General features: G+C 44.0%; 1 protein-coding gene across 1 annotated transcript; it reads right to left on the bottom strand.

The window, feature by feature from the left end:
• Nucleotides 1-5,625: 5,625 nt before the first annotated feature.
• Nucleotides 5,626-37,313, bottom strand: LOC311248850 (polyserase-2-like). The gene is made up of 10 exons (XM_084338080.1): nt 37,240-37,313; nt 31,691-31,711; nt 29,017-29,179; nt 28,326-28,591; nt 21,925-22,067; nt 21,315-21,621; nt 17,881-18,052; nt 16,792-17,048; nt 10,139-10,236; nt 5,626-6,775 (listed from the first exon to the last, which is right to left on the bottom strand). Exons 1-10 carry the CDS (start codon nt 37,295-37,297, stop codon nt 6,512-6,514), a joined length of 1,749 nt encoding a protein of 582 aa, XP_084194206.1. The 5' UTR covers nt 37,298-37,313; the 3' UTR covers nt 5,626-6,511.
• Nucleotides 37,314-72,089: the final 34,776 nt, after the last annotated feature.

Genomic DNA, 72,089 nt, shown 5'->3' on the forward strand with positions numbered 1-72,089 from the left:
CACACACACACATACACACACACACACACACACACACACACACACACACATATTGTGCGTCCGTTTTTTATTGAAGATGGATATTTTATTTTGGGTTTTTCATTCAATTCAATACTGTGAAGAGAAGTGTGAGGATTGGTTCGTTCCCCACCACACGCTCTCCTGAGGTACGGTGCTGATTGGTGCATTCCCCGCCACATGCTCTCCTGAGGTACGGTGCTGATTGGTGCATTCCCCGCCACACGCTTTTTGAGCGATTGCCACTTTCATCACGCAGCTGTCATAGTTTGTGATTAGCGCCCCAGAGGGCTTATATACCTGGACCTTCCTTCTATCGTTGTCGGGTCGTTCTGGAATACAACTGCATTTGCCTGCTTTTTCCCCGTTGCTGTTCCTGGTCTACTTTCTCTCCAGGACCTTTCTGTGGAGAACCGCTGTTGAGAACCTTGTTCCCCGTTTGGAGCTGCGCCTCGTTTTCCCGCTTTACGCGTTGCGCTTGGGTGAGTGGAACCAAACCCCTCTGGATTATTCTGATTGTGTGTTTTAGAAGAGACACTGAAGATTTCGTTACCCCTCTGGATTATTCTGATTGTGTGTTTTAGAAGAGACACTGAAGATTTCGTTACCCCCCTGGATTATTCTGATTGTGTGTTTTAGAAGAGACACTGAAGATTTCGTTTTGTTTGCACTGACTCAGCTAATTGTGTGTTGTGGGGAACACTGAAGACTGTCACTGTCAATTGGTTCTGGACACAGCTAAGGGAGGAGGGAACCACACTGCCTCTGTGTTTCGTTGGACTGTTTCTGATACCTCTCTCTCTCTCTCCGTTTTCCACCTTGAGTGGAGGCTGGGAGTATCTGCAGAGCCGCTACAACGTCACATGCCATTTCCCCACCGCTATCACCAGGAGGATTCTGCAGAGCCGCAGATGACTCTGCCGAAGGCAGTCTCCCTGTTTGTTTGATAATTGTACTTTACCCTTTTTTTTTACTCTGTAAATAAATACGCCCTAGTATTTGGCTAACTCTGAACTACCTGTCTGTGCCGTTGCGTTTGAGGTCGGTTACAAACCATAACATGAAGTCATGGTGAAAGTGAATATTGTTTTGTATTAAAATAATTGTTTTTATTGTTTTATTGTGGATCCCCATTAGTCTACACTAAAGTGAGACTACTCTTCATGGGGTCCAAACATTAAAAATACAAACACAAAAAAAAAAGTAAAAATAAAAATATAAAACCACAAACATTGAAGTACACACAAGAAAACATCACAACGAACAAAACAGTGAATACAAGCTCACTCGATATTCATAAGTTAGATATCACAATTCTCCAACCATAAAATACTAATTACATAGTCAGTCCATGAGAACAAAACAATTCAAAATAATTTATATGATTTTAACTCATAATATAGCTTAACTTTTCTCAAGTCACCGATCACCTTTATATTTCCATAATAAGTCAATGACCAAAATGTAACTCATTATTCATGAGCGCAATTTTAAACTTTTTTTTAAACATAAATGTGTTCCTTACCATAGTTATATTTCTGGGTATTTTATTCCAATAAGCAACTGCTCTATTACATTACCGTCTTTTTCAGAACATTTGTTTTTGGTAGAGGTAAAGTAAAGCATGAATCTAATGCTTGCCTTGTGTTATATCCATGTCTCATATTAGTTGGGTACAGTTGTGAATGCAAACCCTCCGGTTTCCCAGTATTCCAGATATTAAACAGAAAAGTTACCAGGCTACATGCCATCCTCTGTTCCACTGTCCTCCAGGTCAGTGCGGCATGCATCACTCCAACACTACTCCTCACAGAGCAGCGCAGAGCGAGGCGTGCCGCCCTGTTCTGAGCGAGCTGGAGTTGGTTTAGGTCAAGCCTAGAGGCGTTAGACCATATAGTAGGACAGTAGTCCAGGCGGGATAAGACCAAAGATTGTAGTACAAGCTTCGCTGTACCATTGGTCAACCGATTTCTACACCTTCTGATCATTGAAGTACCACAGCTCATCTTAGCCACCATATTGCTAATGTGTTTCGACCAAGAAAGTGTTTCATCTATTACAACACCCAGCAGTTTTGCCTCACTGACCTGTTCGATATCAGCACAGTTCAGAACTAGATTTAATTTAGGATTTGATCTAGATGTATATTTTGAGGCTATCATTATACTCTTGGTTTTTGCAACATTTAACTTTAACTTATTTTCACTTACCCGGTTGGAAATTAGCCCTATCTCATCTATACTTACACACGTAGGTACTGAGGCTAATTGTATTGGGGACGGGGACTCAGATCCTTTTGTAACCTTGGTCGTCCAAGGTAAGGGAACACCATATTCACCCCTACAAGGCGGGCATAATCACCCCCGCTACATTAGCACAAATAGTAAATGGATATGGAACTCTAGCCTACCTTAAAACTCTGGAAGAGGTGTTCATCGCCAACAGCTAGCCTAGCTTAAAACTCTGGAAGAGGTGTTCATGGCCAACAGCTAGCCTATAGCTTAAAACTCTGGAAGAGGTGTTCATAGCCAACAGCTAGCCTAGCTTAAAACTCTGGAAGAGGTGTTCATAGCCAACAGCTAGCCTACCTTAAAACTCTGGAAGAGGTGTTCATAGCCAACAGCTAGCCTAGCTTAAAACTCTGGAAGAGGTGTTCATGGCCAACAGCTAGCATATAGCTTAAAACTCTGGACGAGGTGTTCATGGCCAACAGCTAGCCTAGCTTAAAACTCTGGAAGAGGTGTTCATGGCCAACAGCTAGCCTAGCTTAAAACTCTGGAAGAGGTGTTCATAGCCAACAGCTAGCCTATAGCTTAAAACTCTGGAAGAGGTGTTCATGGCCAACAGCTAGCCTAGCTTAAAACTCTGGAAGAGGTGTTCATAGCCAACAGCTAGCCTAGCTTAAAACTCTGGAACAGGTGTTCATCACCAACAGCCAGCCTATAGCTTAAAACTCTGGAAGAGGTGTTCATAGCCAACAGCTAGCCTATAGCTTAAAACTCTGGAAGAGGTGTTCATGGCCAACAGCTATGAATGAATGAATGAATGAAAACTTTATTTAACAGATTGCAGAATGGGTACAATACAGTACGGCTCAATACATACAATTGTTAAGGGGATGCAGACCTGAGAAAGACGTTTGTCTTGTTTCCATCAGGGTCCCCCATTTTCAATTCATATAGACATTTATGACATACACAACATACATGACATTTATGGCATAGGGACATATAGGTATTTAGTACTGATACATTTGTGACATAGGCGGCATTCAAATATACAGTACTGTTACCCCTAGATCCTGACAGAGTATATACATATGATGGGGAGGGGACTGTACATTAGGAGGGGGTGGGTGGGTGGGAGGGAAATATACATACGGCGGGGAGGGAATATATACATGCGGTGGGGAGGAGACTGTCTATTAGGAGGTGGTGGGGGTTTTGGGCATTTACGGTGGCCAGTTTCGAATTGCAGCCTCCCGTAGGTGCTCTTTAAGGGCGGTTTTGAATGTGGGCAGGGATTCACATTCCTTTACAGCTTTAGGTAGGGCGTTCCACATTGTTGTGGCATAATTGCGAAACGTGTTTAGTCCCTTGTTTGAGCCGAATCTGGGTTTAACATGATTTGTTGAGCTTCCTCTGGTGTAGTGGTTGTGGTATTCACTGACCTTTGGGAAGTATTTTGACATGTACATGGGCACCCCGGTCGTATAGTGTATCTTGTAGACCAGGCCCATTGCAAGTTGCTGTACTCTGTCGTCTACTCTAAGCCATCCTAGGTTGGCAAAGTGGGCAGGGGTGAGGTGGGTTCTGGGGTTCAGGTCAAGTAGTAGTCTGACCAGTTTGTTTTGTGATGTTTGTAATTTTGTTTTAAGCGCCTTTGAGGTGCTTTGGTACCATGAGGTGCACGCATAGTCATAGTACCCTTGAATGAGTGCTCCTGCCAGAGTCTTCAGGGTATTCTTGTTTACCAGAGAGGAGATCCGGTACAAGAATCTAGTTCGTTGGTTGACTTTTTTTATTACATTGGATGCCATTTTGTCACAGGAAAGATTTGCCTCTAGGATGGAACCCAGGTAGGTAATTTCGTCTTTCCTTGTGACAATATTGTCACCCACTGTAACTGAGAATCCGTCGGTCTTGCTGAGTTTGTTATTTGAACCGAAGAGAATGGACTCTGTTTTGCCCATGTGTAATGATAGTTTGTTATCAGCGAGCCATATGCAGATTTTGCCTAGTTCCGTGCTGAGGGTTTTTTCAACCTGCAATTTGTTCTTGTCAGAGACCAGCAGGGCTGAGTCGTCCGCAAACAGGAACAAGTTGCAGTCACAGGCTGACGACATGTCATTTGCATAAATTAGGAAGAGTAGCGGTCCTAGTATGCTTCCTTGTGGAACACCACAGCTCACTGTGAGGGGGGGGGATAGAGTACCGTTTACCTCTACCATCTGTTCTCTCCCCTCCAGGTAGGATTGCATCCAGCTCACTGATAGGCTATCAAAACCAATTGCTTTTAGCTTGTCCATTAGAATGGAGTATTTGCCAGCGTCCACCTCTTGTTTGATGTGGTCGTTCAAATAGAGGAGGCATGTGTCAGTGGAGTGGGACGTTCTGAAGCCAGATTGGAATTCGTAGATTAGGTTTTTTTCCGCCAGGTACTTTTCGACCTGTTCGTAGACTATTTTCTCCATGACTTTCGAGATGGAGGTAAGAATAGAAACAGGGCGGTAGTTGCCTGGGTCTAATTTGCTGCCCTTTTTGTGTAGAGGGGTCACTCTCGCAATTTTGAAGTCCTTGGGGACGTGCCCCTGTCTTATAGAGAGGTTTATTATGTGTGTGATGACTGGGGTGATGGCGGCTGCTGCGTCTCTGAGGAATTTGGAGGGGATGTTGTCATGGCCAGTGGCCTTGTTAGGTTGGAGGGCGCTCAATTTTTTGAGTACCTCATCGGTTGTTACCATTTCAAGTTTGAAGTCGTCTTTGTGGACCCCTAGGTTTTTGTAGTATGCTACTATGTGTTCTACCCCATAATGCCTAGCTTAAAACTCTGGAAGAGGTGTTCATCACCAACAGCTAGCCTATAGCTTAAAACTCTGGAAGAGGTGTTCATCACCAACAGCTAGCCTATAGCTTAAAACTCTGGAAGAGGTGTTCATCACCAACAGCTAGCCTATAGCTTAAAACTCTGGAAGAGGTGTTCATAGCCAACAGCTAGCCTATAGCTTAAAACTCTGGAAGAGGTGTTCATAGCCAACAGCTAGCCTATAGCTTAAAACTCTGGAAGAGGTGTTCATAGCCAACAGCTAGCCTATAGCTTAAAACTCTGGAAGAGGTGTTCATAGCCAACAGCTAGCCTATAGCTTAAAACTCTGGAAGAGGTGTTCATCACCAACAGCTAGCCTAGCTTAAAACTCTGGAAGAGGTGTTCATCACCAACAGCTAGCCTAGCTTAAAACTCTGGAAGAGGTGTTCATCACCAACAGCTAGCCTATAGCTTAAAACTCTGGAAGAGGTGTTCATCACCAACAGCTAGCCTAGCTTAAAACTCTGGAAGAGGTGTTCATAGCCAACAGCTAGCCTATAGCTTAAAACTCTGGAAGAGGTGTTCATCACCAACAGCTAGCCTATAGCTTAAAACTCTGGAAGAGGTGTTCATAGCCAACAGCTAGCCTATAGCTTAAAACTCTGGAAGAGGTGTTCATCACCAACAGCTAGCCTAGCTTAAAACTCTGGAAGAGGGGTTCATCACCAACAGCTAGCCTATAGCTTAAAACTCTGGAAGAGGTGTTCATCACCAACAGCTAGCCTATAGCTTAAAACTCTGGAAGAGGTGTTCATAGCCAACAGCTAGCCTATAGCTTAAAACTCTGGAAGAGGTGTTCATAGCCAACAGCTAGCCTAGCTTAAAACTCTGGAAGAGGGGTTCATAGCCAACAGCTAGCCTATAGCTTAAAACTCTGGAAGAGGTGTTCATAGCCAACAGCTAGCCTAACTTAAAACTCTGGAAGAGGTGTTCATCACCAACAGCTAGCCTAGCTTAAAACTCTGGAAGAGGTGTTCATAGCCAACAGCTAGCCTATAGCTTAAAACTCTGGAAGAGGTGTTCATAGCCAACAGCTAGCCTATAGCTTAAAACTCTGGAAGAGGTGTTCATAGCCAACAGCTAGCCTACCTTAAAACTCTGGAAGAGGTGTTCATCACCAACAGCTAGCCTAGCTTAAAACTCTGGAAGAGGTGTTCATAGCCAACAGCTAGCCTATAGCTTAAAACTCTGGAAGAGGTGTTCATAGCCAACAGCTAGCCTATAGCTTAAAACTCTGGAAGAGGTGTTCATGGCCATCCATTAATTTGTGCTAAGCTAAGTTAGCTTGCAGTCCGATAGCTTTCCACTGAACACGCAGAGAAAAGATCTTCTTGTCTGACTCTGGAGAAGACGGTACGCGCATTTCCCATAATGTTGGCGTTAAATCTCTTCAAAGGACCCCTATCCTTCACCAGCCGTGACACAGAGCACTATAAGGAAAAAGTGAGAAAAGGAGAGTGAAGCGGGATAACTGGATCATATTTGCTGCACTGGGAAAAGTCCCCACTGTGGACTTAAGAAATGCAGCATGACTGGAGATCTTCCGGAAGACACTGGTGACGGCTCGACCTGCCTGAACTGACTGAGCTCTGCTCCCTCCGTCAGCAGTCAGCACGGCAGCCTCCATCCAGGAGCCAGCTTGTTTGCACATCAATGGACCACCAGCAACACTCTGGGTGAAGAAAGTATGGGAAATGTTATAGTTGGTAATAGATATTTCCCCCTAACCTTTTCACTGCCCCACGACAGCCGGTTAACCCTTTCACTGTGACAATACAGATAGTTAGCCCTTTACTATCACACAACCGACGGCGATGCTCCATCATTAGCTCCGTGGATGCGGAGCTAATGATGCTAATGATGGAGCATCGCCGTCGGTTGTGTGATAGTAAAGGGTTAACCTTCTGTCGTGTGGCATTGAAAGGGCTAATGATTGAAGGACGTATGGGATGTACATATACATTTCATATCATCTGTTGTGGCCTTTTCAGGATGTCGGTGAGTCACAAGTGCTTTCATGCAGTTTGTGGTTTTCATTGAGTTCGATGTTTCCAATAGAAAACGCTAGAGTTTACGTTAGGTAGTCGACAATTAAAAACCGAAACTCTGCGTCTGCAAACCATATTATGATTTCTCAAAACCCAACTGAGTGACTGAAACAATAGCTGGTTATGATCTACAATTAACGCTGATTTCAATGGTGAAATCCTTTAGATACAATATATCACGCTGCTTTACGATTTGTAACAAACAGCTCATCCCTCACACATCACTGTATTGTATGAATTGTCAGGTCAGTCATCCCTGGTCATAAGAAGAAGGTTACATTGGTATTTGTTTGTATACAAAGCCATCCTGGGATAGCTACCAACTTACATACAGTAAGCACTTTACTCATTCATCCAAAAGGTGGACATCTGAGATCACAGTATCTCACGTCATGTTCCCACTGTCAGAACCTCATTTGGGAAACATGCGTTCAGCTATGCTGCTCCATTCTCCTCGAATATATTACAAACGGATGTGAAGCTAGTCCTTCATTGGAATTGGATCATTAGTAGTAAGAATTTTACACGTTCTTGCCATGGAGTGCTCATATTGTCTTTTTTATTGAAATGTGAAGACATTTTCTAAATTCTTTAGTATGTGTGTGCTCTTACTATCTTGTTTTTATGTTTGTTTTAATGTTTTTTCTATAATGTGAACATGTTCTGTATGCTGCCTTATTGGCCAGGTCCCATGTGAAAGTCTCAGCCCCAGCTGCAAATCATGTTATGATTTCTCAAAATGCAATCAGAGTGACTGAAACACTAGCTGGTTATGATGTACAATTTGCACAGATTTCAATGTTGAAATCGGTTTACGGCTCAGTTGCTGAGAAAAAAAACTAAAAACAATACAATATACAGCATCTACAGCCCCTTGATGTAGTCTTGGTGGCAGCATTTGAAGCCGTTGTTGTCGCCCTCTGGTGGTAAAAAGGTGAACCATAAACTCTCCACGGAAGGACTACATGAATGTCAATGTAAAATGCTAGAGATTAATTCCCCAAAAATACTTTCCATTGCCTGATGTGATATCCCACTTTCTCATCCTTGTGCCTCTGTATCTGTGCCGAAGCACAGGCCGATCTGCCCTACACTCTCACACACACACACACACACACACACACACACACACACACACACACACACACACACACACACACACACACACACACACACACACACACACACACACACACACACACACACACACTACCGAATGCATACTGTCCTCTGAGGCTCTGCCTTCCATGGACATTATTACCTGCACTACAACTAATGTGAGTTCCAAGGCAGCAACAAAACATCCTGTAACGTTATGTGCCGCCTTCAAGGCAGCCAACACAAACACCACCAACCTGGGATAAACTAGCGGGTGTGTCATATACGTTTTCCAACAGACGTCACCTGATGTTGTAATTATTATACAGTACATATTACATAGTACAGATATTGGTCATGTTGGATGTAACATATGCGGTACGGATGTGCAAGTGTTAAAGGAACATGCCAACATTTTGGGAAATTAGCTTACCAGAGAGAGAGCTCCAGAGAGAGACAAGAAGATAGATACCAGTTTCCTCTCTGTGCGTTCAGTAGAAAGCTATCTGGCTGCATGTTAGCCTAGCTTAGCACAATTAATGGAAGCAGACATGGCCGGTTAGCCTTCGGGAGAAGTGTTAGTTGGACAATGCCTATAGGCTAACCAGCCATGTCCGCTTCCATTCATTGTGCTAAGCTAGGCTAACGTGCAGCCAGATAGCTTTCTACTGAACCCACAGATAGGAAACTGGGATCTATCTTATTGTCTCTCTCTGGAGAAGACGATAAGCTAATTTCCAAAAATGTTGGCGTGTTCTTTCAAAACGTTAAATCAAAAGTTAGGGGGCAAGGGTTATTAGCCCCCTAACTTTTGATTGCAAAGTCTGACATTGACCCCCTTTTCAGGAGTTGACCTAGAGCCCACCAAGGTCATGCATATCAAGTTTGGTCAATGTCAGACCTTGCAATACACTGTAAGGCACTGTAAGGCTACGGATCTGCCTCACTTCCAGTGATGAAGCTAAGCTATGCTAACGGAGCGTCTATTCCCAAAGCTAAATGCACGCACAGAGACAAAAAAGGTATGTATCTTCTTGTCTAACTCCAGGGAAGATGTTAAATAAGCTAATTTCCCAAAATGTTGGAGTTCCCCTTTAAGTTTAGGCCCTCTTTCGAAGTTGGTTATGGTTAGAGTTTGGAATCAGGGCTGGTGGTCTATCGCCCTGCTCTAAAGACAAACTCTAACCTTAACCAACTTCGAAAGAGTGCCTAAACTTAACCAGTTGGAAACAAGGCGGACAGTAATAAAATTAGCAATCAATCAATCAATTCAATAGTCCACGCTCACTTAAAACAGCGCACCTCCAGCTGCTTCAATAGAAAGTAGGTAAAACAATTTTTTTTAAACAATTGCAGTTAATCAATCAATCAATCAATTCGCGCGATTTTTATTTTGTTCCACAATGACTCATGACCCATCAATTACATCATCCAACATTGTTTAAGCAACTAACACATTCGCTGTGACAGAATTGTTTTTCATTTAGTCTTTATGACCCTATTGATCCATATCCTTTCTTAATGTTTACTGTCCGGTTTGTCCGCAATCTTGCTTCACTTCTAAAAACTCGCATGGCGGAGTGATAGTAATGCGGTTGTGGGCGGGTCCTGGGACCAAGAGCGTGAGGTTAGTACAAATACCCATGTGTAAGTTGACTGTTTCAGCCAATCAGAATCGAGAAATGCGCATGCCGTTGTATAATAGTACCTTTTTAACATTTACATTTTAGCACATTAACAATACTGTAAAAATTCTAATGATATGAAATTCCCATCCGATCCCTAATGGATAAATGAATGACGTCCCGGTTCAGTACCTGCTGGAGATCCACAGCGACTGTCATCAGTTGAAGATGGTTAGGGTTAGGGTTAGGGTTAGGGGTCAGTACCTGCTGGAGATCCACAGCGACCGTGCAGATGTCATCAGTGGAAGAGGGGTCGCCACAGGCCACCACAGAGGTCTGCAACTCTTGCAGGACTTGCTCAACTGGAAAACACACCAAAACAATTCTCAAATTAGGAACATTCTGCCCTTCCTGGCTGGCCTTGGACTGCCTCTGTTTTACTGTCCAGTCCTCGTGGGGCCATTGTGTTAGTGAGTGTTCTATGTTAGTGGAGTGTTGTAACAGTCACAAATGTGCCCACTATATTTTTGTGTAATTATTTAGTTGCAGTGGCATGTTCTTGTCACTAGGTGGCTGCCCTTGTTTGTACTTGAGGTAGCAACAGGTTTAATTAGATTTAAGTTGAGCCAGTGACTCACTTCACTTCCTGTCTACCCGCCATCCGGCACAACATTAACTTGTCTTCTCTAGTAACGATGTGGCTTGTGTCTGTAAATCTATGTCGATCTACATGTATGTTGAGAGAATATAGAGCCGTATGAGCAGGCATTGTATGGTCATAACCTAACAGTATTTGGATAATAAATACATGCTATCATGCTACAGAGTGTTGAGTTATATGTAGGTGTATAAATAGGTATATAGAAGGATTATATGCAGGTATATTCAGACACATATGTATATGTTTATATACATATACACATACATATTATATACATATACATACATACATACATACATACATACATACATACATACATACATACATACATACATACATACATACATACATACATACATACATACATACATACATACATACATACATACATACATACATATACATATATGCTGTGAATATAAACATACTACAGCACTGTTGTACATAGAGTAGAGTATATGGGTAGACTATAGTATGATGTGGGTAGTTGTGATTATTATGATTACTATGATTACAGTGTAGGGCAGTTGTAGACAGTGAAAGCAGTAGGCAGGTATACATTAAGTAAAGGCAACAGAGTTCAGAGTTAAGCTATCTTGGTATAATTATCTAATGCTAACAAGTAATTTTTTTAAACTTTGGCCATTCCGCTGGCTCTTTTTTGCGTTTATCGCATTTTCTCTGGTCAAGAATGACCGACAGAAACAGGCTGAATGGGGTACAGATGGGGGGAAGACACTCTGAGAAAGGCACGGCTGCAGTCCGGGAATCGAACTCGCTAAACCCCAGATCCGTGACGAGCACGGTTGTCCCCGGCGCCGAAATAGCGCTCGAGGTACGCGGTGAGCTACTGGAGCTCCCCTAATGCTAACAAGTTCACGTCATCGCACAGCCAGACACGTTACAGTCTACTCTGTTATTACAGTATGTATTGCTTTTCAGTTTGTCACTCAAGTTTTTACTTGGTTAGTTAGCCAGGCTGTCAATCCTTTTTTCTTAGTTATTGTGGTTTTGTATCCTGTTCCTTCTTTTTCATTCCCTTGTGCACCCCTAGTCGCTTTTTCTACTTTTTTGAAATATTTTGAGTGTGTGTGTGAGCACAGCGGTGTCTGTGTTTATTATTATTTCATGAAATTGGGTAAATATCTTAATTTTACAAATATGTTCATTGTGTGAAAAGCTTATAACATGAAACACTCTAGAAATAGTAGTTACAGATTTAGTGACTCGTTCACCCCTAGTTACTTTTTCTACTCCCATCCACTTCAACGTTAAAACGGCATTTTTAAGCACTTTTAAATCTGCTCTTATTCGTTCAATTCTCTCTATATCTTGCCATCATTTGAATATTCCACGAGATAAGGACCTTGTAATTGCTGGGATGTGCTGTTACCGATGTAAAACTCATGGTGGCGTCATTGCTCCACAGATAACTTTGCCACAAGTCAGGGGGAGGTGAATTATGCTGAAGCGGGCTGCTGGTGATTGAAACTCGGCACACAGGTTTTGTGGTGGTGGGGGGGGGGGGGGCGAGTGGATTTTCAAGACAGAACCAGAGGCGAACCGGACCGCGCAGTCCGCAGCGCGCCACACGCCGAAAAACAAGACCCCCATAGCCGGCACGCGCCAACGAGGAAGTGTACTGCGCGGATCACCTCTGGTTCTTGTTTCACCAGCGAGCCGAGCCGAATATTTCTGCCGGGGCAGCACATCGAAGCGCCCGGAGCATAATGCAGGTCAGTTGACCACTTGGTAAAGTTTCGCCTCAACTCCGTTTCTGGTCGAACTAGTCAGCGAATCTTTAATATTTTTTTTGATTCGTATTCAGAGGTAATTCGTCGAGATATTTCTAATTGGTATTTATCAAAAATAAATATTAGAAATATGGTCAAACAACATTTCGAACCGCTGAGCGCTTCGTAACGTTCGCCTCAACGCCGTTTCTGGTCGAACTAGTGAGCGAATCTTTAATATTTTTTTTTATTCGTATTCAGAGGTAATTCGTCGAGATATTTCTAATTGGTATTTATCAAAAATAAATATTAGAAATATGGTCAAAAACAACATGTATCCGTTTCTTTTGAATCGCCCTCGCAGTTGACCACTTGGTAAAGTTTCGCCTCAACTCCGTTTCTGGTCGAACTAGTCAGCGAATCTTTAATATTTTTTTTTATTCGTATTCAGAGGTAATTCGTCGAGATATTTCTAATTGGTATTTATCAAAAATAAATATTAGAAATATGGTCAAAACAAACATGTATCCGTCTTTTTCGATGAAAAAACTTTTTTTTTCAATAAAAACTGACGTGGTATCAAACAAACACTAATTTAAGTGGTTAAAATTCGAAAATATGTGTAATTTTTTACAGATATCTTGAGAATAGGCTATGAATGTTAAACATGGGTAAAAAAAATTTTAAAAATAGTAAACAGTTAAAATTATATGGCTTTAAACATGATGTATCTTTTCCTCTCCCTTAAGCCCAGTGAGCTCCCTCATCGTTAGGACAGCACAAGGGTTAAACACCCCAAACACTTAACCCTAACCCCAAACACTCCATTTGTTCTGCATCTGGGTCCTACCACACCCCCACCTTTGTGTAAAGGAAATATAAACCGATTGGAGATGTACCCTGGTGCTTTAAGTGAATGTGATATTTTGAACAAATGCAGTGATTTCTATGTGTTTTCAAGGTGTTGTCAATAATGGGAAAATCCATGATCTGAGGTAGTAAAGTGAAATTAAACCCAAAAACTGAAGTTATATTACAGTATACTGTATATTGTGCTAATCCTACTTTCCCAGGACATTTCTAGGACTTTTTCTTGACAATCCAGGACAGCACTTGCTCACAAACGTCATATAATTTACTGGTAGGCCTAGTATCATAGTAACACTAGTTCTATTCCTCCTTTTTTTAATGATGCAGGGTTCATGATGAAGTGCCTCATGTTCATGACAGGTGACTGCTACAACCATCACTGCTAACTGTACAACAAGGTAATCTGGCCTCCTCTTGTTGGTAACAAACTCCTGTGTGCCAACAATTCCTCGCAAATAATGTACGTAATTTAATAGGGAAGTAGCATTTTGCTGTACATTGCCGTAAAACACGTACGTAATTTTTAGTCATTACAGTTAGGATTTCTATAGCACTTTAGAGGATAATAAGCATGAGCTTGTCAGGTGCCATGGACCCCAAAACAAAGGGAGCAGCGCTGCTATAATCCAACAGCAGTCAGGTTTCAAACAAAATACACACCTAGGTTTACATGGTGGTCTGAGTGAGGAGTTAAAATACACACCTAGGTTTACATGGTGATCTGAGTGAGGAGTTAAAATACACACCTAGGTTTACATGGTGATCTGAGTGAGGAGTTAAAATACACACCTAGGTTTACATGGTGATCTGAGTGAGGAGTTAAAATACACACCTAGGTTTACATGGTGATCTGAGTGAGGAGTTAAAATACACACCTAGGTTTACATGGTGATCTGAGTGAGGAGTTAAAATACACAGCTAGGTTTACATGGTGATCTGAGTGAGGAGTTAAAATACACACCTAGGTTTACATGATCTGAGTGAGGAGTTAAAATACACACCTAGGTTTACATGGTGATCTGAGTGAGGAGTTAAAATACACACCTAGGTTTACATGATCTGAGTGAGGAGTTAAAATACACACCTATGTTTATATGGTCTGAGTGAGGAGTTAAAATACACACCTAGGTTTACATGGTCTGAGTGAGGAGTTAAAATACACAGCTAGGTTTACATGGTGATCTGAGTGAGGAGTTAAAATACACAGCTAGGTTTACATGGTGATCTGAGTGAGGAGTTAAAATACACACCTAGGTTTACATGGTGATCTGAGTGAGGAGTTAAAATACACACCTAGGTTTACATGGTGATCTGAGTGAGGAGTTAAAATACACACCTAGGTTTACATGGTGATCTGAGTGAGGAGTTAAAATACACACCTAGGTTTACATGGTCTGAGTGAGGAGTTAAAATACACACCTAGGTTTACATGGTGATCTGAGTGAGGAGTTAAAATACACACCTAGGTTTACATGGTGATCTGAGTGAGGAGTTAAAATACACACCTAGGTTTACATGATCTGAGTGATGAGTTAAAATACACACCTATGTTTATATGGTCTGAGTGAGGAGTTAAAATACACACCTAGGTTTACATTATCTGAGTGAGGAGTTAAAATACACACATAGGTTTACATGGTGATCTGAGTGAGGAGTTAAAATACAAACCTAGGTTTACATGGTGATCTGAGTGAGGAGTTAAAATACACAGCTAGGTTTACATGGTGATCTGAGTGAGCAGTTAAAATACACACCTAGGTTTACATGATCTGAGTGAGGAGTTAAAATACACACCTATGTTTATATGGTCTGAGTGAGGAGTTAAAATACACACCTAGGTTTACATTATCTGAGTGAGGAGTTAAAATACACAGCTAGGTTTACATGGTGATCTGAGTGAGGAGTTAAAATACACACCTAGGTTTACATGGTGATCTGAGTGAAGAGTTAAAATACACACCTAGGTTTACATGGTGATCTGAGTGAGGAGTTAAAATACACACCTAAGTTTACATGGTGATCTGAGTGAGGAGTTAAAATACACACCTAGGTTTACATGGTGATCTGAGTGAGGAGTTAAAATACAGACCTAGGTTTACATGGTGATCTGAGTGAGGAGTTAAAATACACACCTAGGTTTACATGGTCTGAGTGAGGAGTTAAAATACACACCTAGGTTTACATGATCTGAGTGAGGAGTTAAAATACACACCTAGGTTTACATGGTGATCTGAGTGAGGAGTTAAAATACACACCTAGGTTTACATGGTGATCTGAGTGAGGAGTTAAAATACACACCTAGGTTTACATTATCTGAGTGAGGAGTTAAAATACACACCTAGGTTTACATGGTGGTCTGAGTGAGGAGTTAAAATACACACCTAGGTTTACATGGTGATCTGGGTGAGGAGTTAAAATACACACCTAGGTTTACATGGCAATCTGAGTCAGGAGTTAAAATACACACCTAGGTTTACATGGTGATCTGAGTGAAGAGTTAAAATACAGACCTAGGTTTACATGGTGATCTGAGTGAGGAGTTAAAATACACACCTAGGTTTACATGGTGATCTGAGTGAGGAGTTAAAATACACACCTAGGTTTACATGGTGATCTGAGTGAGGAGTTAAAATACACACCTAGGTTTACATGGTGATCTGAGTGAGGAGTTAAAATACACACCTAGGATTACATGGCAATCTGAGTGAGGAGTTAAAATACACACCTAGGTTTACATGGTAATCTGAGTGAGGAGTTAAAATACACAGCTAGGTTTACATGGTAATCGGAGTGAGGAGTTAAATACACAACTAGGTTTAGATGATCTGAGTGAGGAGTTAAAATACACACCTAGGTTTACATTATCTGAGTGAGGAGTTAAAATACACACCTAGGTTTATATGGTCTGAGTGAGGAGTTAAAATACACACCTAGGTTTACATGGTGATCTGAGTGAGGAGTTAAAATACACAGCTAGGTTTACATGGTGATCTGAGTGAGAAGTTAAAATACACACCTAGGTTTACATTATCTGAGTGAGGAGTTAAAATACACACCTAGGTGTACATGGTCTGAGTGAGGAGTTAAAATACACACCTAGGTTTACATGGTGATCTGAGTGAGGAGTTAAAATACACACCTAGGTTTACATTATCTGAGTGAGGAGTTAAAATACACACCTAGGTTTACATGGTGATCTGAGTGAGGAGTTAAAATACACAGCTAGGTTTACATGGTGATCTGAGTGAGGAGTTAAAATACACACCTAGGTTTACATGGTCTGAGTGAGGAGTTAAAATACACACCTAGGTTTACATGGTGATCTGAGTGAGGAGTTAAAATACACACCTAGGTTTACATGGTGATCTGAGTGAGGAGTTAAAATACACACCTAGGTTTACATGGTGATCTGAGTGAGGAGTTAAAATACACACCTAGCTTTACATGGTGATCTGAGTGAGGAGTTAAAATAGGCTAAAAAAAATCAGGACAACATTTCCCCCAGTATATTAGGTAATTTTAGTACATTTTCCAGGTTCTCCATGACTGGAAATCTAGTCTCTGAATGTCCAGGTTTTCCAGGATGAGTGGTTAACCCTGAGTATGTTACATGGTGCTACTGTCCTTTAAATCTCATTCCCCTGCTTATTCACCTCCACCAAGGCCAGCACTCCAGCCAGCCACCCAGCACTTAGTCCCTGCGTCAAAGGTGGCGTCCCCCAGGTCCACGCAGATGGCCTGGATGTAATCAGTTAAAGTGGGTTTGTTGACCAGCTGAAGAACAGCCACATTGCTGCCCGTCGTTTCACTGAGTGTGATGTTCCTCACGTTCACTTTCACTTCAAACGGGTTGAATCCATTTAGCGTCAAGCGACCCAGGACTACGGTCCATTCGGATGGATCGGGTTGACTGTGAAAGAATGATGAGTTGAGATTAATCTGAATGGAAAGACCAATGACAGAACCCAACGTCTCTTTGTGTCGAGGGCTCTGTCTAATGACTTTGATACTTCCAACGATGTCACATTATGCTGGGGTTTTCTCACCCTTAAAGGGGCACACCGACATTATGGGAAATGCGATTACCATCCTCTCCAGTCAAACAAGAAGATAGATAGAAATGTCCTCTCTGTGCGTTCAGTAGAACTGTATCCAGCTGCAAGCTAGCCTAGCTTAGCACAAAGTAATGGAGGCTGATACGGACCACTAGCCTAGCTTAAAACTCCGGGAGAGGTGTTTTTGGCCAACAGATAGCCTTCTACTGAACACATACGAGAGGAAATTTGTATCTATTTTCTTGTCTGAGTCTGGAGAAGAAAATAACCACATCTCCCATTATAAACATTCCTTTAAGCTGCGTTCAGACTGTGATAGGAGACAGCAAATCACTATTTTTGAATGGGAGATGAAAGCATGATCTGCTAATGCCAATATTGACTGCAATGTCAGAATGGACTACCACAGATTTTCAGACCAGATGTTGAACCTGTACAAATTTGCCTATTTTGTCTTGTACAACATAATTCAACCCTTTTACCCACAATAAGGGTGTCATTGTCACCACCAACAAATTCGCAAGACGTTTATGGACTGTAATTCCCCAATCTTGGACTTTTTAAAGTACAATCTGGACTGAACAGAACAGACTGATGCCGGCCAGAGTGGCGTTCTCACTCAGTCTGAGCGCAGCAGTTGTCTTGCCCTGAGGGTTTGCACCCCTTTAGTCAAATTGTCCATCCTACCTTGAGAAACAGCCTGCATCGCTCAGGACAAACTGCTCCGCCACCAGAGTCCCACCACAGACAAATGCTCCATTTTGATGCAAGCTGGCCACCCAGGGCCACATACCTGCTGTAGGCAAGGAGCTGTATCCACCAATACGCGGGTTCAAAGGTGCATTACCACACACCACAGCTACAAGGGAGAAAAATGTCAGTATGAGAAATGTAATACACAATGGCTAGACTCTCTCAGATGTATTTTTTTCTTTTTTTATGTACAAGTTATGGCTCCATACATTCTGGTCTGTCCATCCTAGTGTTTGTTCGAGTAATGTTTGAACATGAAAATCTGGGAGAGCTGTAATTATAACCTGAGGCTTGGTCTGATAATCAATCTTACATAGGTATGCACACATTCCTGGAGATGCCCAGGAACTCGGGGCATTGACCAATTCTGTGACTTGTAGTTCTTACCATAAATACTTGAATTTAGCCCTATTCTCCTTGGAACTAGTATTACATTTACATTTACATTTAGTCATTTAGCTGACGCTTTTATCCAAAGCGACTTACAAGTTCTGTATGACAAGTCATCAGGAAGGGCACAACTCTATCAGGTGAGTAACAATGTATTACCTGGGGACCTACTCTATAGTAATTGGTCATCTGTGTTCATTATCTGCCATAATTTGTAAACTAATGATTCCAGCACTAATTACCTGGCATACTTCGGCAAACACAGATGTCATCATATTATTCCAATGTAATACAGTTGCTTTGTGAGTAAATGTATTTCCTTCTGTAGTAGGTGCACATACTGTAACTTGTTATCCGGTTCATAATTTTTCCTCTGCTGGATTATCATAGATTTAATTTATTGTTGCAAAGATCTTTGTATCAGGTTGTGTATTTGGTGTCAAGTATAATCTCTGAACACTTCAGTAAAAAAAAATTATACTCAGTAAATCTGGACATCCCAGAGTTAATTTCCTATTAGCACTAGTCCCATGTGAATAAGGCTTTCGTCTGGAAAACTAAACTACATTTGGATTGTACTAGTGAAACAATGGGTTTCTATGACTTCTGGATATGAGCTATAGCAGTAGAACAGAGGGCCCTGCACCGTCCCTCCACTGCTAAGTCATGTGTGGGGCTTTTTATGCACTCTGTAGACTAATATTTAGGCTTCCCATAAGGTTGAGTTTTTCTCCGACAATAAAGTTTAATTTAATCTAATCTAGAGGAGAAAAAGTCTAAAGCATGATGCGCGCCGGAAACGTATCTTTAAAAAATGCTCACATCTCCTACAATTAAAATTGGCCCATGTTCAAGATTCTGTTTCTAAAGTCTATTATCTAACACATTTCTCATAGATAAGAATGATAAATAGCTTAAATATGAAATGTGTGGGCTATTTTGCATAAATGAGGAGTGGATACTGATACAGTTCCCCTGTGGCTGGTCGTTAACGACCGCCAGGTCCGCCTTCAAAATATCCAAATAGTCAATAATCATTTCTTGATTTGGAGCAGTGGAATATTTCTAATGTTTTTGGAATGGTGTGTGTTTCTTTATACAACGGCATGCAAATTTCTCGATTCTGATTGGCTGAAACAGTCCATTTACACGTATGTATAGGGCACAATCCACGCTCCTGGTCCCAGGACCCGCCCACAACCGAATCACATCACTCTGCCGTGCTGATTCTTCGGAGAAAACAAGATGGCGGACAACAATCTTTAACAAATGGATATGTTGATAGCGTCATAACGACTAAATATAAAGCGATTCTGTCACGGCGAATGTCTTAGTCCTTTAAACAATGTTGGATGATGTAATTGATGGGTCAGGAGTCATTGTAGAACAAAAGAAAAATCGCGGATTGATTATTTGCAATTTTATTTTAAATGTCTTCTTCCTTCCCCCTGACTGCAGCGCTCACTCTCACACTGTCCGACGCTGGCGTATCCACCTACCCCCACACACACACACACACACACACACACACACACACACACACACACACACACACACACACACATACACATACACATTCACATACACACACACACACACACACACACACACACACACACTCCTGTCTGCAACGGCGGGGGAGAGTCAGACTGAGAGAGAAGCAGCTGAGTGCTGCGCTGTTTTAAGTGAGCATGGTCTATTGAATTGATTGATTGGTTGATTGCTAATTTTATTACTGTATGCCTGGTTTCCAACTGGTTAAGTTTAGGCCCTCTAAAGTAGGTTTAAAAAAATAAATTAAAAGATAGGGCGAAGAAAACTTTTTTTTCCCTATAGGGCAAAGAAAACTTTTTAATTTGTTTTACCTACTTTCTATAGAAGCATCTAAGAATGAAGTTCTATAGAAAGTAGGTCTGCATACCCTTAACAATTGTGTGTATTGAGCCGTACTGTATTGTACCCATTCTGCATCTGGTAATAAAATGTTCAATCAATCATTCCAATAACACACAGTTGGATGTGTTAGTTTGTTGGATCCGTTGGATGCACTTCCGAGCTGCTGCCACATGAGGCAACTTCTCTCAATCATTCCAATAACACACAGTTGGATGTGTTAGTTGGTTGGATGCACTTCCGAGCTGCTTCCACATGAGGCAACTTCTCTCAATCATTCCAATAACACACAGTTGGATGTGTTAGTTGGTTGAATGCACTTCCGAGCTGCTTCCACATGGAGGCAAATTGTCTTTTTTGTTGTTGTGGGAACTACTTTTTCTGGCGGATGGTTTTTTCAATAAATCTTCGATTAATGTGTGTTTATTGTATAGCAATAAGGTTGGATGAATGTGGCAGTTGTATAAAAGCATTACACCACTTGCAGTCGTGATTTGTGAACAATAAACCATGCCTAGGGGGGTCTAACGACCACCCCTAGGCATGGTTTATTGTTCACAAACCACTCCTGCGCGTGATGTAATGCTTAAGTAGAAAAGGGAAACAGAAAGAAAGAACAAAAGCCTTGTCATTCACGTTTTTCTTTCCTCAGTACCTCCACAACGCCTTAACTGCATTTGTATTTGTCATACAACTCGTGACAACTTTTGAACAGATAAATTATATCTCTAAATGATATTCCTGGAATTGGCCGTGTCAATGGAGGCGTGCGCTCAGTGCAAGGACGGAGGAGAGGACAAACGGGGAGATAAGGGGGAGGTGGCAACTTTTTAAGCTACCAATACATTTACACATTAACATCACAATAACTTTGTATTGTTTTAACCACATTGTTTTATAATAACAATAATAATTATTATTATTAAACATTTTAAATAAAAGATACTTTTTTTTTTTTTAAATGTATTCTAAGCTATGGAATTCTAAAGTGCAAAAACAGTCATGTAACAGCTGTCCTAGTGTTGTTAATACAGTCAGTCACCCATTCAGAAACATTTCCTTGCAGTCTCTCTGACAATACTCACGACTGGAGGAAGGAACTGGAGGGAAGGTAATCGGTGGCGGTGGGGAGGTAATGGGAGGGGTAGGTATGATGGCTGGAGGTTTTATGTTACATGAAACGTTTAGGTCAACATCGATCCCAGCAGAGGTGAAGGTCAGAAAGCCTGGTGGGTCAGTTTTGATGTGGCCAGCGATCCACGTCTGGAACTGGGACACTCTAGCGTAGACCGAAGGGTAACCGGGTGCATCGCAGCGCACGCCAAAACTCGTGACTCCGGACTGGATCCAACGGTTTCCCTGTTTGCTCACCATTGGTCCACCTGAGTCTCCCTGTACAAAGGATGATCATATGACTTATACTCTGATCTATTTAAATTTGTATTGCTGCCCATGTTTACCTTTTTTCCTTTTTGGTACTCTTGTTCTTTTATCTATTTTTAGTGCTGCTTATAGTTCTTTAATATGCTGCCTCTGTACAGCACTTTGTGCCCCTGTGGCTGTTACAACGCTTTATAAATAAAGTTGGATTGGATTGGATTGGATGACTTGAGACGTTTACGTTTGTTTCCGGCCTCATTTAGTAGCACAAACATATGTTCTGTGGTTGACAACAACTGCGGTAGAACTGCTTACCTGACAAGCGGCCTTCCCTCCAGCAGCTATACCGACGCAGATCATTCTGTCTGTGATGAAACCTCTATAGGAGCAGTTGCATCGTCTGCTCCCCACTATTGGAAGATTCACTTCCTGAAGGTACCCAGGCGAAGAAATGGGAACTAACAAGAGACAGAGAAATAGGCACATTCACTCAGTCACTCACATACTACTGCAATAGATGAGCCATAATGTAATCGAATGGGAGCTCTCAGCTCTGCCCACAATGTTATTCAGAATGATTGATTGAACATTTTATTAACAGATTGCAGAATGGGTACAATACAGTACGGCTCAATACACACAATTGTTAAGGGGATGCAGACCAGAGAAAAACTTTCGTCTAGTTTACATCAGGGTCCCCCATTTTCAATTCATCATAATAACATTTATGACATACACATACCAGACATTTATGACATACAAGATATACAAATATACAGTACTGTTTATTTACAGACAGAGTTTTCTAAAGGAGAATATATACATTTGAGGGGGAAGAAACTGTACATTGGAGGGGGTTGGGTGGGGGGGGATGGGGTTGGACATTTACCGGGGCCAGTTTCTAATTGCTAATCTTTATGCTTTTTGGGGGTTTTTGGTGATCATAAAATTTTGACTATAATAATCAGTGCAGGAGCTCACTTATCCTTGAAAGACACTTTTATCACTGACTTAAAAGGCCCATACATCTCAATAAATGTAAAAAAAATAAAAAATAAATAAATAAAAAAGAATTGGCATAAAAAGGGCACTTTTTTTATGAGGCACAAAAGGGCAGGTGTTCGAGCACCTTTTGGGCTCTATGTGTGCACGTGCCTGAACCCAGGTATGTAATTTCATCTTTCCTTGTGACAATATTGTCACCCACTGTAACTGAGAAGCTGTCGGTCTTGCCGAGTTTGTTATTAGATCCAAAGAGAATGGACATTGTTTTACCCAGGTGTAATGATAGTTTGTTATCAGCGAGCCAGGTGCAGATTCTGCTGAGTTCAGAGTTGAGGGCTTTTTCAACCTGCAACTTGTCCCTGTCAGAGACCAGCAGGGCTGAGTCGTCCGCGAACAAGAACAAGTTGCAGTCACAAGCTGACGACATGTCATTTGCATAAACAACGGTCCTAGTGTGCTTCCTTGTGGAACACCACAGCTTACTGGGAGGGGGGGGGGGGATAGTGTACCGTTTACCTCCACCATCTGTTCTCTCCCCTCCAGGTAGGATTGCATCAGCTCACTGATGAACTATCAAAACCAATTGCGTTTAGCTTGTCAATCAGAATGGAGTGATTGACAGTGTCGAAAGACTTTTGGAGGTCCAGCATGACCATGACAGGTTATTTTCCCGCGTCCACCTCTTGTTTGATGTGGTTGTTCAAGTAGAGAAGGCATGTGTCAGTGGAGTGGGATGTTCTGAAGACAGGTTGGAATACGTAGATTAGCTTTTTTTCTGCTAGATACTTTTTGACCTGTTCGTAGAAAAAAATTTCCTGACTTTCGAAATGGAGGTAAGAATAGAAACAGGGCGGTAGTTGCCTGGGTCTAATTTGCTGCCTTTTTTGTGCAGGCGGGTCACTCTCAAGTCAAGTCAAGTCAAGAGTTTTATTTGTCACGGCATACAAGTATACAATGAAATGCGGGTGGTCTTGCCCGCAACGATGTGCAATACAGTAGTACAACATATAATAGAATCCAATAAAACAACATTGTGCAATAAGCAGGTAACATAGTGGGGCATCTCGGTATTTGTACATAAGTTATTTACAGAGCATGGAGGACATGCTAGGTCCTTTGGTAGTGCAATACACTGTTACTGTTGCTATACTATTTTTAAAGTGACCTTTCCTTTGTGGCCATAAGTGTGGGCGTGTGCAGCATGAGTGTGTGCTTGCTCATGTTAAAGTGGCTGCTAGTGTGCGAGCGTGTACAGCGTGCGTGTCGTGTGTGTGCTCCAGCGTTTCCGTTAGCCGGTAATTACCGGTATTTGACCGGCAAAATCTGTTGAAGTCCGACATATTTAATCTCTCCGGTCTTAATGGCCGGTGAAAATAATTCCCTGAGTCTAAGCACAATTTGATTATTTGAATTGTATTAAAATAGGCTAAAATTAAATAGCCTATGCGATGAACGAAACGATCATTAGATTTGTTTCCTCGTTGCTTCTAATAATGACAACGACGTTGTCAGCGAGAGCTTAGTGCTGGGTGTGCGAACTTTTGTGAAGCTGCAGAGCCAGAGCAACAGCAGCACAATGCAGTATTCCAGCAGTACTCCAATTCAGCCATTTTCAGCCAATGTTGGGTGGGGGGCGCTGCTGTGCGGTCCCCAGAAAAGAGCCAATAACAGCTAAATCAGCTGCTCTGCAGCGCCATACTCTTTGCAAATAAGTCGTTGCGAGGTGGAGAGAGTCGTCACGCAAACCACGATAATGTTGCCGTCTCTCTGCTTTCTCAGTTCTTCGCTTGATATAATTAATACAAATGTCCAATATAACGGAATTCGTTAGCTCATAAAAATGTGATTATAACAGACTGCTGTTTAGTGTCGGACCGACTGCCCACATACGCGGTCTATTTTATTTCAAGTCAGCAGCAGCACGGAGTATCGAGGGACTTATTTTATTTGGAATATATTAATGACTGTATACGCAAAAGTAGCCTAGTTTTAAGTAATAATATTATAAATCTACATGCCTTGAGGATGACATTCTTTATATAGCCTGCCTATCAATTGTTTTAAAGCTCAATAAACTATGACCGGAATTAATCTCATTTGTCCGGTAGATTGAAATCTTGCAGGTCACGGAGACCGGCAACAATTTTTTCTAACGGAAACCCTGGTGTGCTCATGTGTGCTTGTGTGTGGAGAGTTCAGTGTTCTGTGGCACTCAGTGTTCAGTGTTCAAGGCTCTGATGGCCTGGGGGAAGAAGCTGAGCCGAAGCCTCTCTGTCCTAGTAGCTGGGGTTCGCAGTTGTCTGCCTGACCTCAGCAGCTGGAACAGGCTGTTGTTGGGGTGGTGAGGGTCTTTCATTATTCTGCAGGCTCTGGATTTGCACCTCTTGTTGTATAGAACCTGCAGGGGAGGTAGTGCAATACCCGTGGTACGCTCGGCTTAGCGCACTACTCTCGGTAGGGCCTTCTTGTCCTGTGCCGTGCTGTTTCCATACCAGGCAGTGATGTTTCCAGTCAAGATGCTCTCTACAGCTCCGGAGTAGAAGGACTGGAGTATCTTCCCAGATACTCTGAACTTCCTTAACTGTCTCAGGTGGTAGAGGTGCTGCTTCGCCTTTTTTACGACTGTGTCTATGTGTGTTGACCATGTCAGATCCTCTGAGATGTGGACCCCCAGGTACTTAAAGCTGCTCACCCTGTCCACGGTAGCCCCGTTTATCCTCAGTGGTGTGTGTGTCTCGCAATTTTGAAGTCTTTGGGGACGTATCCCTGTTTTATGGAGAGATTTATTATGTGGGTGATGACTGGGGTGATGGCGGCTGCTGAGTCTCTGAGGAATTTGGAGGGAATATTGTCATGGCCAGTGGCCTTGTTAGGTTGGAGGGCGGTCAGTTTTTTGAGTACCTCAACTGTTACCATTTCAAGTTTGAAGTCGTCTTTGCGGACCCCTAGGTTTCTCTAGAAGGCTAGAATGTGTTCTACCCCAAAATGCCCTGAGTGGGAGGGTAGTTTATTAACCAGTGTTGTGGCTATGTTTGTAAAGAAAATGTTTAAGTAATTGGCCACATCCAGCTTGTCTGTGATGAGAGTGTTTTCTGTCTTTATGTTTATGTTTGTAAATCTGTTTTTTACTGCAGCCTAGTTGGTTGTTCACAGGGTTTGTTTTTGTTTTCCTCAGTTTTGTCATTGATGACATTTTCTTTTGTAGATTTGATCATGGTGTTTACATCATTTCTTAGTCTGTTTCTTTGTTGTTTTAGTTCAACCACGTGGGCTTGGAGATCACTGTTTGAGCTTTTGGCAAGCTTTGACTGACTTTTATGAAGTTCAGAGCATTTTTTTCCTCTGGTTTTCATAGTGGTCAGTATGTCTGAGTGCATCCATGGCTCAGCCTGATTTTTAACCCTGGTGGTTCTTAGGGGGGGGCATGTTGTTTAGTATTGTTGAGAATTTGGATTTGAATCCAAGCCATGTTTCTTCAACTAACGGAACGTAAGCCATTATCGTCCACTCCGAATCAACCTAGCCATATTCGGCCATGCCCCTTTTTGCGTAACATTCTGGCTAATTACTCACAGCCCAGCCGGAGTTCACCATTGGAAGGTAGGTGATGTGAAATCATACTTATTTTAGAGTATATATATCAAATTTCATGAGTATTCATCTATATTTAGTCATCTAAAGACTATTAGATATGAAAGTATGTACCAGTAAGAAGTTGGAATTGTTAGAATGTGTTCTGGGCAACGATGTTTTCTGAAAATGGACGTTTGGACAACTACCTTTCTGTTGTCAGTAGATGGCAGCATTAATTTAAAAGGTGAAAATGTTATGTCAAAACTCAAGCCTACAAATCCCAAGACCCTTTGTCACCTAGTTCACAGGTCAGCACCGGATTAAAAGTGAGTAAATGTGACCTGAACACAGCAGCGTTAAACTGACCTGAATACAGTGGACAAGAATGGCTAGCAAAATAGCATAACAAAAGTGCGGTGCTAGCATTACCTCTGTTGGCTAAAAGGGGACATATGGTACAATTTAAGATTTTTAATGATAATCCGCGTATGAAGGACAAATAAAGCATCGTTAATTTGTAAGAAACCTCTGAAAACGGCCCAGGGTAAGTTATATTCGCTATTGTTGTGAAAATGTGATAGAATCCTATAAACATTTGGACGAATTTGGCTACGACGACGTTAGTGTACCACTGAGCTCATCTGACCAGTCTCTCCAGTTCTTGGTTAAAGGCCTCGCTAGAGTAGGTTTTGTGGTCCCTAGATGTGACTGTTTTGTGACAGCCGGTCTTTTGTTTTCGCTTTTTGCTAGTACAGAATATCATATGATCGCGTAACCCGCATGCTATCACCCCTTTATTGGAGATCCTGGACTTGTCAGAGGTCAGAATGAGATCAATGGTAGTTTGTGTTGAATCACACACTCTTCTGGGCTGGGTGATTAGCTGGCTGACACTGTGCAGATCACAAAACCTACTGAAGGACTTGGAAACGTGTGCTTCTTTACGTCGCATATCCGTGTTCCAGTCCCCAATCATAATTCTTTCTACATCTTCAACCCCAGCTAAACACCCATCAAGTGTATCGTAAGAGCCACTTTTGTTCTGGTGGTCTGTAGATTGTGCCGACTAGTACAGTTTTAGCCCTTTCGAACAAAATTTCAACCCATACCGTTTAAATTGAATAATGATTCAAGTCAGTACGGTTAATGAATTGGGTTTCGGCCTTACATTTTCGGGCCCCTTCCCTCACAAAAAGCCAACCCCTGTAAGCACACAATGGCGTTTGTCGGTTGATGATTTGTTGGAGAAATACCAAATGTCAAAATGGCGTCTGCGTTTTATTTAACCCTTGTGCCTCCTTAGCAACTATTTCCTGTATTTAGCCTGTGTGTGTGTGTGTGTGTGTGTGTGTGTGTGTGTGTGTGTGTGTGTGTGTGTGTGTGTGTGTGTGTGTGTGTGTGTGTGTGTGTGTGTGTGTGTGTGTGTGTGTGTGTGTGTGTGTGTGTGTGTGTGTGTGTGTGTGTGCGCGCGTGCGTGTGTGTGTGTGTACAACGGTGGCTGTGTTGATGATTATGTCATGAAATTGGGTCTGTTTGCTTATTTTCCATATATTTACAGAATTTGAAAAGATTAGATTTTGAAACCCTCTAACACAAAAGTTAACAATATTAGCTTTCAAAGCATCCATAGTGGTTTATTTCTTGCCATTAGGGGGTTAAGGTTATGGTTAGGGTTAGGGTTACCCAGACAGAAAGATTAGGAGAAGGTAAAATCTCATCCCTGTGCCCGTGCCCACCCCAACACTTGCTCAGTGTTGGGGAACAGTCCCCTAACCTAACCCTAACCCCAACCCCAACCCTAACCCCAACCCCAACCCTAACCCTAACCCCAACCCTAACCCCAAACCTAACCCTAACCCTAACCCCAACCCTAACCCTAACCCTAACCCCAACCCTAACCCTAACCCTAACACAAACAGGAATATAAGGGGTTACAATTCGGAAATATTTGGAATCTTTGATAGATATGTTGAGTTAGGTTCGTAGTGATATTCATAAAAAAAAAGAATTGGAACAAAATATTACAAATTAAGTTTTTTATGACGTGATGCAATTTTTTTTTCATGTACAGACGTGCCAACTCTGTCAGTTACCTAACAAGGCACGAGGGTTAAATATTCTAGGGGTTTTCAACTGACCTTCAAACTGGACGTCCCCCCAGCCAGTGAGCCAGCTATCAGTCCCACTGTAGAAGGTGCTGTCCTGTGCTGCCAGGCAGACGGGGCGGATGTAGTCATTAAAGGTCACAGGGGCGGAGAGCTTGATGAGAGCTACGTCATTGTTGATGGCTTCGCTGTCATAGTCGCTGTGGATGATTATCTGTGCCGGCGCTACAGACACCCCGTTAGGGTTGGACCCCACCAGGGTCTGGAGGCCCAAATGAACAGTCAAACCATAATTTCCTCTGTTGAAAGAGATAACAGGGCTGAGTATTAAGTATAATACTCCATGTCTAAATTAGATATCAGATATCGGTCTGATACCAGGCTAAAATAGAATATTGTTATCAGGGAATTTCCCCAATGCTAAAATCCAATTCCAAGAAACACGTATAACGTGTCAGAAATCAGAGCAAAGTGACTTTATTTGCTGCATTTATGACACGTTAACTCCCTCTAAATGTGTTAAATCCCAATGATCTTTGTCCAATGCCCCCGAAATTACGGTTAAAATCTATACTGTTTGTCTGATCGTTACTCAATATTGTCCGATACCCAAAGCCCAGGTATCGGTGTCAGTATCGGTATCGTGATCGAAAAGTTGGATTGTGGCGTCCCTATAGTCTAAATGCTAAGCATGTCATAATGATTCCTCTTAATTATTCCTCACCTGGTCAAGCAGTGAGCAGCTGTCAGAACCCACTGCTGATTGATTAGAGTTGCCCCACAGAAATGCTGGCCATACTGCTGTAAACTGGCTTGCCAGGGCCACATTCCTCGTCTGGCATTCTGTCCTCCCACAATCCTGGTGTTCAGCGGAGCTAGACCACACACTAAACAGGAAAATAGGGAAAAACAAACAAACTGAAACTGTGCTGAACGAGCTCAGTGGCAGCTTTTCATGTCAATGAAATGTCATGTCTTTTCAATTTTTAGCATGGTGTTATTGTGAAAAATCTAAATTTATATGCTGCTCTCACTGTGTCTACACTTGATAACCCTGGCGATATGCTGCTCTCACTGTCTGTCTACACTTGATAACCCTGGTGATATGCTGCTCTCACTGTCCATCTATCTACACTTGATAACCCTGGCGATATGCTGCTCTCACTGTCTGTCTACACTTGATAACCCTGGTGATATGCTGCTCTCACTGCCTGTCTATCTACACTTGATAACCCTGGCGATATGCTGCTCTCACTGTCTGTCTACACTTGATAACCCTGGCGATATGCTGCTCTCACTGTCTGTCTACACTTGATAACCCTGGCGATATGCTGCTCTCACTGTCTGTCTACACTTGATAACCCTGGTGATATGCTGCTCTCACTCTTTTTCATTTTTTTCTTCTTCTTTTTTTTTGGTCAACGACCGGCCCACTACTAGGCTGGGACAGCGGACCATTGGTACTGACTGACACTGGCCTGGCCCAATCACATCTCTTACTAAGGATATATATGATATGGATTACTTACTCTTAATAACTTATTACTATCTGTGGTAGCTCTAGTCTCCACCTACACAAATTGTTTTTGTGCTGTCCATTGATCATGCACCTTCACGTGTATGTCAAACTCCCCAAACAAACACCATTGATTTAATTGCCATATAAATCACATAAAAATATCTAACTATTACTCCTCTCTGAACATGAATATAAAACAAGAAGGTGATCTATTAACTGTGTAAAACGTATGCAATATTCATCATTGATATTTGAAATATGTATGAACTGAGTAGTTAGTATCAAATGAAATAAGATGGAACAGCTCCATGCATTCATTGAATAAATAACTATTTGCTCATTACCAGTATGGTATTGTTTAAATTGTACAGCTTTTTGCACATCTTTGTCAGGGAATTGCAACAATTCTGGACCTGAATGTACCAGTTAATTGTAATCATCTCACTCTCCTTATGTCTAGTCAAGCCAGGTTGTGGAGGAGAGATACAGGGATGAACAGGCTATAGACTACTTTGCCCATCCTGAGCCTGCTATGATGCAGGACTTTTTACATCACCAAGATTCAGCCAAGAGCGAGTGAGTACACTGGTCCACTTGTCCATGGCACTTACTACCCAGCTTTGTAGTGGGTTGGGGGAATAGTACAGTAGGTACGCATATTTAAGGGGACCGCAAGAATGGTGTACCGGTGGGTGGTGTCCGACCGATTATAGTGGGCCGGTCTGGGCCAAAAAAATAAATGGACCTCCCTAATTTCTAAACCCTGGCTACGGCCCTGCTCTCACTGCCTGTCTACAGTATCTACACTTGATAACTGGTGATATGCTGCTCTCACTGTCTGTCTACATTTGATAACCCTGGTGATATGCTGCTCTCACTGCCTGTCTATCTACACTTGATAACCCTGGTGATATACTGCTCTCACTGTCTAACTTGATCACCCTGGTGATATGCTGGCTCTCACTGATATGAGGACTGTGTGTAGGTGTAACTAGGAGCTTGTTGTGACAGCACTTCATTATGTTAATGATATTCAGTGAGAGGGGGGAATTGTTCACGCCCAGCCCAAACTGGCTGAAGTGTGAACATCTTTCAGATGCGATTTCTCTGCTTAAGTGTTCTAGAAAACAGGCTGCTTTACAATATTTAAATGAGCACAGAGGGGTATAGAGGCTGCTATAATACATCATCTGAGGGGTATAGAGGCTGCTATAATACATCATCTGAGGGGTATAGAGGCTGCTATAATGCATCACCTGAGGGGTATAGGTTGCTATAATGCATCATCTGAGGGGTATAGAGTCTGCTATAATACATCATCTGAGGGGTATAGAGGCTGCTATAATACATCATCTGAGGGGTATAGAGGCTGCTATAATACATCAGCTCCTCTGTCCCTGGTGTGCTATACTGTACTTTGTGCTCCCCTTTCCGCTTGTCCTATTTTTTTAATGTACTGTCCTGTCCTGTTGTGCCTTTTTGTATTTGTGTATTTTATAGGACATTGATTTTATGCTTTGACTGTACTGTACAGCACTTTGGTTGGCTCTCGAGCTTTTAAATGTGCTATATAAATAAATTACTTGACATGACTTGACTTGACATCATCTGAGTGAGTTTTTTTCCCAGAAAAAAAACTTCAAAGACATGTTTAGGGGACCTCAAAGACCTATATTAACTTGTGGAAAAGGACTAAAATATGCCCTTTTTAATTGCACCCATACTGTGCTGTCAGAACAGTATTATGTTTGTAGGATGTATGTAAGAATTTCATATTTGCTATTGGTAATTGTGTCCATTGTCACCAATAACCAGCAAATGCCCCAGTAGACGAATCTATGGAACTAAGCATGAACAATATTTGCTCCTGAATGCTTACCTGACAGTTGTGGATGATAGCCTGAAGACACAGAAAGGAAAATTAGGACAAATTAGTTTAAGGTGCTCTGCATAAACGTTTCAGTGCATCCTTGGAAAACAGAACGGACCTGTTTGTACAGTATGTCCTTTTTGTCTTGGCCTATTTCTATGTATGCCTATTTCCATGTATGCTTATGCAGTTGCATAATAATACAAGGAAGTGCCGTGACAGATTTGTGAACAGATCAAACCTGCTTAACGTTACTCATCTGCAGATGGTACACTGGTTGAAGAAACATGGCTTGGTTTTGTAGTATAATTTGGCAATTATACATATTCTTAAAGTTTCAAGTTTCAAGTTTCTTTAATAGTTGTCATACAGAAGTACAGAATACTTTCATACAAAATGCTTCTTACTGTTACGCTCCAGAGACTGTGCTAGACAAGATAGTATCAAATAACATAGTATAGCATGTAATTTAGAAGAAGAAAATGAGGTCACAGTGTTCGGTATAGACATATGTACAATGTTCTGAGTTACCATATAATATACAATACTATGCAGTGTACTAATGTACAGTACTATATAGTGCAAAGCAGAAATGGGATGAGGTACAATTTAGGTACAATTTACAGTAAGGTGTACGAGTTGTAGTGCAATCCTTCATCAATAAATATAAAGTGTGGGGAGTGGGTGCTACAGTGTGTTTGTTTAAAGTGGGTGTGTGCTATAAAGTGTGTGGAGTGGGTGCTACAGTGTGTTTGTTTAAAGTGAGTGTGTGCGTGTGGATGTGTGTGCTATGTGCGTTTGGTGGTTGTTGTTGTGTAGTGTTCATTCATTGTTCGTTTAGCAGCCTGATGGCCTGGGGATAGAAGCTTCTTCTGAGTCTTTCTGTGCTCGCCTTGAGACTCCGGTATCGCTTGCCTGACCGCAGCAGTTCAAAGAGGCAGTTGTTCGGGTGACTGGAGTCTTTAATGATTCTCTTAGCCTTGCCCTTGCAACGCTTGTTGTAAATGTTCTGGAGGGTGGGGAGCCCCCCTCCAATTGTGCGTTTGGCTGAACGTGTCACTCTTTGTAGTCTGCTTCGGTCTTGTGCAGTGCTATTCCCAAACCAGGAGGTGATGTTGCCGGTCAAGATGCTCTCTATTGTACATGAGTAGAAGTTCTTAAGGATCTTCTGACTGACTTGGAACTTCCTTAGGCGCCTGAGGAAGTAGAGGCGTTGTCGTGCCTTCTTCACAACACTGTCAATGTGTGTGGTCCATGTCAAGTCCTCGGATATGTAGGCTCTGAGGTACTTAAAGCTGTTGACTCTCTCAACCGGTGCCCCGTCGATGCTGAGGGGGCTGTAGTCCTTGACCCCCGACCTCCTGAAGTCCACAATCATCTCCTTTGTTTTGCTGACGTTCAGGGAGAGGCTGTTTTCCTGGCACCATCCCGCCAGGACCTTGACCTCTTCCAGGTAGGCCCTCTCGTCGTTGGCAGAGATCAGGCCCACCACCACTGTGTCGTCAGCAAATTTGATGATTGTATTGCTACTCCGCTGAGCCACACAGTCGTGTGTGTACAGGGAGTAGAGGAGGGGACTCAGAACACAGCCCTGGGGGGCCCCTATGTTGAGGGTGATGGATGAGGAGGTGCAGTTGCCTGCTCTCACCACCTGGGGTCTGCCAGTCAGGAAGTCCAAGACCCACTGGCAGAGGTCATAGTTCAAGCCCAGGTCCCTGAGCTTGGCTATGAGTATGGAGGGGACTATGGTATGGCTATTGTCTCTAAGTTGGAATACAGGAGGAAGTCATTTAGAGAAAATCTTCCCATGACCTTACACAGCTGGATCAATATAGAGACCAGCTCACAGAGACAGAAGTCTCACAGAAACCAATTTGTATACAGAACACCTCTACGAGCTTCAAAGCAACCCACAGAAGGGGTGATTCACCCCCGAAGACTAAAAACAATGATTCGGCCAAATAACAGGTGATAACATTCAAATATGGACAACTGCCTCTTTGAACTGCTGCGGTCAGGCAAGCGATACCGGAGTCTTAAGCCGAGCACAGAAAGACTCAGAAGAAGCTTCTATCCCCAGGCCATCAGGATGCTAAACGAACAATAAACACTATGCAACAACCATCAAATGCACACAGTACACACACCCACACGCACACACTCACTTAAACAAACAACACACTGCAGGACCCACTCTCCACACTTTAGATCACACAAACACACTTTATATTTATTGATAAAGGATTTGCACTACAACTCGTACACCTACTGTAAATTGTACCTAAATTGCACCTCATCCCATTTCTGCCTTGCACTATATAGTATTGTATATTAGTACACTGCATAGTATTGTATATTATATGGTAACTCAGTTACGTCTATTCTGCCTCGAACATTGTACATATGTCTATACTGAACACTGTGACCTCATTTTTTACTTCTAATTTACATGCTATACTATGTTATTTTATTTCATACTTATCTTGTCTTGCACAGTCTCTGGATCGTAACAGTAAGAAGCATTTTGTATAAAAGTATTCTGTACTTCTGTATGACAACTATTAAAGAAACTTGAAACTTGATAAACATCTGTATCAACAGTGTTTGTGTGAGTAGCTATACTGCTCTTGAAAATTACTTAAAAATATAATCAGGAAATAAAAGCTTCTGGTTGAATAAAGCCTTTTTAAAGAAGTAACTTAAAGTAATACATCTCCAAAGTATTATGTGGGATAAAGTATATATCTTTTAAGAATAACTTATTCTGTAACTAATGCAAAGTTATCAGAACATGCAGGGAGTGTAACTGAAGGAGGGAGACAAATACATTTGCATACTGTAAGCACGCTCAAGCAGTTGTTTCTCACAGAGGTGTGAGAAACTAACTTCTTCTGTGGCACAGAGTCAGAGACCACAGGCAGAGGAAGGAGATAATGTTTAGAACTTTAGGACATTAGAAATGTATTTTTCCATATTCAATTTAAACCAGATTAAAGTACAATTATTACTGAAATGAGGTGTTTAACCTGGGAAACATTTTGATAGTAAACATAGAGTGGTTTATAGCCAAATGTACACGATTATTTTACTAAGGTACAAGACTATTGTGTAAACTAATTAAGTTTGAGTATCCATGGTAACTGGTTGAATTAATATCATTTAAGGTGATTATTTAGAAAAGCATGGTTTAAGACTTTAATGAATCTAGGTAAACCAGTTGAATAAGTCAAATAATATGAAATGCCGTATAGATACTCTGAACTGAAAATAACTCCTGTGAATGTGAGCTTTGTGATGTACTCTGGGACAAAACAGTTAATGTGTTATGTTGAAATATGTGTCTTTGAGAGAAGTACCTTAATATTCATATAGCATGTGTTGTAAATATAATAGTAACAAGGTTTTAGTCTTAAAATGAGTTGTAAAGAGTCTTCAGCAGGACAGTTAGCGTTAAGCCAAGCCTACATTTTCAAATAAAAAACGAACTGCTTGTGGATTGGAGGAAAACCAGTTATGATGTCACTAGCTGTGATGTCATCAGCTGGACCCTGGCTTGCTACAAATATGGGGCCCGAAGACACTGAGAGGAGAGATGATTGAAAAAGCAGGAGAAGATTGGACAGCCTCATCGATGAAGGACGACTGCATATCCACGCTGTTATACACAGAACGAGATCACGGAAGACAGCGTTGACAATACCAGTGAACATTCTTGTTAGATTAGTTTGGAGAACGCCGATGTAAACCTTGAATTATTGTAAACATCCAGTGTTTTTGAGCGACAGCAAGTGTTTTTAAGAAGCAGTCATTGTGTGCTTTTGTTAATAAACTTGCAAGAAAGTCAGGAGCGCATGTCTGGACATCCCATTCTTAACAAGAAGACTACATTTGGTTTGATAACAACGCAAGTACAGAGTATCATTACCAGATACAACAGTTTCAAAACAAAATTTTCAACAATACTAAACGACATGGCCCCCCTAAGAACCACCAGGGTAAAAAATCACGCTGAGATGCACTCCGAAATATTGACCGCTCTGAAAATCAGAGACAAAAAATGCTCTGAGTTTCGTAAAAGTCAGTCAAAGCTTACCAAAAGCTCGAGCAGTGAACTCCAAGCCCACGTGACTGAACTCAAACTGCAAAGAAACAGACTAAGAAATGACGTAAACGCCATGATCAAAACTGCTAAAAAGAATTTCATCAATGACAAAACTGAGGAAAACTAAAATAAACCATGTGAACTTTGGAAATTACTCAATAATCAACTAGGCTGCAGTAAAAAACTTAAAACCAGATTTTCAAACATAAACATAAAGACGGACAACACGCTCATCACAGACAAGCTGGATGTGGCCAATTACTTAAACATCTTCTTCACAAACATAGCCACAACACTGGTAAACAAACTGCCCTCCCACTCAGGGCATTTTGGGGTAGAACACATCATAGCCTACTACAATAACCTAGGGGTCCGTAAATACGATTTCAAACTAGAAATGGTAACAACAGGGGCGCTCCAGTAACACACCACATAGAGCGCTGAGTCGCGAAGCGGTCGCCCCGGGTTCGATTCCCCGACTCGGTGGCCATGTGCCGCATGTCTTCCCCTCTTCTCCTCCCGTTTCACCCTCTCTCCTCTGTCGGTCCTGCGTGGCCAAAAGGTCCTGCGTTGACCAAAAAAGCTGAAAATGCTATAAATTAAAAAATTAAAAAAGACAAGCTGGATGTGGCCAATTACTTAAACATTTTCTTTACAAACATAGCCACAACACTGGTTAATAAACTACCCTCACACTCAGGGCATTTTGGGGTAGAACACATCCTAGCCTTCTAGAGAAACCTAGGGGTCCGCAAAGACGACTTCAAACTTGAAATGGTAACAGCTGAGGTACTCAAAAAACTGAGCCCCCTCCAACCTAACAAGGCCACTGGCCATGAAAATATCCCCTCCAAATTCCTCAGAGACTCAGCAGCCGCCATCACCCCAGTCATCACACACATAATAAACCTCTCCATAAACAGGTCGAAAAGTACCTGGCGGGAAAAAAATCTAATCTACGAATTCCATCTGGCTTCAGAACATCCCACTCCACTGACACATGCCTTCTCTATTTGAACGACCACATCAAACAAGAGGTGGATGCGGGCAAATACTGCGGCATGGTCATGCTGGACCTACAAAAGGCCTTTGACACTGTCAATCACACCTCTTCAAACAATATCTGAAATAATACAAATACAAAAAAAGAAAAGATAATAATAAAAATACGAACCCTCTTACGTCTTTTTGTACCCTGCTACTATTCTTATACTACTACCTATCTTGCCAATATGTCTATACTACTATGCACTCAGAGTGTAAAACTCAAGCTCCGTACTATCTGAAGAACAACGCCACTGACCCTCAGCTGCCTGTACCTTCCTGCTGACTTGGTTAGGGTTAGGGTTAGGGTTGGATAAAAGTGTCAGCTAGATGACTAAATGTACATGTAAATTGTATTTACATTTATTCTAATAAATAATTTGTTGTGAAGAAACAACAAGATCATTTTTACCTTTGAGCAGGAGGATAAGCATCAGAATAGGCACACGCAGTAACTCGTAGAGAGCCATGTTCTCATAAACCTCATTTAACCGTCATCCTTAAGTACAGTACTGTAATCTCTCTCTCCACTCAGCTCCTCCCCGATTATGATGTTCAAAAATGTGTGCAAGTGCTGCATTACACAAGACATTCCATTCATTCATCATAACTTGGCTCAAGTTAACACTACTGTAAACATAATACAACTAGTAAACATGTAAAGACCATCATTTGTCACTAAATGGGTTTCGAAAGGAGGCACAAACGGATGTCGTACGGCACACAAATGTAGTACGGTAGAAACGTTTAATTATTGTGTCGATAATAACTGACGAAGATGAAAACAACTGAAAAGATTACTTTATGTTTAATAACCTGTTTGTCTGAGCTTTCTCCGAATTCGGCTGGCTGTCTCCCAGTGGCTCTAGACCTATGTTACTGTACTGACGAAGACGAAAACAACTGAACATTTTTAGACAGGCCATAACTTATGCCATAACATAATTTATGAGGCCATAACATGTTTGTCTGAGCCTTCTCAGAATTCTGCTGGCTGTCTCCCAGTGGCTCTAGACCTATGTTACTGGGGGGGCCTGGCTGGGGCCAAGGGTTTTGTCAAAGGGGCACATTCAACCCAGGGCAAAAGAGACAAAGACAAGTCTTCAAAATCTTTAGTTTAAATAATAATAAAGTAATATAAAGTACTGGTGCACAGTGACAGTATTTTACAGTACAATTGTCTACAATATTACAACAAAATAAAAATAGAAACAAACAAATAAAACATTATCATAGGCTTCAGCAACAAAGCAGTGTTCAAGCCTTCAACATTATTAGTTCAGTATAAAGTACAATAACAATAAAAAATACCATTATTTGTTTCAGTAACAGTATTCCAGTTATTTCGGTGTGCTACAGTTATATTACAATATGCCTTTTTCACAGTAGCCATTCTAACATAATTTGTTATTGTTGTGTAAACTTACATCCTGTGAGCAGAACCATAATCAATGCCAGTCTGGTTCACATGATATAGCTACTATTAATAATTACACTTTACAATAATTAAACATTTTAGCTGCCTTTTAAAAAGAGTTCAGTCGGAGCGGTTTTCATGTTTAGGGGGAGGGCGTTCTAGAGCCTTGGGGATGTCACCGCAAAAGCTTGCTCCCCTTTAGTTTTTAGCCTGGTCCTGGGCTGAATATGAAAAATAGACTATTTGATGCTGTGCTGAGAGACAGTTTAGCTGTGTTTTCGTTTACATTATAGCAAGCATTCTAGTTTTCTTCAGATACTGTATGCCATCTAGTTAGCCCCCCCCCCTCCCCCAGGGGTGCATGCTACTGTACTGCCCTGTCAAGGCAGACCGCAGTAACTTCCAAACAGTGAAACTGAGAAAAATTGCTTTAAAGTTTTTTGACTTGCCATCCAAAATGTGTTATAGGTAGATAGATGATAGTACCCAGATTTAACATGTATTAATGAAGTAATCTTTAGGCATACAAAAATATGACGTAGTTATTTTAATTAACCCCAAAAAAGCAGATACTGCACTCTGCTGCACGATTTCCTTAAATAATTATACAGGTAATGTACAGGCAAAGTGCAGTAACTTCAAATACAATGTTGTTTTCCCTCCAGCTTTCATAACTTAACCTAGCCATTTTATTTGGATCATCATCATTCCAATATATTCAGGTATTAAATTTCATTTTCAAAATGGCTAGGTTAAGTTTTATTGACAAGGTCAATTTCACTCATAACAAAATGTTGACTTTTATCAAGTTACTGCGGTTAGCCTTGACAGGGCAGTGTAGCTCTATTGTCCTAGTCACTAGGACCTAGTGTGTGTGGGTGAGGAATAGGTGAGGGTAACACAAGCATTGGTTCTGAAAGCTAACATACTTTAACATCACTATGAACTAGCAGAGGAGCTACATAAACATCACTGTAAACAATAAAACTAGATGGCATACAGTATCTGACAGCTAAACTGTTTCAGCACAGCATAAAATAGTGTATCCACATCTTGAGCTGCAGAACACGCTGTGGCCCGTTTCTCAGCTGTATCCAGGAGCTTTTTGTTGATAAAATGCAAGTTGCGTGAAAACCATGCATCTCCAGGAACATTGGCAAAATCGATCTCTAAACAATGTTTGTATGTCGCCGCAATGGTATGATTCTGGCCTGGTAGGTTAAGCCACCGCTCAACACAGTTTTTATATCTATCCCACCGTGTCTGTGTAAAATCTTGTACATTGTAGCGCAGAGAGATGGGAGTCGGAGGATCAAAGCTGAACGAAGCGTATTTAATATGCATTGGTAAACAACATGCTACAGTAACGTTACTGGATAGAAAGAATGCCGGTGGTAGGAAGTGCCACCAGGTATAACGTTCGGGGGGTATAACGTTCGTACAATCACTACAACATGTTCTTTCTGAACGGATGTGAGATGCATATAACATTGTTTAGAAAACCATTTTGCGAACTTTAGAAAGTGTTTTTTGTCTATTGAGCTTGAATTGTCACATTCTCCTGCCTGGCCATGGACTGTCTCTCCTGCCTGGCCATGGACTGTCTCTCCTGCCTGGCCATGGACTGTCTCTCCTGCCTGGCCATGGACTGTCTCTCCTGCCTGGTCATGGACTGTCTCTCCTGCCTGGCCATGGACTGTCTCTCCTGCCTGGCCATGGACTGTCTCTCCTGCCTGGTCATGGAATGTCTCTCTCCCTTTCTCCCCTGCTCAAGATGAAAACAACTGAAAGAAATGTAAACAGTGAATGTGTCTCTGACGTAATGAGGCCATAACATATTTGTCTGAGCTTTAATTGTCATGGACTGCCTCTCCTGCCTGTTCTGTCTGCTCTCTCTCCTCCCCTCTCTCCTCCCCTCTTTTCATGTAACCTGTTCTAGTCTAGCTTGTTTACTTGCTCTGCTTTTCTGTTTAGTCGTAGTCTTTGTATTATTGTTTTCTCCGGTGATTTGTATTTTGTGTCCTGTCTTGTTTTCCATATGCCCTATAGTTCTTTGTTCGTTGATTCTTGATAATTTGATTCTTGCTTCTGCCTCTCGTCAAGTGGTTAGTATTTTTCAAGTACCCCGCGCTTCAGTCAGCCAGTGGCGGTGCAGCGCTCTAAGGGATCAGACTGGAAAGTCAAGTCAAGTCAAGAGTTTTAATTGTCACGGCATACAAGTATACAATGAAATGCGGGTGGTCTTGCCCGCAACGATGTGCAATACAGTGGTACAACATATAATAGAATCCAATAAAAATACAGTGGTACAACATATAATAGAATCCAATAAAAAAACAACATTGTGCAATAAACAGGTAACAGGTAACATGGTGTGACATCTCGGTATCTGTACATAGTATTTACAGAGCATATAGGACATGCTAGGTAGCTTTAGTAGTGCAATACACTGCTCCTGTTGTTATACTAATTTAAAGTGGCCTTTCCTCTTGGCCATAAGCAGTGTTGCAGTCGTGGTCACACCCGGTTACACGCCGTGTTACCAGATCACTGAGGCAGAAGTACGCGCGATCGCGCACGGATGTGTACTCGCGTGTACGCGCACACAAAAATGCGCTGTATCCATTCGTTGTGACTCAAGTACCCGGCCACCGTTTTACATAACAAAAAGCGCAGGTAGACTAAGTGTCTGGGTGTTGGCTATCTGAATGCATCTCCCCCTTCATTCTGTGTGACACAGGCAGTGGAGGTGAATACTAATGTGGCTCGGAATTCGTGATGGGGTCTACCTGCTGCTTATGATATTGAATCAAGCGTCTGTGCTGCGCGCCAGCTTTCCACGCGCACATTCACACAAATAGAGAGCAAGAAGAGCTTGTATGATAGAAAGATTGCACTTGCGTATATGCGCTTGTGTGTGTGTGTGTGTGTGTGTGTGTGCGTGTGTGTGTGCGTGCGTGTGTGTGTGTGTGTATAAATCAGTTCTGTGCGCACTTTAAGATCACGCTGACATTCTACCAGTCATAACAAAGTTGCTGTTGATCCCAGTTACTGAGAAACCATTTTGTTTGCCTTCGTCATCATATCTGCTGTATGTTCTGTCATATAGGCCATAAGCCACATAGACAGTTACAATGAGTATTCTATTATAAAGGCCCAGACTATAGGTCACGGGATTGTGTTTCTTCAGAGCCATAACCCAAGGTTATGGGAACTGTTAGACGGAGCTGTTTTCCTTCCAGGCTATAGCCATAACATAGTCGTATTATTAATTTCTCTAACCAGCCATTTTGTTTTCTTCTACGTCATGTCATGTATTTAATTGTATGTCTGACCAAGGCTCGGGGTCAGTCTTCGGCCAGACGCTAGTAGGTTAACATATACTGTCTCTGGCTGTTGACTGTCCTTTCAACGTGGCCACGGTGAAATAAACGTTCTTATTATTGTTAATAAACTTTCCTATTATTAATAATGACTCAGAATGATTTGTAAACGGCTCATCGTTTAATCCTTAGATATTTCCCATTACAGATGGCGACGAGAGAAATGATGGGATATTTTTTGTTTTAACTAGTTTATTAGATTTTAAAGCGATGGGGGTCGAGTTGGCCGCGAAGCGGGCTCTGCGGACAGGTTGAATCTTGAGTTTCAGGGGAAGCGCTTCCTTATCTCAAACTCCTCCGCGCATTGGAAGGGGGGAGAGAACCACCTGCGCCGTCCGTTTTGCTGTCATTTCCGGCTTGAACCTTGGGAACGCGTGGGGAATATTCGGTGAGCTGTTGCCATTCTGTTTAAAGCGGTTTTGTTTTGTATCTATAAAGTAGTTAGGTTACGATTAGAGAATGGACGGTTGACCAGATAGCGTATGACCGAGTGGTGATTGCCGACGAGCAGTCCAGGGGAGAATTAATATCTCCTGCCTCAAAGCCTCCGAGATAATACGGGAGAAGGGGGACGCCTGTCTATGACAGGTAAACCTATGGGGTATTGAAGTTATTTTTGGGGTTCTGGGTCAAGTGGGTGTCTAACATTAGAACATAGTTTTTTTTCTGTGTGTAACCCTCTTGTGTTCCTCTAATTACTTGGATTTAAGGGGTGCGTTCTGGTAATTAGCGAGAATTACATTTGTATCCGATAGGGGTAGGCGTGTGCAAAGTGTACTGTGAAGTATGTTAGGAATTACAGGAGTTCATGCGATGGGTCCCACTATTTAGCGTGGGTTATCTTTTAAGCACTGATTGTTTTTTTTTGGGTTATTATTTCACAAGGAGGCGGGAAGAGGGTCCGTGCGTGGAGAATACCAAGAGGGAGGCAGGTGGTGTGTTGTGTGATTAGTTTCTATCACCTATCTGGTCAAAAACTGCAGTTTTTCTGAAAAGAAATAGGATAGGGCGTTGTTGATACGCTGTTTTCACAGAGCTTTTTATCTCCGAGTGCTTAAAGGAACCTAATTTTTTGGGGGCCACATATTTTATTTTTGTGTTGTTTTTGTCTGTTAAGGGAAAAAAGAAGCGTGTTAGAGAATGGAGAATGTGGACAGTTTAGAGGAGCAGGGGGCGGCCTGTGGGGTTGTGACGGGAGAAGCTAACACTCTGTTCTCTTTCTCTTCTCCCACGGTGTGCCCGGGGCTGGACTTCGGGCTCGGTGCCTTTCCGTGTGCGTCACCAGCTGTCCCGCCGCGTCAGCGGTCTCGCCGACGACCATCAACTCCGGTGCGAGGAGACAGGCCTCATATGCCACCCGCCGCAGCGGCCACACATGAGGCTGGATCAATAACAGCAGATGAATTGGCCAGACAATTAGAGATGCTGAGGTTGTATGCTCAAGAGCTGACGCAGCGTTCACACCTGTCATTGATAACAGCGGTCAGACAGTCACAGTTAGCCCTGGTGAAAACGGTCTCACAGCTTGGGCAGGGCAACCCGAGGAAGGTCCCGGGAAAGAGGCAGCGCAAAGCTGCTGGTTTTTGTTTTATATGCGGCGGGCCGGTCATTGGCATAAAGATTGTACCTATAAGGAGGTGTTTGAGAGGAAGAAACCACAATGGCGAGCGGAGTTGCAAGGCGGGACCGGCCCTCAGCGCATTGACTGGACGCACGGCAGGGAGGCATCGACCAGAGGACAGGATGATGGCAGGCAGAGTATAGCGCACACTCACACATGCTTACATGCATGCATGCTATGAGAAGGGTAGAAAACAATTCTAGTTGAAATGCAATTTGTCATTAGATATTTCCACTGAAAAAACCCTATCAGATTTATAACAGAGTGTCATGGAGGGGCACATTGAGGTCTGCACACAGCAAAGGGCTGATCGATAGAAATACAGGTACAGAAATGTATTAAGGCCGGCCATGTAAACAAATCACTGACAATGGCCCTTCTGAAATGTTACATCATTGAGAAAACAAATCTACGAAAAGGAGGCCCAACACCAGACGCCCCGGAGGCCGGTGACGAAACCGGGATCCTAACTGCTGGACTACTACAAGCCATGATGGGCTCTCTTAAGACCGATATGCTAAAATCGACTCCCTTTCAAACTCTCTCAGATCGGAGATGCTGTCATTCAAAGACGAGCTAAAAGAGTCGATTGAGAAAGTACAAAATAAACTTGATGCGTTAGCTCTATGGCTGATGCAGTTAACCTAGCAGGAACAACACTAGCGAGCTGTTATTTTGTCGCTTTCTCACTTTTTCTCTCTCTCTTACCTTGGTCGGGGCGTAAACTACACAATTGACTGTTGCTGTAACGTGATCCTCAACGAAGATAGGTACATGATGTAACATATTATCTGTTTTCACCTACAGTAAACATAACATCACTTAGGTCTTTCTACGTTTTATTTTCCAACATTGTATGACATCAAATAATACTCTGGCACTGGCAGTTAACTAGTTGATCTCTTTTGTCAACGACTGATTGTTAAATAAGCAACAAAAAAAAAAAAAACGGAATCATGTGAAATGTATGTTTTTGGTTTTTTTTATATATATTTTTATACATTTATTTTGAAGGCTAAACGTCCTAATCTGTCCTTCCGGACCGGAAATCTTATTGTTGTTGCTTGCCTACCCTAAACTGGTAGTAATGAGCCACGAGAGAAACTGGAGTTTAAATTGAGGTTGTATTGTCTTTTTGGCTGAATGTTCCAGAAAATCTAATTTGACTTAATTTCAACTACTCACTCCATTCAATCAGTGCCATTGCAAACCACATAGCTCTCCAATGTCCTGCATTACAAGTGACAGTGTATATTCAACCCTGTTGGAAGACTGACAGCTTGAAATTAAATTTGTTATTTGGAGATAAGACACACCGGGGCACTAAGAGCTCTCTAATGTCCATATCAAGCTACTCTAGTGTAGGGGTGGGAATCACCAGTTTCATCATGATACGATACGATATCGATTCTTTGGACAACGATACGATATTTGCCGATATCACAAAGTCTCTCACGATACAATACGATACGATTAGATTCCGGTGCCTGCGATCGATATGAGATGATATCATATGCCCATTTAACACAATCAGTAACATTTAGATCAACAAAAAAAAGGTAATGAAAATATCATTTGACATTTGTATTTTTGAGCTCTTCCAGACATTTAAAGGAAAAACGATCTATTGTTTTTAATAGAAATAGACCTCCTGTTCACTGTAAAGTGCCACGTTTTTATATATTGAGCTTTAAACTTTAAGCTACATTTTTTGGAACTCAAAACTCACAACCTCCCTCTCCCAAACCGTTCCTACAACAATTTGTTGATGTTGCATGATCATGTATAGGCCTACATTTATTATGTATTACCTTATATTGTTTATGTTTAAATAACATTTAAACATCAAACTCCTCTGACCTCATCTGGTCTTTCCAAAGACGCGCGCACACACACACACACAGAAAGGGAGAATGCTATGCTGTAACATCTACACACACGGAGCTACTGCTGTTGTTCTTGGGCGGATATGAGACTCGCCACAGGATTTTCAAAATAAGAGTATCGATATGAATCGATCTTATTACATCGCATCGATCCGATTCGATTGTTGATAATTACATCGATATATCGATCTGGATCGATGTATCGTCCCACCCCTACTCTAGTGTTGGTCCAGATCACCATATTGACGTGTATAGCTGGACATGGACTGTGGGTGCGTGGTTGAGCTTCTGCCCTTGAAGCTTATACACTTGCCTTATAAGTGTTTATCATCAGTAGCCTACTATCTCGTACGGATATAAACCACCTACAAGGACAATGTTTGGTTGGTAGCACATTTTTTTTAGCACAGCCTTCAACAACGGATTGTTAAATTTAAAAAAAAACTGAATCATGTGAAATATATGTGTTTTTTTATTTTTTATTTTTATATACATTTTCACACATTTATTTTGAAGGCTAAACGTCCTAATCTGTTTTTCCGGACCGGAAATCTTATTGTTGTTGCTTGGCTACTCTAAACTGGTAGTAATGAGCCACGAGCGAAGCTGGAGTTTAAATTGAGGTGGTATTGTCTTTTTGGCTGAATGCTCCAGGAAATATAATTTGACTTAATTTCAACTATTCACTCTATTCAATCAGTACCATTGCAAACCGTATAGCTCTCCTTTTTTTGGCTGAATGCTCCAGAAAATCTAATTTGACTTAATTTCAACTATTCACTCCATTCAATCAGTGCCATTGCAAACCGTATAGTTCTCCAATGTCCTGCATTATTACAGTGACAATGCATATTCGATCCTGTTGGAAGAGTGATAACTTGAAATTAAATGTGTTATTTGGAGATAAGACACACCGGGCCTACTATCTCGTGCGGATATAAACCACCTACAAGGACAATGTTGGGTTGGTTGCACTTTTTTAGCACAGTCTTCTAATACTGGACTGTATCCTACAACTGATTCCCTACTGTAATGAGACACTCAATACAGACCGGTACATGATGCAACCTACCCTCTGTCTTATCCACAGTAAGAATTAGGACTGGGCGACTCTTGCTAAAATGTGAATCATGATTATTTTCTCTAAGAATTGAGTTCACGATTTTCTCATACGATTCTTATTTTCTCAATAAAATAATTTATTGCACTTCTTCAGACAACACAACATATATGAAAGTGCTTGACTTAAACTTAAATATATATGAAAGTGCTTGACTTAAACTGAGATTGCATAGGTCTATGAATCGAGATCGCGGTTATTATTTTTTTTTTTTTTTTTTTTTTTTTCAGATTAATTGCCCAGCCCTAGTAAGAATACAGCTCTCTAAAAAGTTTATCATTAGTAGTTTACTATTCTCTGTGGACATAAGCCACTTGCACTGTAGTGCCAATGTTTAGTTGTCCACACCTGATTTATGTTTGATGTTCACGTTTGATTTATCTTGTACCAATGGTCACACATCTCAGGTAGCATAGAGTAAAGGTTAGTTACCACGTTTTTCTCTAGGCTATTTTGGTATTTAGGGTTTTGCTTGCATCTCACAGATGCTTCGGCAAGGGAAGGGGTGTTTTCTGTGTTCCTTGTGTGTTTTGTACTGTATTATTTGTTCTTGTTTTGTATGTTTGTGTTTTCTGTACTGTATTATGTGTTTTTGGTTCTAGTTTTTGTGTTTTCTGTACTGTATTACTCGTTTTTGTTCTTTGATTTTACACATTCAAGGTCAACCAAAATCTCTGGTCTACATGGTACCCTGCTCTTTACACATCTTCTCTTTCCCAAGACATGACCCAGCCAGGTGTAGCCAGCTCGATAGGAGGAAATGGTCTTAATCTTATTACTTGGAATTGCAGAGGCATTAATAACCCAGTTAAACGTAGTAAGGTTCTCCACCACCTTCACCAATTAAAGGCTCATATTATTTTTCTGCAGGAGACCCATCTTAAAACCTCACAACATTCCAGTCTTAGAAGCAGATGGGTGGGTCAAGTGTTTCACTCCTCATTTCAGAGTAAGGCCAGGGGGGTGGCTATTCTAATTCACAGATCGGTACCTTTTATATGTTCCAATGTGATTGCAGACCGCAATGGCAGATATGTAATTGTCAGCGGTAGGTTATTTAACACAAATGTACTCCTTGTCAATATCTATGCTCCTAACTGGGACAATGGGGATTTTTTTTAAATCAGTTTTTTCCACTCTCCCTGATATGTCTTCCCACATGTTGATAGTAGGAGGTGACTTTAACTGCTGGCTGGACCCACATTTGGACCGTTCCTCCACTAAACCTACCACCTTGACAACCTCAGCTAGGGTAGTCCGGACCTTTATGTCTGATTATGCGGTTTCTGACCCTTGGAGATTATCTAACCCATCTGGTAAAGTATACTCCTTCTTCTCACCAGTCCACCACACCTTTACACGTATAGACTACTTCCTTGTAGACGACAGACTTCTTCATTCCATATCTTCATGCTTGTATAATCCAATAATTATCTCTGATCATGCCCCTGTTACCCTAGTAGTAGTCTTTCAGGCTGCCACCAATCTACGACGACCCTGGCGCCTGAACACCCACCTGCTCAGTAAAGATGACTTTGTAAACTTTGTGTCAAACCAAATAGATTTTTTCTTAAGTACAAATAGAACCCCAAACATCTCTGCATCGACTCTCTGGGAAACTTTGAAAGCCTATCTCAGAGGCGAAATAATTTCATATGCTGCATATGAGAGGAAACAGAAAAATACCAGACTATCTATACTGAAGCGCAGTATCGCTCAATTAGACAATATATATGCTGTATCACCATCTCCAGATGCTTATAAGGAGCGTCTAGCTTTGCAAGCAGAACATGATACACTACTGACGGATCAGGTTACTGAACTGCTTATTAAATCTAGAAGCACTTATTACGAACAAGGAGATAAAGCCAATAAATTACTAGCTCACAAGCTGCGCCAGGTCTCGTCTTCACACCAGATTCCTAAAGTCCGCACATCGTCTGGGATATCCTTAGACCCCAAAGAGATCAATAACGAATTTAAGCGTTTCTACCAATCTTTATATACATCTGAAAACGATCCCGATATCTCAGAATTAGATGACTTCTTCCACACCCTCGATATTCCTTTAATTAGCCAAGACCTGGTAGGAAAATTAGAACAGCCACTTACTACTGAAGAACTATCTATGGCCGTAAAATCTCTTCAATCCGGGAAAAGTCCAGGACCGGACGGCTACTCAGCCGAGTTCTACAAGAAGTTTCTTCCTAAGATAGCCCCTATCCTAAACGAAATGTACAATGAAGCATTTGTAAATGGCAATCTCCCACAGACTCTTACCTTAGCCACGATCTCTCTAATACTTAAAAAAAACAAGGACCCTCTGGAATGTGCTTCATATCGTCCAATCAGCCTACTAAATGTAGACTATAAAATCTTAGCCAAGCTCCTAGCAATACGTTTAGAATCAGTCCTTCCGTCAATTATTTCACCTGATCAAACAGGATTTATAAAAAATAGACACTCATTTTTTAATCTCAGACGTTTAGTTAACATCATACATAACCCCTCTATGACCAATACCTCTGAGGCTGTCATATCCCTAGACGCAGAGAAGGCATTCGACATGGTGGAATGGAAATACCTTTTCTACACCCTAAATAAATTCGGCTTTGGCGGTAAATTCACTACTTGTGTTACAAAGGGTCAGATTAAACCGAATATATGTATTTATTGATTGATATATATTGCATAATATTTGTATATCATTTGATATCCCTTGTGTATTCTTTGTACATATACACGGAATATCCCTTTAACCTACTACAGACCATAATATTTCGTTCTCTTATTGGATGGCGTGCCACCAGCGCCAGTGTCTTACCCCCAGAGTCGAGTTCAAAGCTACCGTCAAGGCTTGTCTCAACATGCCCGGTTTTGCCCAGGACTACGAGACAGGAATAAGGCTGGTACTAGTTTGTTCCCCCAACATATAAATATGGCGCAGGTGAATACAGAAGTAGTTCAGTCCGCAGTCCGTTCAGTTCAGTCTTAGTAACAAGTGAAGCCTCACCCACTATGCAACGTGCGGTGAAGTAGGGCTCGTATTGCCCCAAGATAGAGTCTTGTTTATCCTAATACGTTTGTTCAACGTATCGTTCGCTCCTTAGCCTTCATCACGAGTCAAAGACCAAGTGAAGGGAGCAATTGTGCGTCTAAATAGAGCACTTATAGCCACGTGCGAATAGGATAGTAAAGTATCAGCGCTTGGTTGAATAACGTCCAGTTCAACTTAGTTAATGTGAACCACCGCGCACCGGAGGATCTACACCGGTGAATGCAGACCCCCTTTCCGACTGGATTATTATTATTGCTTTGGACCAGGCTGTTAGAGCGGAGAAGAATCGTCTACACCCACTGCTGTGAGACCTGCCCGTGAGGGACATCATTCGAGCCCGTCTCTATTGGAGAGGCTGACCGGCTTCCACCTGTGCTGCACGCATACTGGGATTACAGTCGCTGTCTTTCGTCTGCCGAGCAGGGAGTAATATACCGCCTCCAGGAGCCTATTGAGTCTCCGCTGACCCAGACTTTGCATTAGAGCATTGCCTCCCCCTGCTGGCTTACAACCGGTGGAACCCCCCTACCAGTATCCCATAGATATAATTCCTAATATTCAAGTTGTATTATTATCTCATGCGTAACCAGAGAATGGACATTCATTATTGATTTGCCTACGCACATTCCTTTGCCTTACAAGTGCATTCGATTAAAGTATATTATGTATTCTTGCTGCTAATAAATACTTAAAGACAACTTTGTGTAGAACCGATTCATTGTGGGGAAGTGTTCTCATCAGATATACTAGTGTACGGTATGGCCAGTATAATGTACATAAGACGGTAGTGGTTTAATGATACCATACTTGATTAATACAGTCAGGGAATTGTACCCCTCAGTTACAATTGGTCCTTCGAGCCCCGGATAAGAATTAGCGTAATATTAATATAATATTAATATTAACATGGCCGATGATGAACACTCCACAAACGGTTCTCCCGAGCTAGAACCCCCGCAGCGCAGACGGCAGCCACCTCCCTATCTAGAGGCATACACTGTCAGTCCAATACCTAGCTTTAAAGGGAAGTTAAATGCGGATAAAATAACTAAAGCGGATAGTAAAAGTATGCCAAACCCTACCGACCAGGCTACCCCGCCAGTAGAGACCCTAGTGGGTTCTAATGTAACTGACCAAGCTCACGGGGGGGACCAGGAGGGACATGACATGACTTTACCCCCAGACAACGCCAACGGGACAGTCCCCGGAGAGCTCCAGGATAAAGAAAGCGCTCCAGGGACGGAACCCGACCCACTACCAGAAGAGAAGCGCGCCCAGGAGACGGACCTCGGGGCGCGCCCGGAGAACAGATCTCCAACGAGCACTGCCGGGAGCCGATCGCCTCGACCGGCGTCTTCCCCCAGCGAGGCGGACAAGATGCTGGCGCAGGCACTCATCGCCACCCTGGCAGCCTCCACCGAACGCGATCGACTTCAAGCGCAACAGACGCGCGAGCGCGAACATTCTGCAGCCGAGCGAGAGCGCTTCCAGGCGCAACAAAGGAGTGAAGACGACCGCATAAGACTGGAGACCAGACGCCTTCAGACGGAAGAGAACATTGAAAGAAGCCGCGCCGATGCACAGCACGCCGCCGCCAATGCACAGCGCGACGTCGCAAATGCACAGCTCCACGCCGCCCATGCCAGCGCCAATGCCCAGCGCGACGCCGCCAACGCACAGCGCGACGCTGCCCAGGCCAGCGCCAATGCGCAGCGCGACGCCGCCAATGCCCAGCGCGAAGCAGCGCGCGACGCAGCCCATGCCCAGCGCGAGGCAGAGCGCGACCGGCTGCAGGCGCAGCTGATGGACAAATTGGTTGCCATGGCGACACCCCCTCTCTCCGCACGGAGCTCCCGGAGATCGTCACGACAAGGGTCTAGGACGCATTCCCCTACCCGACCAAGCGACCCGGGACCCCGCCAACAGGAGGATCCTGTCCACGTCTCCGAACCCCCTCCCCGGCCGGTCCATACGAGACCCAGCAACCGGGAAGAACCGGACCACGCCGAGAGACTGAACAGAAGACTCCAGGTCCTAGCAGAGGAAGAGGAAGAGGAAGAGGAGGAATGTCAAGCCGACCAGCAGCAACGTACTCTGGACCAGGAGGCCCAGTACAGCCCCGACCAGCAGCAACGTACTCTGGACCAGGAGGTCCAGTACAGCCCAGAAGTCAGCCCCGAGGCACTAGGCTACAAACCCCCGACTCAACTCACGGGTGAGTTTGACGCACCGCCAGCCCCGAGGAACAGCACCTGGGTACCCGACCTTCGGTACCCACCAAGTACCAGCCCAAGACGACACGCACGGGGAGACTCGCCCAGGAGGCCTCTCCCCCAATGCTCACCGATGTGCCAGTCATCCATGGCATCGTACCTTGGCACACCGACGTTCCCGGACTTCACACACGAGAACAGAGCACAGTACACAGAGCTACGAATGTGCTTAGAGACAATGATGTCCGATGTAGTTGATGAACCGTACAAATATGCTATCCTACTGAAGCACCTCAAGGTGCCCTGAGCGCACAATATAGCGCTGGCCTATGCCACCTCTACTACCCCATACACCGCGGCTCTAGCAGCACTCGACCAAAGATATGGACGCATATGGGACTACGTAATACAAGAGATAAGGCATATTGACCGCCTACCCCCAGCCACAGACAATCGCTCACTAGATGACCTGTCTATCAAGGTACAATCCCTGGTAGGGATGCTGGGGGCGCAAAGAGAAAAGGGTATGCACGAACTGTACGCAAACTCTAATGTCGAGAGGATTTTAGAGAAGCTTCCGCCCGCCCGACAAGAGCGCTTCAGGCGGCAAAGAGACCACCGTGATCCTAACGGTCCCGAGCCATCCCTCCTAGACCTAGCCGACTTCCTGGCGAGAGAAGTCAACAGCCTACGGTTGGATACGTTCATGCGGAGCACACCAAGCTCCAGAGAGGGACCTAGGAGAGCAAACGATGGCCGCAGATTGGTGACCGTCATGCACCAATCAGAATCAGTACCGAGCAGCAAGAACCACAACACCCCCTCGACGAAAGAGGACCAGTGGAAGATTGAGTGCCAGTACTGTGAGGGAGAACATCGGCTGTACCAATGCGACACTTTCGGGAAGCTGACCACGGACGAGGTGAGTCAGTGGATCAAGGACCACCGCCGCTGCTTCCGCTGCGCGTGCAGCCACCTAGCAGCTGAATGCCGCTTGAAGAAGAAGTGCAGCAGGTGCGGTGGCACCCACTTGGAGGTCCTGCATGACATCAACAGGCGTCAGCCAGGACAACAGAGTGGGCCCGTCGCGGTAATGTACCATGCCGAGGCGGTGGCACCAGTACCGAAGAGCCACCAGACCGCTCCCTACTGTACCTACTGCGACGGCAGACACTGGCTGGCACAGTGCGCCGAATATAAGACACTGAACCCCGTCCAAGTTGACCAGTGGCGTGAGGCGGCCCAGGCGGGCGCCGCTTACCGTGCAGGGGCAGCCCAGGCGGGCGCCGCTTACCGCGCAGCACGGTGCGGAGCCCACCAGAAGATCCAAGGCAACCGACCAACAGGAGTGCTCCACATTGACCAGCATAGCGGGACCCCCCGAGTGCTCCTCAAAGTGGTCAGAGTGCTCCTGAGCTACGAGGACAAGGTCCTGGACACTTACGCCGTCCTGGACGATGGGTCTGAAAAGACTCTCCTCCTCGCTTCCGCAGCAGCCCAGTTGGGCCTGCGGGGTGTCAAAGATACCATGACCATACGCACCATCAGAAGGGACCAGAAGACCATAAAAGGTGAAAGGGTCTCCTTCAAGATAGCAGCGGTGGACCAGCCCGAGAAGCAGTATAGTATAACCAACGTCTTCACCAGCCACGACATAGGCCTGTCTCAGTACACCTACCCCATCCCACAGCTGATGGCCAAGTATGTGCACCTACGTCAACTACCTATACCGCTTATCGACGGCGCCACACCGACCCTGCTCATCGGCTCCGACCACGCGGACCTCATTCTCCCAATTGAGGCGGCCCACATCGGACCCAAAGGATGCCCAGTCACGGTTCAGACCCGACTGGGATGGACGCTCCAGGGCCCCCTCTACGGACTTGACAGTCAACCCACGTCTACACGCTGCCTACACACAAAGGCGAGCGACACCGGCCACTCCCTCGTACAGCAGAGGCTATTGACATTAAGCGAGAGGCCCGTGAGAGAACCGTGGGCACCAGAGGGAGTTCGGAACTCCACCCCCCTCAGCTGCGCTTCAGACGTAGCTGACCTCGAACCCAGCACCCCAAGCGACTCCTTGACGGGGCGGCCGGGACCGGCCCCTCCTCAGACGGGGTACAGAGCAAACAAGAGAAACAGACGGAGGAGGAGGAGGCACAGCCAAGCACAGATCAAAGCAGTCTCAGGCCCGCTTCCTCCTAAGCCCCCCTTCATCCCGTCCAGTCGTCATGACCATAGACCAGTCACTACCCCGAGCTGCGTGGCCGGCCGGCCGCGTAAGCAAAGTGACCACTGGTGCCGACGGAAAGGTCAGAGTGGCAGAAGTGCTCGGCCAAGGGCGGACATACAACCGACCCGTGGCGAGGCTGATAGAGTCGCCAAGGCTCCCCGACTCGCTTAATGACGACCATGACCCCTGACTTTGTGAACTGCCCTACCCCTCATAACGGACATTGAGTAGTGGACAGTGCGGTTAATCTGTCTCTGCTTAGCTAATTAGGTGGGACTAATTAGGAGGCGGCTGTTACAAAGGGTCAGATTAAACCGAATATATGTATTTATTGATTGATATATATTGCATAATATTTGTATATCGTTTGATATCCCTTGTGTATTCTTTGTACATATACACGGAATATCCCTTTAACCTACTACAGACCATAATATTTCGTTCTCTTATTGGATGGCGTGCCACCAGCGCCAGTGTCTTACCCCCAGAGTCGAGTTCAAAGCTACCGTCAAGGCTTGTCTCAACATGCCCGGTTTTGCCCAGGACTACGAGACAGGAATAAGGCTGGTACTAGTTTGTTCCCCCAACATATAAATATGGCGCAGGTGAATACAGAAGTAGTTCAGTCCGCAGTCCGTTCAGTTCAGTCTTAGTAACAAGTGAAGCCTCACCCACTATGCAACGTGCGGTGAAGTAGGGCTCGTATTGCCCCAAGATAGAGTCTTGTTTATCCTAATACGTTTGTTCAACGTATCGTTCGCTCCTTAGCCTTCATCACGAGTCAAAGACCAAGTGAAGGGAGCAATTGTGCGTCTAAATAGAGCACTTATAGCCGCGTGCGAATAGGATAGTAAAGTATCAGCGCTTGGTTGAATAACGTCCAGTTCAACTTAGTTAATGTGAACCACCGCGCACCGGAGGATCTACACCGGTGAATGCAGACCCCCTTTCCGACTGGATTATTATTATTGCTTTGGACCAGGCTGTTAGAGCGGAGAAGAATCGTCTACACCCACTGCTGTGAGACCTGCCCGTGAGGGACATCATTCGAGCCCGTCTCTATTGGAGAGGCTGACCGGCTTCCACCTGTGCTGCACGCATACTGGGATTACAGTCGCTGTCTTTCGTCTGCCGAGCAGGGAGTAATATACCGCCTCCAGGAGCCTATTGAGTCTCCGCTGACCCAGACTTTGCATTAGAGCATTGCCTCCCCCTGCTGGCTTACAACCGGTGGAACCCCCCTACCAGTATCCCATAGATATAATTCCTAATATTCAAGTTGTATTATTATCTCATGCGTAACCAGAGAATGGACATTCATTATTGATTTGCCTACGCACATTCCTTTGCCTTACAAGTGCATTCGATTAAAGTATATTATGTATTCTTGCTGCTAATAAATACTTAAAGACAACTTTGTGTAGAACCGATTCATTGTGGGGAAGTGTTCTCATCAGATATACTAGTGTACGGTATGGCCAGTATAATGTACATAAGACGGTAGTGGTTTAATGATACCATACTTGATTAATACAGTCAGGGAATTGTACCCCTCAGTTACAACTTGGATACGACTTTTGTATGCATCCCCTCAAGCCTCAGTCAGGACTAATGACACACAATCCAGTTGGTTTCCCCTACAGCGCTCAACACGTCAAGGTTGCCCTTTAAGTCCTTTATTATTTGCCCTTGCCATAGAACCTCTTGCAATAGCACTCCGCCTTAACCCTCTCATCAAAGGTATAGTTAGATACGGCCATGAACATAAGGTATCGTTGTATGCGGACGATTTATTATTGTATACATCTGATCTTTCTGTTTCTGTCCCCGCTGCCCTTATCAATATCGAATCCTTTGGTAGCCTGTCAGGCTATAAACTGAACCTTAACAAGAGCGAACTGATGCCACTTAATATAGCCGCAAAAAATTCTCCTCTACACAATCTGCCATTTAAAATTGCCCATGATGGCTTCACCTATCTTGGGGTACATGTTACAGACAAATTCAACAAACTCTTTCAGGCCAACTTTGCCCCCCTCCTAACTCGTACTAAGGATGATTTTGAACGCTGGTCTATACTACACCTCTCTCTAGCCGCAAGAATTAACTCTGTTAAAATGAACACCCTCCCAAGATTTTTGTATCTCTTTCAATGCCTACCTATTTTTCTCCCCAATGCATTTTTTAAGAAAATTGATGGCCTGATTTTGTCTTATATATGGGATAAGAAGCCTCCCAGGATAAGAAAGCAGCTCTTACAGAGGCCCAAATCAGATGGAGGCCTCGGACTACCGGATCTTAGGTTCTACTACTGGGCTGCCAACTTTAGGACCGTTCAGTTTTGGCTACGGTGTAGTGGGATGTCCTCACCTCCAGTTTGGCTGGAGATGGAGGCAGCCTCGTCCGCACCGGCATCACTGACCTCTCTCGCTCACGCCACTAGTTTAGGCCCTTATATCTCCTTTACAAAAAATGTATGTGTCAAATCAACAATGAAAATTTGGAACCAATCTAGACGCCACTTTGGCTTTCACGCAACATCTTTTGCTGCCCCGGTGGCCTCAAACCCGGCCTTCCCCCCATCTATGATTGATGGCGCTTTCTCAACCTGGACTAGTCTCGGTATTAGAACATTTAAAGATCTCTATATCGACAATACCTTTGCTACGTTTGAACAATTATCGGTTAAGTACGGTCTCCCCAGAAGTAATTTTTTTAGGTTTTTACAGATCCGGAGCTATGTCCGCAGCTTAGATACCCAGTTCCCCATCCTTCCTGGTGAAACACAACTTGACATTTTTTTTACCCCTCTTCCCACTCTAAAGGGCTCCCTGTCGAGAATTTATAGGCAGCTATGCTCATTACAGCCCACCTCCTTAAATATTATTAAGTCCTCATGGGAGGAGGAATTGGGGGATGCGATATCTAATGACATGTGGGAAAAAGCACTCAAAAAGGTACACACCTCTTCCATCTGTGCTCGACATGGTCTCATCCAATGCAAAATCATCCACCGAGCTCACTGGACTCCAATGAGACTATCCAGAATCTACAAAAGTGTGAAACCTAACTGTCCACGATGTAATCGGTCCCCAGCAAACCATGTGCACATGTTTTGGAGCTGTCCATCCCTAGCAGACCTTTGGGAAAACATATTCAATACACTCTCTGAAATATGCAGTACTCAGGTGGAACCAGATCCTTTGACTGCGCTATTTGGTGTTACCTCACCCTTACTACAACTGACAAATAATAACAAAGAGGTCTTGGCCTTTGTTACTCTGTTAGCAAGACGGTTAATCCTACTTCAGTGGAAATCCTCCTCACCCCCCTCCCATGCCCTTTGGATTAAATCTATTCTTAACTGTATTAAACTAGAAAAAATCCGACACACACTCCGAGGATCTACAGACAAGTTCTTTTCTATGTGGGCTCCCTTCTTTTCCTATGTTGAGAGGACCCACCTTCCCATAGTTCCAGACTGATACTCACTCACACAATACCCTTGGTACACTACTCACCCATCCCTCCCCTTCAAAATTTCTCCTATGATGCACCAAATCAACACCAGAGTTGGTTGACCTATGAATTGCTGTACTCACTTTTTCAAAGGTATCGCCTTATTTAAAAAATAAAACTAACTTACTTTTTATTTTTCAATTATTATTATTTACTTTATTTTTACTTTATTATGATTATTATTATTATATATATATATATATTTCTTTTTTTTCTCCTTTATATATTTCCTATTACCATCACTATAATCTCTCTCTGAAACTGTTTTTTTTTATTATTTTTTTTTCTTCTACATGTTACTTTGTCTTGATGTCCGCTGTTCTTTGTATTTTGTTTTTGTGTTTCAAATAGAACTTTTTCAAGTACATATAATTTGTAAATGTTGGTTGCACTGGAAAAAACCCAATAAACAGACATATAAAAAAAAGAGAAAACAAATCTTTCTTAATCAATGATCTGATAATTGAAAGTAGTTTGCAAATGCATGTTCCTAGTTGAGACCGGCTAGGTGACGTTATTTTTTATAAACGCAGGGGTTGTTATATGTATATATATATATGAATATGTGTTATATATATATATATGGGGGGTAGAGAGGCGACACTAGGTCTAAAGGGACCTACTGGAATTATGTGCGCTATTGTAGAAATCGTCGGAAAGGAGAGACGCACAATTTCTATCTTGCGACAACACCTCCTCTATTTGAACGACCACATCAAACAAGAGGTGGACGCGGGCAAATACTGCGGCATGGTCATGCTGGACCTACAAAAGGCCTTCGACACTGTCAATCACTCCATTCTAATGGACAAGCTAAAAGCAATTGGTTTTGATAGCTTATCAGTGAGCTGGATGCAATCCTACCTGGAGGGGAGAGAACAGATGGTAGAGGTAAACGGTACTCTATCCCCCCCCCCTCACAGTGAGCTGTGGTGTTCCACAAGGAAGCATACTAGGACCGCTACTCTTCCTAATTTATGCAAATGACATGTCGTCAGCCTGTGACTGCAACTTGTTCCTGTTTGCGGACGACTCAGCCCTGCTGGTCTCTGACAAGAACAAATTGCAGGTTGAAAAAACCCTCAGCACGGAACTAGGCAAAATCTGCATATGGCTCGCTGATAACAAACTATCATTACACATGGGCAAAACAGAGTCCATTCTCTTCGGTTCAAATAACAAACTCAGCAAGACCGACGGATTCTCAGTTACAGTGGGTGACAATATTGTCACAAGGAAAGACGAAATTACCTACCTGGGTTCCATCCTAGAGGCAAATCTTTCCTGTGACAAAATGGCATCCAATGTAATAAAAAAAGTCAACCAACGAACTAGATTCTTGTACCGGATCTCCTCTCTGGTAAACAAGAATACCCTGAAGACTCTGGCAGGAGCACTCATTCAAGGGTACTATGACTATGCGTGCACCTCATGGTACCAAAGCACCTCAAAGGCGCTTAAAACAAAATTACAAACATCACAAAACAAACTGGTCAGACTACTACTTGACCTGAACCCCAGAACCCACCTCACCCCTGCCCACTTTGCCAACCTAGGATGGCTTAGAGTAGACGACAGAGTACAGCAACTTGCAATGGGCCTGGTCTACAAGATACACTATACGACCGGGGTGCCCATGTACATGTCAAAATACTTCCCAAAGGTCAGTGAATACCACAACCACTACACCAGAGGAAGCTCAACAAATCATGTTAAACCCAGATTCGGCTCAAACAAGGGACTAAACACGTTTCGCAATTATGCCACAACAATGTGGAACGCCCTACCCAAAGCTGTAAAGGAATGTGAATCCCTGCCCACATTCAAAACCGCTCTTAAAGAGCACCTACGGGAGGCTGCAATTCGAAACTGGCCACCGTAAATGCCCAAAACCCCCACCACCTCCTAATAGACAGTCTCCTCACCACCGCATGTATATATTCCCTCCCCGCCGTATGTATATTTCCCTCCCACCCACCCACCCCCTCCTAATGTACAGTCCCCTCCCCATCATATGTATATACACTGTCAGGATCTAGGGGTAACAGTACTGTATATTTGAATACCGTTATGTCACAAATGTATCAGTACTAAATACCTATATGTCCCTATGCCATAAATGTCATGTATGTTGTGTATGTCATAAATGTCTATATGAATTGAAAATGGGGGACCCTGATGGAAACAAGACAAACGTCTTTCTCAGGTCTGCATCCCCTTAACAATTGTATGTATTGAGCCGTACTGTATTGTACCCATTCTGCAATCTGTTAAATAAAGTTTTCATTCATTCATTCATTCATTCATTCATTCATTCACACCTAAGTAGTGTGTCATTTATTATCTTCTTAGCACAAGTGACAGCTGTCAGATCTATGCCGTGCTAAACTCTGACAGCTCCTCGTCACCAAAACATTTTATGAATGACATTCCACCAGCGCGTCTTCTCTAAGCCCAACCCCCAAAACCAACCTCATTAAAGTGACAGTGCCCCATCAATACATCAAAACAATCTAATGGTGAATTATGTCCATAGCACCCACTACATACGTCCCCCCAGAATTCATCATAACAAAAGAAGTCAATGAACAGGAGGGCGGAGAACCCTGCCATAACGGCTCCGCCTGACCCCTGTAGCGGCCGGCACCGCTGTAGGGAAAACCTTAAGGGCCCTACGGCCACTCGGGCACAGGATAGGTGGCGAGGGGGTCTCGTGGGCCTTACTCGGAAGACTGGGCAAGGTAGGGGGTCGTCCCCGCCGTGGGGGCTGGGCCAGTCCAACAGGTTTGCCCAAGTCCACATGAGCCGGTTTAAGGCGGTCTATGGAAATGTGTTCCAGCTTCCCGCCCATGTCCACCACAAAGTACTTGTCTCCAGCCTCCTGGACACGGAACGGACCGTCGTATGGAGGTTTCAAGGGGTCCCGGTGGGCATCGTGACGGATGAAAACATATTCCGCTGACTGCAGACTTGTAGGGACGTGCGACCGGGGAAGGCCGTGCTGTGAGGTGGGGACCGGCGTGAATACCTTAGCCTTCTCCAGAAGTGCTGTCCGCTGCTGGGCTGCACACCAGGGGGCAGTAATGTTAGGGATGAAATCCCCTGGCACCCGCAGAGGCTGACCGTAAACCAGCTCAGCCGAGGAGGTCTGAAGGTCTTCCTTGGGGGCCGTCCTGAGACCAAGCATGACCCACGGGAGCCGGTCGACCCAGCCGCTGTCAGTAAGGCTGGCCCGAAGTGCTGCTTTCATTGAGCGGTGAAAGCGCTCGCATAACCCATTGGCCTGCGGGTGGTATGACGTAGTCCGGTGTAGCTTCACGCCCAGGCTCTTGGCGACCGTGTTCCAGAGCTCGGACGTGAACTGTGGGCCCCGGTCTGAAGAGAGGTCGGCTGGAGTGCCAAACCGGGCGACCCAGGTTCCAATAAAGGCTCTGGCCACCTCGGCGGACGTCGTGCCTGACAGTGGAACTGCCTCTGGCCAACGGGTAGTCCTGTCTACCATAGTAAAGAGGTAACTGAAGCCGTGTGAGGGGGGCAGGGGGCCCACTAGGTCAACGTTCACGTGGTCGAACCTCCTTTCAGGTACAGGGAAGTGCTGCAGGGGGGCCTTGGTGTGACGGTACACTTTAGCGCGCTGGCACTCCAAACAGGAGTCAGCCCAGTCTCTTACATCTTTTCTAAGCCCAGGCCAGACAAACTTGGCGGACACTAGCCTCTGCGTAGGTTTCTTTCCCGGGTGGGAGAGGCTGTGAACAGCGTCATAAACACGCCGCCTCCATCCTGTGGGAACGATGGGGCGGGCCTGTCCCATAGAGACATCACACAGGAGTGTGGTGCCAGCGCTGTCAAAAACCACATCCTCTAACCGCAGGCTTGAGGTGGCTGACCTGAAATCTTGCACTTCAGGGTCGGTAGCCTGGTCCGCCGCCATACCGGTGTAATCCAGCCCCAAGTGGATGGCGCCCACTACAGCCCGGGAGAGGCAGTCTGCGACAAGGTTTGCTTTACCTGCCACATGTTGAATGTCAGTAGTGAACTCTGAGACATATGAGAGCTGTCGCTGTTGACGGGCGGACCATGGCTCAGACACCTTGGCCATGGCGAACGTCAGCGGCTTGTGATCCACGAAGGCCGTGAACTGGCGGGCCTCCAGCAGGAAACGAAAATGGCGGATGGCAAGGTAGAGGCCGAGGAGCTCCCGATCGAAGGTGCTATACCTCCGCTCGCTGGGGCTTAACTGGCGGCTGAAAAAAGCGAGCGGCTGGCAAGCCCCGCCTACCCACTGTTCAAACACTGCGCCCACGGCAAAATCTGAGGCGTCGGTGGTGATGGAGATTGGGGCCTTAAAGGAAGGATGTGCCAGCATGGTGGCGTTGGCTAGGGCAGCCTTGGCATCCAGAAAAGCTTTGTCTCTCTCTGCAGACCAGTCGACCGCATGTTTTGGCGCTTTACCCCTAAGGGCCTCATACAACGGCCGCATAATCCGAGCCGCCTGGGGAATAAAGCGGTGATAAAAGTTGATCATTCCGAGAAACTCCTGCAGTGACCTAACCGTGGGCGGCCGGGGAAAATTCATCACCGCTTCCACCTTCATGGGAAGAGGGACCGCTCCCTCTTTAGTGACTCTGTGCCCCAGGAAGTCAATGGTCGACCGCCCAAACTGGCATTTGGCCGGGTTGATTATCAGTCCATGCTCATTTAGCCGCTCAAAAAGCATCCTGAGGTGGGACATATGCTCAGCCTTAGAGGCGCTGGCTATGAGGATATCATCCAAGTATACAAAAATAAAATCCAAGTCTCGTAGCACAGAGTCCATAAGGCGCTGGAACGTCTGTGCAGCGTTTTTGAGGCCGAATGGCATGCGCAGAAACTCAAATAGTCCAAATGGAGTTATGACTGCTGTTTTGGGGACATCCAGCGGTTGGACGGGCACCTGATGATACCCACGCACAAGGTCCACCTTGGAAAACATTAATTTCCCTGAAAGGCGGGCAGAAAAGTCCTGAATGTGCGGGACTGGGTACCGGTCCAGCGTCGTAGCATCGTTGAGCCGGCGGTAATCCCCACACGGGCGCCACCCGCCTCCCGGCTTGGGGACAATGTGGAGGGGGGAGGCCCATGGGCTGTCGGAGCGGCGGACAATGCCGAGGCGTTCCATGTTCTCGAACTCTGCCTTGGCAATGCTGAGCTTGACCGGGTCGAGGCGCCGAGCCCGGGCATAGACTGGAGGGCCGGTCGTGGCGATATGATGTTCCACTCCATGCTTGGCTGTAGATGATGAGAACGTGGGCCGCGTGAGGCCCGGGAACTCGGCGAGAAGGTGTTGAAACTCATCTGCGGCGGAGAGCATGCTAGAGAGTCTGATGGAGTCTGCACCCCCAAGCGCACCAGCATAAGAGCAGAACGTAATGGCATCAATTAAGCGGCAATTTTTAACATCCACTAACAGTCCATAATCACACAAAAAATCAGCGCCTAGAAGAGGGACGGCTACATTAGCTGTAATAAAGTCCCAGCCAAACCGTTGGCCACTAAAACACATTTCGACATACCTGGTGCCGTATGTGCGGATGGGGGTGCCGTTGGCGGCCTCCATGGGGGGTCCGTGTCCGCCGGATAGGATGTCCACTCTAGAAGCCGGCAAGACGCTCCTCTGCGCGCCCGTGTCGCACATGAAACGCCGCCCGGAGATGGTGTCCTGGACAAACAGTAGCCTGCCAGCCTGACCGACGCTCATGGCCACTAACGAGCGCCGGCCCGGGCATTTCCCGGCCCACTGAAGCTGCACGGCGGTCGGCACTGCTTGGCTTTAGGTCCAAACCGTGCATGATAATAACACAGCCCCGCGTTCGCGTCACGCTGCTGGCGAGGGGCTGTCGCTGCGGCGGTGAAGTTCCAGTCTCCCAGCGGTGAAACAAAGGCTTGGGTTGGGAAAACTGCCGCTGCACAGTGCTGTTGACCAGCCAAAAAAAACGTATCAGCCTCCTCGGCCAGAGCGCGGCAATCGTCTATAGTGGTGTTGGCCAGAGGGGCCCGAACCGGAGAAGGCAGCTGACGCAGGAAAAGTTGTATGAAAAGGAAATCAGGCTTGTGCTCTCCCAATAAATCCAGCATCCTATCCATGAGCTCCGATGGCTTGCTATCACCGAGCCCTTGCAAAGAAAACAACCGGCTGGCCCGCTCGGTATCGGAAAGTTCGAATGTCTTTAACAGATGAGACTTGATCGTGAGATATTTATCTCGAGTCGGAGGGTTCTTTAGGAGGCTCACCACTCTGCTGGCTGTCGAACTTCCCAGGGCTGACACCACATAATAATATCTTGTGGTATCCGAGGTAATCTCACGCAGCTCGAACTGTGCCTCCGTTTGCGCAAACCATGCCGAGGCTGACGACTCCCAGAACTCAGGTAATTTCAGTGAAACTGCGTTCGTAGACATGTTGCCACGGAAGCGTCTTCAAAACGTATAACAGGGTCACCACTGTAGAAATCGTCGGAAAGGAGAGACGCACAATTTCTATCTTGCGACAACACCTAAGTAGTGTGTCATTTATTATCTTCTTAGCACAAGTGACAGCTGTCAGATCTATGCCGTGCTAAACTCTGACAGCTCCTCGTCACCAAAACATTTTATGAATGACATTCCACCAGCGCGTCTTCTCTAAGCCCAACCCCCAAAACCAACCTCATTAAAGTGACAGTGCCCCATCAATACATCAAAACAATCTAATGGTGAATTATGTCCATAGCACCCACTACACTATCATACAATAAGTATGGTAACGTACCCCTGGTTCCACATATAGCTTAACTACATTTCTCAATAGTGGTGTTTCCTTTTAACCGAGTAGCGTTATGGGTAGTGTAACGTATGTTGTTTTACTTGCTACTGCCGGAGAAATTGGGCTGCTCAATGAGGATTAGAGATCAGTAACGTTCGGTGGTGTTCGTTCAGTGATAACAACATTAGCTAAATAGCTAACAAAATGAATACAACGTATAGCGTGGCTACGACACAGAATAACGTTAACACAATTGCATGCATCATTGTTTACAATAAACGGGTGGGCACTGATCAAAGGACTGACACGGGGACAGGTTAAACATGAATCAATTTATTATAAACGGGTAGTTTCGAGTCGTGCCTACACACCACAGGGCTACTGTTTGACGCTTCCTCCTCATCGTTGATTGCCTGTAGTAGCTGCATCTAATGTTAGTAGCTAACATTAAAATGAACCTAGAGTTAGTTGTTCACCAACAATATCGACATTTGTTTTATCAAACACAGAACCGCGCGAGACAAGTTGTTCGCGCATAGGATAATCACACAACAATACTTCCGGTCCGGTGGGTGGGCTTAAAAAATAAAAGTCTAGAACACCGGAAAAGACGGAGCGGTGGCCTTCAAAATAAAGGTCAAGACGGCGTTTTCCTCCGCGAATACTCTGAAGAGTTACTCAGAAAGTTATTTGCTCATATTATATTATAAATCTCCCACAACATATGTGTGCAAAATATTCTGATGTTGATAATGATGTCTACAATATTTTACTGCTTTTAGATTATCACTTGTCAAGCACTCGCTCGTCATAAACCACTGTCTACTCTTTCTCAGAAGAGCGTTTGTTTACATCGAATGATGTTCCAGCTAGGAATGTAAACATTCTGCCCTGCTAACACGGTCTTCAAAACAAACACTATGCCTCTCTGCACTGTCGCCTATTTCCTCTGTGTCGCCATAGCAACGGCAGGCCCCTTCTGGTTGTCATGTGACGTGCTGATAACCTTTCACACATTAAAACGTAGTTTCTACTGTTTCATTAAGGATGTCACCATGTCCCTCGCTCTGTGCCGGTATCAGCTTGTTTATGTTACCACCCTGCCAATGTCTCGGAGCCCATGGCTTTCTGTCTAGTTTGACTAGAGACAGACACACGTGCAAACCCTGATGATAATGGTAATGATGATAATGGTATTACCCTCTTAAAGCTTGTCTCTATATATCAGTTATAAACCAAATATACATTGAAAAAAACACCGATATCTCTCATTGGCAAATTACCTGTCTATCACTCTTATTACCTGTCTATCACTCTTTCACTATAGACCTTTTCTCTATAGACTCTCTCACCACATATTATCAAAGGGCCAATACAGGAAATAGAGTAGTCACCTCCCATGACAGTTTTGTAAAGCTCAGTTGACATAACACAAGCAATTTGTCCGTAATTTGTTAGTGCAAAATACTGCTGTCCTTCCTATTTTCCACTTGTGGTACTGGTTTATTTGCTGGGAGGGTAGGGACATTAATTGTCCCTGGTAAATTAATAGTGTCTTTCTTTTTAAGTGGGAGTCGCGTTCTACAGTAGCGGCTTCAGATATAGCTGTTTTAAGAGTATTATGTGTATAGTCACGTTCTCTAAAGCGATCATACATTTCTCCGCTCTTTTCTCTAAAAACAGCCTGTATTGCTAAATTGACATTACGTACTCTTTTAAATTGGCCGTAGGGAACATTATTGATCAAAGTAGAGGGATGGAAGCTCTCCGCATGTAAAACAGTTTTTTTATGCGTTAACTTCCTGTACAATGACGTATGTAGGTCACCATTCATGACCTTTAATGGATTGGAAGCTTTGTTGACAGGTTGCAGAGTGGGTACAGTGCAGTAGGGCTCAATACACACGATTGTTAAGGGGGTGCAGACCGAGGAGACGGGATTTTGTCAACAAAGAAATTTGAAGAAATCATTACCCATAGAATACTGTGTGATGGCCATGTACAGTGGTGCTGTGTATTGCATGTATATATTTATCTATATCTACAGATATTCCTGCATATGTTCCTGTTTATATATTAGATTGGATTCAAATGTATTGTCATTATACAGCACAAGTACAAAGTACAATCCCCCAAAACAGTACTTAAGTATGGGAAGAATACTGGTCTAATATATCGCTGGCGGTCAGAGAGTGTGTTGAAGAGCAGCTTCAGGCATTAGATGTTATGACATGGAAGGGACTGGAAAATTACCCGGAGAGAGGGCTGAAATGACTTATTATGACTAACTCTTAGGGAAAGCAGAGCAGTTCCCACAACAGTGTGACCTGGCCTTATACCGTTCAGGGCTCTATTACCATCTAGTGGCGTAGACTGGGAAGGCAGGGAGTTCTGTTCAGTTCAGTAACATCATTATTATTATTATTATTCAGTTATCAGGCATGTGTTTAGGTTGTCTATTACTAAAGGTTTGGTTAGGTATTGTGTTTGTAAATATCTGTTTTAAAAAAGAAAAAAAGTATGGCATTTTAGACCTGTCCTCTGGTAAGGATGTGAGAACTACAACGTGTCACCCCCGACCCTCTAAACCTGAGTGACAGTGTAATTGAATGACCTTCGTCCAGCTTCAGAATACATTAGGAGATTGTTTTTAGTTCATGCAACAGTTCCAAATATGAGTATGACACTCACAAACAATCAGGTTAATTAATGCGACCCCCAGTGAAGAGTCCTCTGATCAAAACCAAGACTCGGGAACCACAGTTTTTTTTTTTCCTTTTTTTTCTCTCTCTTTAATCTTATTCGTCTGTCACAGGAGTGCACGTGGTTGTTTTCAGTTATTTTTGAGCTATGTATTGCTTTGATTTTTATTGTTATTTCTTTTTCTCTCTTTTTCCTTTGGTGAAGTCTCTCGCTGAGCGTGTCTCTCTTCAGTCTCCTGTGCGGTCCAGGCACCCCGTCTCTGCCCAAGAAGAGGACGCGCAGAGGACCGCTGTTGAGTGCAGTTCCAGCTATTCTACTGTACCGGGGTTCTGCTCTGCAGAGCTACAGCTGTGACACTGGACAGTTCTCCGTGACCATCAGCCGAGACAAAGATCTGTGAGACGGTTTCCAGGCCTGTTTCATGAGGGCCACAACCAAGAACCTGACGGGGGAACCGACTACAGCTGATTACGGGGAGACAAGCTGGCCCAGCTAATCTACTGAACCAGAGCTACAGCATAGACACTGTGACAGTTTCTAGCAGGCCTGTTTCATGAGGGCCACAGCCAAGGGCCTGAGTGGGGGAACCGACTACAGCTGGTTTCTGAGAAAGTAAGCTGTCCCAATCCGCTCCAGAACTGGGGGGGCAGAGGGCCTATCGGCTAGTGAACGTTGGGGCGCTAAGACCATCGACCGACAGCTGACTCCACGGACAGGATCATCGGGACCGAGCCACGGCATACATGGACTGCAGGGGAGGGTGCTTGGACCATCGGCCGGGGGAAGGAGGAGAGACCGTTCCGGGATTCGTCACTGATAATAAATGAGGCAAGTTTGAACCACAATACATACAGATATTACAGTATCGTCCTAAGAGATATTAGGTAATGATGTAATGAACTTGATTCAGTTGGGGATGTTTTTGAATATGCTGTACATTGCAATGGTAACCAGTTATGTTTCATTCTTTGTGAAGAGTTTGCAAATTGTAGTTTTGTTTTGTTTTGGCTATCTCCCGGCCTCTGAGGGAATGCAGTCACGTGTTCTTGCTGTTATTCTGTTTTCGCTAAGAATTTTGTGAGAATGTTTTTGTTTTGTATAAGGGGAAATTATCTTTTTGGCGAGATACTCTCCTGTTTTTTTTGTGATTTCTATTTTTTTTCAGCTTGGTGGTGGGAGTAGTATGGCCTTGAGCGCCCAGAGCCTGGACACTGTGTTGTGGAATCCCGACCATCCAGACAGGGGTTTTTCTGGAGACCACCTGTTTACCTGTCGTCCGTCATCATTCATTGATGTGTGGATTTCGTTCTCCCTCTAGTGATAATAAAAATAGTTTTTGCTGAGTTATTATAATCTGTGTTATTTTTTAATGATAATATTTTTGTTGTCTTTATGAAGTGATAATGATTGTGATTAATATTATCAAGAGGAGGGAACTGTCGTGGAATATATTATCATGTTCTTATATCTGTGATTAGATATCATATTATACAGCCTGCCTTTCAGTATGATCAAGTTGACTGGTTAATGTGTGTATGTCTCTTTAAGATCACGCTGACATTCTACCAGTCATAACAAAGTTGCTGTTGATCCCAGTTACTGAGAAACCATTTTGTTTGCCTTCGTCATCATATCTGCTGTATGTTCTGTCATATAGGCCATAAGCCACATAGACAGTTACAATGAGTATTCTATTATAAAGGCCCAGACTATAGGTCACGGGATTGTGTTTCTTCAGAGCCATAACCCAAGGTTATGGGAACTGTTAGACGGAGCTGTTTTCCTTCCAGGCTATAGCCATAACATAGTCGTATTATTAATTTCTCTAACCAGCCATTTTGTTTTCTTCTACGTCATGTCATATTTAATTGTATGTCTGACCAAGGCTCGGGGTCAGTCTTCGGCCAGACGCTAGTAGGTTAACATATACTGTCTCTGGCTGTTGACTGTCCTTTCATACGTGGCCACGGTGAAATAAACTTTCTTATTATTGTTAATAAACTTTCCTATTATTAATAATGACTCAGAATGATTTGTAAACGGCTCATCGTTTAATCCTTAGATATTTCCCATTACACAGCCATGATGCTGTGGGCAGAACAGTTCCTATAACAGGCCATGAAGCTCTCCCTGTGCACGTGACCTGGAGGATGACTTCCTCAGTCTCCCCAGAAACGACTCCCACATTTCACTGTATGCCCTGGTATGTATGTGACAAACAAACCTCTTGATTCTTGGAAGTAGTGATGTGCACACCGAGGAACTCGAACCTGCTGACCCTTTCAACCTGGGCCTCAGCAATGTAGACGGGGAGGTCCGCCCCCCTGCTGTCTCCTTTAATCATCTCTTCATTGTACTGACGTCGAGAGAGAGAGAGAGAGAGGTTGTTGTCCCGGCACCAGCTAGTTTAGTGTCTCCCCCTCCTCTCTGTGGGCCGTGTCTCCCCCTCCTCTCTGTGGGCCGTCTCATCGCTGTCTGTGACAAGGTCGTGGTCGTGTCATCAGCAAACTGGATGATGACATTGGAGCTACGGTCGGCAGCACATAACTCATAACTTGATACTGAATATGTATTTCAATGGACAATGGTGGAGATTAAATCAAATAAAATATTTGTCGTTAAAAGATGGGAAAAAAATGAATTCAATATAAAAATATTCATCCTGATATCCAAGTTTGTAGACTCATTTACAGAACACTATATTCCAACTACATCTACACAATGGTTGAGGAGGTCCTGGGAGAGAGATATCCAGGTAGACATTCCAAAAGACACCTGGGATGAGGGCCTCTGCAGTATCCAGTCTCACCACTCTGTACCAGATGTCAATCAGCTGAGGGCTCACTGGGTCACCTCTTCTGGTTTTGCCCGAAGCTCCATAGGTTCTGGAGTGAGGTGTTCCAATGCTACTCAAACATCTACACCCATGACTTTCCCCAAGACCCAATAGTGGCTGTCTTTGGCTGGTCACATAATATGACAACACTCAATTACTCTGAGATACAGACTATACAGTATGGCATGGTAATTGCAAAGAAATGCATTTTAATGCTGTGGAACAAAGAAACAGTACCACTTTTTCAAACCTGGTTGACAGAACTCATTAACATGCTACACATGGAGAGAATACGCTATGAGAACGCAGGGCAACCCAGCACATTTAAAGACATTTGGCAACCTTTTCTTGACTATCTATCTTAAAACTAATAAACGACTACATACATTTACATTTACATTTAGTCATTTAGCTGACGCTTTTATCCAAAGCGACTTACAAGTTCTGTACGACAAGCCATCAGGAAGAGCACAACTCTATCAGCTGAGTAACAATGTTCATCAAAGTGTTGAGTGCTACAGTGTAGGTTCGTTTATTAGGACAAGTGCATGACAGTATGGTTAGTTAGGGTTAGATTTTTTTTTTTTTTTTTTTTTTTTTTTTATTCAGATAATGGTTGAAGAAGTGCGTCTTTAGTCGACGGCGAAAGATTGGACGTGTTTCGGCTGTCCTAACTGGGGTGGGTAGTTCATTCCACCATTGTGGGGCAAGGACTGAGAATAGGCGACTTCTCTTTGATGACCCTCCCGGAGCTTGGATAGGAGTAGGTCTGAGGCGGCCAGAAGATGCAGAGCGTAGGGGTCTTGAGGGTGTGTAGTTAGAGACCATTGACCGGAGGTAGGCGGGAGCAGTTCCCTTTGCCGCACGGTATGCTAGGTCGAGGGCCTTGAAGCGGATTCGTGCAGCAATGGGGAGCCAGTGCAGGTCCCTAAGAAGTGGGGTGACATGGGCCGACTTCGGTAGGTTTGAGATCAGGCGGGCCGCTGCGTTCTGAATGAGTTGAAGAGGCTTAGTGGCAGTGGCCGGGAGGCCAGCGAGCAGTGCGTTGCAGTAGTCGAGGCGGGAGATGACTGTTGATTGGACGAGGAGTTGGGTGGCTTCTTTTGTCAGGAAGGGGCGTATCCTTCTGACGTTGCTCAGGAGGAATCGGCAGGTTCTGGTTGTCGCTGCGATGTGAGCAGAGAAGTTCAACTGGTCGTCGAGGACAACACCAAGGTTCTTGGCGGTCGGGGACGCGGTCACAGCTGCATTCTCGACTGTGATGGAAAGGTCGGTCAGGGGGGAGGATTTGGCCGGCAGGTGGAGCAATTCTGTTTTGCTTAGGTTCAGTTTGAGGTGGTTGGTCGTCATCCAGGCGGAGATGTCGGACAGACAGGCCGAGATCCGCTCAGAGACGTGGATATCTGAGGGAGGGAAGGAGAGGAAGAGTTGAGTATCGTCGGCATAACAGTGGTAGGAGAAGCCATGAGACGTGATAATGTTACCCAGTGATTTAGTGTAGAGGGAGAAGAGAAGGGGTCCTAAAACCGAGCCCTGGGGGACACCCGTCCGCAGGGGGCGGGTGGCCGACAGGGTCCCTCTCCATGACACTTGGTAGGAGCGGTCATTGAGGTATGATGACAACCATGTCAGCGCAGAGCCAGCCACTCCCATTCCTGCGAGGGCCGCGAGGAGGATCTGGTGGTTGACTGTGTCGAAGGCTGCAGATAGATCTAGGAGAATCAGGACAGAGGAGAGGCCTTTCGCTTTTGCTAAGTGAAGTGCCTCTGTGACCGCAATGAGGGCTGTCTCTGTGGAGTGACCAGTCCTGAAGCCTGACTGATTAGGGTCTAGGAGGTCATTCTGTAAGAGATAAGCAGTAAGTTGGTTGGATACAGCACGTTCAAGTGTTTTAGAAAGGAAGGAGAGAAGAGAGACAGGACGGTAGTTGCCTATGACGGTAGGGTTCAGGGATGGTTTTTTTATGAGGGGCGTGACTCTGGCTTGTTTTAGGGAGGTGGGGACCACCCCCGAGTTGAGTGAGGAGTTGATGGTTGCAGTTAGGAATGGGAGGATGTCTGGTGCTATGGTCTGGAGGAGTGGGGAAGGTAGCCGGTCCAGCTGGCATGTAGTCGGACGGTTCGACGTTACCAGTGTCAGGGTCTCGGCTTCTGTAATGGGAGAGAAAGATGACAGAGTGAAGGATGAGGTTCTCGATTCAGCATTTGGAATGGGTGGGGGTTGGGAGAAGGAGCTGCGGATGTTCTCCACTTTTTCCTCAAAGAAGATCGCAAAGTCTTCGGCAGAGAAAGATGAGGGAGAGGGGGGTGGGGGGGGAGTGAGGAGGGAGGACATGGTAGCATGCAGTTTGCGAAGATTCTTGGCAGAGGCCTCGATCCTATGGTGAAAGAAAGAAGCTTTGGCATTAGTAATGGTTTTGGAGAATGTTAACAAGAGGTTGTGATATGTGTCGATGTCAGCAGTGAGGCGTGACTTTCTATACTTCCTTT

The sequence above is a fragment of the Notolepis coatsorum genome, assembly GCF_963971535.1.
Source record: "Notolepis coatsorum genome assembly, chromosome: 2".
Lineage (NCBI taxonomy): Eukaryota > Metazoa > Chordata > Actinopteri > Aulopiformes > Paralepididae > Notolepis > Notolepis coatsorum.

Coding starts and splice junctions, on each gene's coding strand:
- LOC311248850 (XM_084338080.1), bottom strand. CDS start 37,297: ATGGCTCTCTACGAGTTACTGCGTGTGCCTATTCTGATGCTTATCCTC. Junction 31,712..37,239: donor GCTTATCCTCCTGCTCAAAG/GTAAAAATGATC, acceptor CTGTGTCTTCAG/GCTATCATCCACAACTGTCA. Junction 21,622..21,924: donor GAGGGAAGGCCGCTTGTCAG/GTAAGCAGTTCT, acceptor TCCTTTGTACAG/GGAGACTCAGGTGGACCAAT.